At 54.7% G+C, this 70,540-nt stretch overlaps 1 long non-coding RNA gene across 2 annotated transcripts; it reads right to left on the bottom strand.

Annotated features, from left to right (window-relative positions):
• On the bottom strand, positions 30,036–34,991 carry LOC106508501. 2 transcript variants are annotated; one of them, XR_002337834.1, is made up of 4 exons: positions 34,792–34,991; positions 34,168–34,363; positions 31,876–32,127; positions 30,036–30,736 (listed from the first exon to the last, which is right to left on the bottom strand). It is a non-coding gene; the product is annotated as an uncharacterized LOC106508501 (long non-coding RNA). The 2 variants fall into 2 exon arrangements; XR_002337831.1 differs by having other exon boundaries at positions 34,168–34,991.

Here is a 70,540-nt window from a genome sequence, read left to right on the forward strand (position 1 = left end):
GTGTGTGTCTTGTGCTGTGTGCACCCGTGCATGTGTGTACTGTGCTGTGTGCACCCGTGCATGTGTGTCCTGTGCTGTGTGCACCCGTGCATGTGTGTCCTGTGCTGTATGCACCTGTGCATGTGTGTACTGTGATGTGTGCACCCGTGTATGTGTGTACTGTGATGTGTGCACCCGTGCATGTGTGTGTACTGTGTATGTGTGCACATATGCGTGTGTGTGCGTGTATGCGCGCGCGTGTGCCAGTGCCAGCGGCGTGCAGGCTTGAGGAGGGGGCCCGCCAGGCTCGGGAGGGGATTTAAAGCTGCTTTGGCGGCTGCCGGCGTGAGCGCTCCTGATAAACAGCCCGGAGCCGAAGCGCTGCCGGCGGCGGGAGGCTGCGTATCACAGCTCCTGGCAGGCTCGCAAAAAGCTGTCCTCGGCCCCGAGAGCCGCTCTATCAGCCCACGGAGGGAGGGCGGGGGAGGCGGGAGGGAAAAAGTATTTGCCTCAGCCCTTAATCATGGAATTTGAAATCCCAGCGAGTCGGTGCCATTTATTTTCAGAGGCTGTCAAGGCTGGTTTCAGCATTTAAAAGAAAGGAGGTTGAAAAACATTTGCATTTCGCTCCCTCTCTGCCTACCCGCTCGCTCGGTCGCTCCTCTCCCCCTCGCTCTCTGCTCACCTCGCTGCCGAGCTGGGGCTGTGTGTTGGGGAAAGGAGGCCAGAGAGAGATTTTTCAAGGCCCTTCGGGCACTGGCTGGGGTGGGGGGTGCCCCGGTCTAGGCAAGGGTGTCGGGGTGGTTGGGGGAGGAGGACAAAGTCTGGCAGGTGGGGCTCTGGAAGGCAAGGGTTGGAGGTGGGGAAGCAGGCTTAGCCAGAGCTGCTGATTTTGGGGGGGGGAGCACACAGGGCCGCCTGTGGGGCTCTCCTGGGTCCCTCCAGAAAAGAACCCTAGCCTGCAAATTCGCCGCAGCCTCCTTGGGGGACCCCAGCCGCTCTTCCTGGCTTGTGCAGTGGAAATCTAGAGACTTTGGGGGCTGCGAGGGGAGCTAGGACACGCCCAGGGCAACCCCCTGCCTGCACAGATAGGGAAACCAAGGCCTGGAAACCCAGAATGACATGGCCAAGGTCATACCCCGGCAGATCCAGGACGAGGAGGGAGGCTGACTGTGTCAAGTGTGTGCTGGATGCCAAGGGCTGTGCAGCCTCAAGGGAGTGCAGTCTCTGGACGGTGCTGGGCGGGGGGCTGCACGTCAGGTGCATGGGGGCTCAAACAGCAGCGCTGATGCTTTCCAGCACGGTGACCTTGACCACAGGCTTCTCTCTGACCTTCCGATGGAGCCTGTGGTACCTCCCAGGAGGACCACATCAACACCTGCCCTGCACTGCGGGGGCGGCTCTGTCTCCTGGGTCAGTCCTGCCTCCACTACACTCACTTTTCTTGCCTGGGGTCTCTGGGGAACCTCGGGGGTGACTTGGGGCTGGGCAATGCTGTCCTTGAAGAGGCTGGGACACAGACCTGTTCCCCAGGGCCTCTCTCAGTCTCAGTTGCCTCACTGGTAAAATGAGAAAACCCCCATTTGGGGGGTCGGAGCTCAAAGAGTTAATGCCTCCGAAGCCCTGGGCAGAGCTCCCAGCCCTTGGAGGTAACTAACCCTCCCAACTCCCACCATTGTGATGGCTACTTTTATCTTTATGAGTATGTGGTCACGTCCCACGCTGGAAGCGTCCAGACTTCCCTGGGCCAAGACCCAACCGTTTGTCCCAGGATGCCTCTTGATGCCAGCTCATGGGAGAGATGCTGAGAACCCACCCAGTCCTGCCCCCGCTGGGGCAGATGGAGAGAAAGACACCAGGAGAGGAGGAGACCAAGACCCCACTTGCCCCTGGAGTGAGGCTGGGAGGGACGTTCTTGCATCTTTCACCGACACCACCGTGGCCCGCCCCCACCCCAGCCCGTCCCATTTGCTAATTTTTTTGATTAGAAAAAGGAGGCAGCTTCATTGATACAGCACAGCAGGTATAAAGAAAATAGCAAAATTATCTTCCTCCCAACCCCTCACAATTCCTACTCGCCAGATAAACAGCATCGAGTGTTTAATACAGGAGTTCCCATTCGTGGTTCAGCAGTAAGTAACCTGATGGATATCCATGAGGACACGGGTTCGATCCCTGGCCTCACTCAGGGGGTTAAGGATCCCGTGGTGCTGTGGCTGTGGTGCTGTAGCTCTGATTCGACCCTTAGCCTGGTAACTTCCATATGCTGCGGGTGCTGCCTTAAAAAGAAAAAAACAAAAATTTAGTACAAAGTCTTTCTGGTTTTTCTATCAGTGGGAGCACACATAAGTACCTATTTTGATAAAAGTCAGGCAGGGCTATATACCCCGTTTGACAAGTTATTTCACTTTGCACATGCGGTCTCCTTTCCAGGTCTATATGAGTGGTCCCCTGGCTCTTTCTTGTGGCTTCAGGATGCTCGCTGTGTGCAGGGATCCAGTCTCCAGTGGGTGGGCATAGAGGTTGTGTCTGGTTGGTCTTGTCCTCTCAGAGCTGCAGAGAAGTCGCTTTCACCTCTCTGGGCCTCAGTTTCCCCATCCGGAAAGCAAGGGTAATAACAATAAAGTCCTGGAGTTCCCCGGTAACCTAGAAGGTTAAGGATCCAGTGTTGTCACTGAGGTGCTCGGGTCCCTGCTGTGGTGCAGGTTTGATCCCTGGCCCAGGAACTTCCACAGGCTGTGGGCACAGCCAAAAAGAAGAAGAAGACCCTAAGACTGGTTAAGCTACTGCTTTGCTCCCACCAAACAAACAAACAAACAAAGCAAACAGACCCAACAATGCTCAACCCCCCAGAGACACTTGGAACAGGAAGAGCTTCCCACCCTAGCAGGTGATCAGCACGGATTTACCAACACACGCCCCCACCCCAGGCTTCTAGGAAGGAGCAAGACTCTTCCCATCCCAGACCATCATGGCCCAGCGGAAATGAATCCAACTAGGAACCATGAGGTTGCGGGTTCAATCCCTGGCCTCGCTCAGTGCGTTAAGGATCTGGCGTTGCCATGAGCTGTGGTGTAGGTCACAGACGTAGCTTGGATCCTGCATTGCTGTGGCTGTGGCGAAGGCCGGCGGCTACAGCTCTGATTAGACCCCTAGCCTGGGAATCTGCATGTGCCACGGGTTTGGCCCTAAGAAGACAAAAAGACAGAAAAAAAAAAAAAAAAAACCCAACTCTCCCCTTTCCCCAAGAGCTGAAGAACTGTATTTATTTGCACAAGCCCCCTCCCTTCCCAGCCCTTCCTGGCTCTAGAAGGATCCACAGATTTGCAGGGCGGGGTGGGTCAGGAGCAGAGTTGAAAGGGGGGTGTGGCCTCCCCGAGGAGGCGGCTTTTCCAACCCCTGGCGGGGGAGGGGGCAGGCTCATCACTCTCAACAGGGAACTTTCTCGAAGGGACCACGCCTGGCCAGCCCCTCCTCACCAAGCATTTTCTGGCCCTGGCTGCCGAAGGGAGATGCAAGGGGAGAAAGACCTGGTGCCCTGGTGTGTAGATGCTCACGGGATTTTCAAGGCCTGTTCATAGTTCTTGTTTATCACACTAAACTGTGGATGTGTCTCTTCCCCTCTCAAGGCCTCAGTTTTCTTAGCTATAAAATGCGGCTGTGATGACGACTTAGGAGCTCAGGCTGTGAGGCGGCTGGCACAAAAGCCCACATCTGATGAATCTTTGCTGCCATTTTTCCCAGTGATCCTGGGCTCCAAGAAAGTCACACTTCCTGCCCTGGGGCCAGTGACTCCCAGAGCCTCCCTACAGGGAGAGCATAATTCCACACTCACTGACAGCAGGCTTGGCCATGTCATTGCTCTGATCAAGGAAATGTGAGCAGAAGTGACCACACGCCAAGGTCCAGCCGAAGCCTGAAAAGCTCTCCCGTGGTTACGCTAGCTCTCTGGCTTTTGTCTCTTGGGTGGACATGTTCTAGATCGGGACTGCTGCTTCAGCCGGGATCCCAAAATAAAGACGGCATGAGAAGCCGAGCGATGGGGCAGAGGGGCAGGCAAACTGTGGCCGACATTAAACCTGAGTGAAACTAAACCTTGGCCATGGTAATTAGGGGATATTTAGGGGATGTTCGTTACGCAGCATAACCTGACAAACCCTGACCAGTATAGAAACTGGCACCTAAAAATAGTGGCGACAACAGCAAATATGTCACACAGGCTCTGGGAGGAGGTAACAGGTGACAAGGAATCAGCTCTCAGAGGCAGGAAAGATGACGACCTGTGACCTACAGTGGGAAGCACTTGGGAAGATTCTTACCTACGATAATTCGAAAAGCTGACGCTAGAAGAGCTTGGAAAACAGAACTGTCTAGAATGTCTTCCTTGCTTTATTTATTTATTTTTTTTCCTTGGCTGGGGGAGCCGCACCTGTGGCACTCGGAGGTTTCCAGGCAAGGGGTCGAATCAGAGCTGCAGCTGCTGGTCTACACCACTGCCACAGCAACGTGGGATCCGAGCCATATCTGTGGCCTACACCACAGCTCACAGCAACACTAATTCCTTAACCCACTGAGAGAGGCCAGGGATCGAACCCGCATCCTCATGGATATTAGTCAGGTTCGTTACCACTGAGCCATGATGGGAACTCCCTCTTGCTTGCTTTTTGCTCCATGTCACGGGCTGAATCAAGTCCCCTCAGTTTCTATGTTAAAGCGCCAACTGGCAGCACTGCACAACCTGACTGTATTGGAGACGGGGTCCTTGAAGAGGTGCTTAAGATCCAAGGAGCTCATCAGAGTGGGCCCTATTACACTACGACTGGTGTCCTTCTAAGAAGAGGAAATTTGGAGCGCCCGGTATGGCTCAGTGGCTTAAGAACCTGACATTGTCTCTGTGAAAATGCGGGTTCGATCCCTGGCCTCACTCAGTGGGTGAAGGATTCAGCATTGCTGTGGCTGTGGTGTAGGCCGTTGGCTGCAGCTCCAACTCAGCCCCTCACCTGGGAACGTCCATATGCCGCAGGTGCGGCCCTGTAAAGAAAACAGAAGAGAAAAGATGAAATTTGCACCCAAGCGTGCCCAGAGGAAAGGCATGGTGAAGAGACAGTGCGGCCATGGGCAGGAGAGAGGCGGGAACACAGCCCTCCTTCCCCGCCGGCAGAAGGAACCAGCCCGCTGACACCTTGATGTCAGATGCCCAGCCTCCAGAACCTCGAGAAAAAAAAATTCAGTGGCACATGGTCACAGCAGCCATAGCAAACGCCTCTGCTGCATTTCCCAAGCACTGCAGAGAAGAGATGCTCTCTGAAAGAAATGAGGCTGCTTGCACGCAGGAAAGACAGAGAAGGGAAAAGGCAGAAAGTGTATGGGTTTGCAGGGTGGGTGATGAAAATGCAACAATGTCTCATCTCCATCCAGGAGAAAGGAAGTGAGAACTAGGCACCCAGAGCCTGCAGGCCCCCAGCCTACGGAAGGAGGCAGAGGGGCCCTCCGGAGAAGGGCCGCCAGGGGAAGCTGAGCTTGGGAACAAACGCCTCATCCCCAGGGGGGGATGGTGGCTTCCCCATCCCCACCCCAGCAGCTTGTCTTCCAGACCACCTAAGGGGAGAACCCAGGGCCGTTTCCAGAAAGGCCTGGCCTGGGCACAACAAACAGGCCAAACAGACCCCATTCCTGGCCCTCTGGCAGTTAGCGGATTCTGCCCATTTGAATTACAAAGGACATTTTAGTACAATTTCTAGCATATTGGTATTTGGAATACAAGGTATGATCTAGGAGCAGATAATGAGTTTTAAGTGTAACTGTCTGTATCCCCAGAAATGTATGGTTTGAGACGTTTAAATGCGAATTTTAATCTTTTTGTAGCGACTCTTCAGATAGGGTTATCCGCAGGGAGTTCCCTGGTGGCCTAGCAGTTAAGGATCCGGCATGGTCGCTGCTGCAGCTCAGGTCACAGCTGCAGTGAGAGTTTGATCCCTGGCCTCGGAACATGGGTGTGGCCAAAAAAAATAGGCCATCTACCAATAGTCAGTAAAGAATGTTTTAGGCTTACAAAAAATAATAAAACTAAGAAATGTCCTGAGTGATAGTCTCAGACTAAAGATTATCTGGGATGCGGCCACCCCGCCCTCTGTTAAAACCTCTGGCGAGCTCAGGGTACCTGTGACAAAGTCAAGAGAGGCAATTCGAGAAGAATTAGCTGTGTCTTTGGCATAAGAAGCCGAATGGCAACAAATGGGTCAAAAAGGTACCTAAGTCCTGAAGATGCTCTCAAAAGACCTGCCAGCCTAGACTAGAAGAGGCTGCGACCATTCATGCCCTAAGACCACATCTGGGAGTTCCTGTTGCGGCTCAGCGGTAAGGAACCTGACTAGGATCCATGAGGACACAGGTTTGATGCCTGGCCTCACTCAGTGGGTTAAGGATCCCGTGTGGCTGTGGCTGTGGCTGTGGCTGGCAGCTGCGGCTCCTATTGGACCCCTAGGCTGGGAACTTCTATAGGCCATGGGTTTGGTCCTAAAAAGACCTCCCCCCCCCCAAAAAAAAAAGAGAAAAAAAGAAAAGAAAAGGAAAGGAAAGAAAGGAAAAGAAAAATAAGTCCTCCCAGAGGGCAACCGAAGGGGGACTGGTAGCACAGACGAAAGAGTGTTTCCTTCGCCAGGGGAGGAGGGTGGTGACCCCCCCCACCGCCAGCGTCCCCCCAAGAAGGACTCAGAATGGCTGTTCCTGTTCTGCCGCCCATCAGTGGCTGATGTGTGAAGCAGGTTCCCAAGGCCGTGATAACAAAATACCAGACTGTGCAGCTCAAACAACAGATATTTACTCGCTCGCAGTTCTGGAGGCTGGAAATCCAAGATCACGGTATCAGCAGGGTTGGTTTCTTCTGAGACCCCGTCCTTGGCTCATAGACAGCCATCGTCTCACTGTGTCCTCACACGAGGCCTTCTCTTGGTGTGCACACACACACCCCGGTGTCTCGCGGGCTGTCCTTTTGCTTAGAAGGATGCTCGTCATACTGGGTTAGGGCCCATCTTCATGGCCTCATTTTAATGGAATTACCTCCTGTAAGACCTTATGTCTAAACACAGTCACAGTCTGAGATACTGATGGTTGGGACTTCAACGTACTAATTTTGGGGACACACCGTTCAGTCTATAACCTTGTGTGAGACCAGAAAACTTCACCCCATGTATGGAGCCCCGTATGGAGAGATGCAGGGGTGGGGAGCATTGACTCAGTTGCATTTAGCTGGCAACTGGGCTGGAAGGTCCAAGAAGGCCTCCTTCACGGGTCTGCTCCTCTGCCAGCCTCTCTCTTGCCCCTCGGGCTCTTGCTCTCACTTCCTCTCCCTCTCCTTTCCCGCTCTTGGGCTTCCTCACAGCATGGCGGGTTTTTACATGGCTGCTGGCTTCCAAGGGTGAGCACTTCTGGAAACGTGCATGCACAGGCTTCGAATCGCCAGAGTTACACAGCAAGCATCACCTCAGCTGCATGCTGCTTTTCACAGCCAGGCCTGGGGCCAGCCCAGATTCAAGGGATGGGGGAACCAGAACCACCACCTGGGGCTTGAAAGGAGGATGACAGAGTCTCCAGCCACCCTTAATCCCCCATCTGTGCGAGAGAGAGGAGTACATATTTGTGGTCAGGATGGTGGCATGGTCATTGTTCCCAAAGATTTGCCGTCTCCCTGAAGAAGGGATTATTCATGTGTGCCCCAGCGCCACCTGATGTGCAGACCTCGCGGCAGGGGTGGGGTGGGGTTGCACTTCCCCACCCACCCGTGTTGGGCTTGGCCGGGTGATTTGCTTTAGCCAGTGAATCAGAAGAAGTGATGCCAGGCTGTGAGAAGCTTTCAGAGCCCTCACATGGCTTAGCCGGGCTGCTCGGGCTTTGCCCTGTGCAAAGGGCAGAATGCTCTAGAAAGGGCCATTAGACAAGCTACAATCCAAGTCCAATTGGTGAGACTTGTACTCAACTTGAAACCTATATATTTTTACATCCCTCCATTCTCAGATGGTAAAGTCCTTAAATTCATCCATTTTTCTAGAAGCAAGGCCTGGCAAATCTGGTGCCTTAAAATACTATCTATTCTTCCTCGACTTCAAGAATTCTCTGAGGGTGGGAAGCCGGGAGGGGGCCCCCATCTTCACATTTGGGTGCAGATGCCGTGAGCAGCTGAGTAGCATGCTCTCCTTAGGTGTGGGAGCATCACCTGCCTGGGCTCCGTCCTGACCTCAGATGGGACCCCTCCCATGAGAATACTGTGGCTCGGAAAGGTTAAGTGACTTTCCCAACATTGCTCAGCTAGGAAGTAGTAGAAGAGCCAGGATTTGAACCCATGGCTGTCTCACGCCCGAGTTCTTAGCCTCTGGGCTCTCCTGCCTCTCACTCTGTAAGTGGCCTACAGATATTTAGTAAGTGGGTGGGCGAACTGCTACTTTGGGAATTTGGAAGGTTCTGGATGCCTCACAGGGGTCTCTCCATCTCAAGAGTTGACTCCAAGTCATAGAAATGGGGGTTAGGGTAGGATGCATTAACTGGAATCCACCTTCCTCCCCTGCCCTCAGAGAAGAATTGGGTGTTTTTAATGCAGAATATGGAGAATGTGCAAAAATAATAGTGACAGTGACATTTAATGAGAGACTGTGGTGCCTCGCCATTGTCCAGAGAGCCTTCCATAAATTGACTTCACTTACTCTTCCCAGGAACCAGATGAGGTTGGGTCATCATTATTCCCATTTTACTGATGAGGAAACTGAGGCCCAGAGTAGGTTAAATCTGCTTCTCAAACTATCAGAGGTGACGGAACAGTCACAACTGGATGTAGGCAGGGCCAAACGGCTATGAATGTCTCTAAATTGTTATCTGCTTCTATGCCTCTCTTATGTCATCAGACAAGGCATGGACCAGCATCAGCTTGCGGACCGCACTCTGGGTTGCCCGGGATGACGTGGCTTGCCAAAGGCCACAGTGGATAAGTGATGGAACCACCATCTGGACCTGCATCCGACCTCTCTCGCTCTGTCTGGAGGAAGGATGGAGAAGGGTTTGGCCGTTGAGTACAGATCATAAGCATCTGAGAAAAAAGAGAGAGAAGAGAGAGCGGCTGAAAAGTCCGTAGGTTGGTGTCAGAATGGTTCAGGGGTTTGCGCATGTGCAAACTTCCAGAGCTTCTGTTGCGAGAACTGGGGCAAGAACAAAAGAACTGCTGAGAACTCTTGCCGAGGGTAGTGAATCAGACCCCTTTGAAGTTCTTTGGGGAACCAGGGAACTCAGAAAACTCATTTTCAATGACTTTTTTTTTTTTTGTCTTTTTTCAGGGCCGCACCTTCAGCACATGGAAGTTCCCAGGCTAGGGGTCTAATCAGAGTTGTAGCCATCCGCCTACGCCAGAGCCACAGCAACGCAGGATCCGAGCTGCATCTGCGACCTACACCATAGCTCACAGCAATGCCAGATTCTTAACCCACTGAGCGAGGCCAGGGATCGAACCCACAACCTCATGGTTCCTAGTCGGATTCGTTAACCCCTGAGCCACGACAGGAACTCCCATTTTCAATGACTTTTGACTCCTGGACTATTGAGTCACTCAGCACTGAGACTCAGCTACATGGAACCTCAGTTTTTATTAGGGTTACACCAGCGTCAGCCTAGGTTTCTGTATATTTTTTCTACCCCCAAGGAATTGAAAACATCACCAAATCGTGACCTATTCTGGGTTCAATGAGCACTTTGGGTATTAATGAGTGATGAACAAACAGGTAAATGGTCAGACACAAACCACTGCTTACCTGTCCACTGTGTGCACGACTCCAAGAGAAAATGCTAGACGGGGAGCCAAGCCATCCACATGTCAGAAGTGGCCCTCATTGAGTGATAGGATTAAAGTGGCCTTACTCTCTTCATTGAGCTTGTCTGTATTGTCTACACTATAACAAGCAGGCCTTACTTTCGCAGTAAAAATGTGGGAGGAAATAAACGGTTCCAACTCTCACTCAGTGCACCTCCAATTCAATTGGAGAAAAGATGGTCAGCTCATTGAGGGTAAGGAGCCTGGCCAGTAGGAGGTGATCTTTCCACGTTTGGGTTCATTTCAGTCTTGCACTAAAAAGAAGATGAGCCTTTCTAAGAAAGGTGCTTTTTTGGGCCACTCCTGTGGCATACAGAAGTTCCCAGACGAGGGATGGAACCCACTCCACAGCTGTAACCAGAACCATGGCAGTGACAACACCAGATCCTTAATCCACTGAGCCACGAGGGAACTCCAGATGCCTTTGTTTCTTGTCCCTGGAGGTGCCACTCTCCTTAGTCTGTGGGCTCGCCGTGGACGAGGCCAGGCTGCCTAGACTGCTGCCTCCATCTAGCCCTGGGTCTGTAACAGCCACAGGTGGCCCCGGGGTGGATGGCGAAGTGGGTTCCTACCTGGGTGGTTCGCTCCTCCTTCCAGCTCTCTGAATATCTGCTCTGTTCAGTTTCCAAGGGGATCTGGGACAAGGACAGGCACAGAGTGCAGCTCGGGGACCTCGGAGGAGCTGGAGCAGAAGAGGCAGCCTGCTTCCTGTTCCTCAGGACCTCTGTGCCTGCCACCTGGCCCGCATCCTACCTCTCTTCTAATGTCCTGTCACCTGGCTGGTCCCTCAGGGCAGAGCACAGGGTCCTGGGGCCGCAGCTCCAGCTTTTCTCCTCCTTTCCGGCCCAGCTCCCAGTCTCAAGGTCAAGGAACAAACAGATAAACCCTTTCCCTGGAGCCGGCCACGGAGAGGACGCCTCCAGCTAGAATCCAGTTCTGAGTCAGAGCCAGGGCTTCCTCTTTCCTGTGGATGCGAAGACAGGAAGGAAATGTTGTGTCACCAGAAAAATCAGTAAAAAAATGATTTGTAGGCAGAGAAGAGGCCAAGCAGTTGGCTTTGGTTTACGGCACAAATCAAGGGAAATGGTCAGATTTGGGGAGAGAGGGTCTGGAGAGTAACCTTTCCTATTCTTGTGGCTCTTAGCAATATTTTCTTTTACCTGAGGGCTAACCAGGTGTTGGTCGGGGGATTGAGAACGTGGCCCAGCTCCCTGGCTCTTTGGGACAAAAACATAGGGTCTAAGTGGAGTCAAGTGCAAGGATGAGCAGGGGGGCGCTGAAGACCCAGGATGTTTCTAGGCTTCGGTCCGAGGCAAGTGACTGGAGCCAGGACCATGGTTTTGGAGACCCAGTGTGAATGGCAATGAACATGATGGATTTCATATCTTAGAGGGAGGAAGCTGGAGCCCAGAGAAGTTGGCCCCGCCGGCTTGGGAAGGGTCTTAGACGCAATGACAGCAATTTGGGACTTTATCCAGAGGACAAGGAGAAGGCATGGAAGGTTTAAGTGGGAGAACAGAGCGGTCAAGTTGCTGATTTAGAAAGAGCTCTCTCATTGCACCACCGTGCGTGTGGCCTGAAGGAGGGCAAGCCTGGGGCTCAGGGAGCAGCCAAGGGCTTGCTCCTCTAATCCAGGCTGATGGTTGAGCAGGTGGAAAGAAGATTCAAGGGACGGCAGTGGTGGAATGACAGGTCTGGCTGATGGATGCATGCAGCACTGGGGAGAGGGGAAGGGGATAAGGCTTTTGGCAGTGGATAATGAGGTGCATGGAAAAGTTTCCCAAGAGGAAGGGGACAGGATTCATCTCTTTTTCTCTCTTAGATATCTTTGGCGCTTTGGCCAGGTACCATGGGGCAGGCCACCAAGACCCAGAGAAGCTAGAATTCACACTTATCAAGAGAAAGCCTATGTGGGTGGAGCTGTGGGGCTCTAACTACGAGACCCTGGGACTTTTAGAGGATGGAGGGGTTGGGGAAGGGCTGCAGGAAGTGGGGGGGGGCTGTTTGGAGGGGTCAATGGTAAACAGCAGCAGACCACAACTGACCTTCCAGATCCTTCTCTTCCCTTCCCACGAATCTGTGCCTGGCTCAATGCCAGGCCAGGTGTCCCAGCCTCATGCCCTTCTCCTGCCACCCACCCCAGCTTCAGAGGTGGCCTCTGCCTGGCCCTCTGGAAAACCGCTCTCTCTTAAGCGCCAACTGATGCAGGAAAGATGTTCCTGGAATCTGGGTTTTTGTTTCTGGAGCCGAAGAATGAACTCTGAGAACACACAGGCAGCCAGCAAGCAAAGTCTTTAATATGAGGAAGCAAACCACTCCCAGGAGAGCTGGAAGAGGGAGAAGGGCCCCTGTTCTCTTTTTTTAATCCCTTAAAGATGGGGGGGTACCAACGTGAGATCCAGCAAGATGTGGGTTTTCTGCCATTGGCCTTGCCCAGTTACCTGCAACAGTCCTTGTCCAATAGGGGTCTTAGGGGTGGAAAAGTCCCGTAAGTCCCAAGGTGTCTTTGCCCTTCTCTTCCCGTAGCCTGTGTCACAGGGGCTTAGAGGCTAAGGTCCGTCTGGGCGTAGCTACACTCCCTGTAGGAAAAAGGCCTGTGGAGATGTTACTCCCTGGAGCCCTAAGCCGCAAATGTTAATCAATAGCCACATGGAAGCCTGCATCCAAGCCCAGGCTCCTGCCCTGAGGACCTGCGTGAGCATTCTGCCTCACAACCAGGACGCAGCGAGATGTTTCCTTGGCCTCTCGCCTCCCTTCTGGTTGGGAAAACGCTCTCTCTTCCATGTTTTACCTGGATGGCTTCTACCCAGTCTTTATGTCTCAGCTTGGATGGTTTTCCTCCTGGAAGCCTTTCCGGATCCCCTAAAACTGGGCTGGCTATGCCCCTCCTGTGCTGAAGAAATCTTCTTTGGGTGGATGTGCAAGAATGAATGGGCATTTGGATGAGCAGATAAATGAATGGATGAATAGATGGGGGAATGAATGAATGGAGATGGGTGAATGGAGGGAGATGGGTGGATGGATGGGGGATGCCTGGCTGAGTAGATGAATTGATGGATGGATGGATGGATGGAAGGGATGATTGGTGAATTAGGCAGACGGATGGATGGTTGGAGAGACGGGTGGGCAGGGGGTGAACTGGTCGGGTGGGAGGTAAGGTAAATGGAATAGATGAGCAGGTGGGTGGGGTAGGGGCGGAGGTGGGTGGGTAGAAAGGAGACTGGATATACGGGAAAGGAGGCAAGGTTGGCTCAGGCATGAGGAGGTTCGTGGAAGGCCAAGTGTGTCCTACGCCGAGGTGGAGTGGGAATTTTTCTCGCCTAACTCCTCCCTCTGAGCCCTGGGCTTCCTCAGAGCGCTCTGCTCCCTGCGCTGGAGGGACCCAGCTCTGGGCGCTGCAGTCAGAGATGGAATTGGCACCAGGATTTTACCTCTTCTATTTTACCTCGTTCCATAACTCTTCATCCTGTGGATTCCCCCCCCCCAACTGGCTTGATTATTGACAATGCCCTGGAGTTTGGGGGTGAGCCAAGACATTGAGGGCTCTCCATATCCATTCTCCCCACCGCCTCCTTTGCCTTCCGCATCCTCTTCCTCCGCTGCGTCTTCCAGCAGAGAGCCCAATGCCCACCCACGCTGGGCCGGTCTGAAAACACAGCCTTACCAGCAGTGGCTGCCCAGCCCTGTTGCCCTCGGCCCCAACCAGCCCCGGTCCCCGTTCCCTGGTGCCACCGCGCCCCCACCTCCTCCTGCCCCGGCAGCTCTGATTTTCAGCTCGGGTTTGATCGCCTGCCAGGATCTCCCAAATGTCAGCTGCAACGTTAGCATCTTTAAGAGAGCGCCCGGGGCGATCTTTAAGCAGGGAGGCTGGGGCCCCATGCTGATGAGAGGAGGCTGCTCCGAGCTGACAGCTCTGCCTGCTGCCTCTGCAGCCACGGCTCTGGGAGCCTGTGGCCCCCCACTCTGTGGGCCTGGTCAGCACCTGGGTTTATTTTTAAGTCTGGATGAAGCAGGGCTTTGCCAGGAGTGGAGATCAATTGCCATTGCCTCCCCCTCCAGGGAGTCCCAGGAGGGTAGAGAGGGGTCAGTGTTGTCATGGCTCTATCTCCAAGCTGACTCGGAGGAGGAGGGGATAAACGTTGGTTAACTGAATGCATTCGTGAGCATCCTAAGCTGCCCAAAGAGTGAATGCTGAGGAGTGCTTTTCTCCTTCACCCTCACCTTGGTGACATGCTCAAGGTGAGGCGAGATGACCAAAGGCTCCAGATCAACGGTCTGGGGCTAGTGTCCCGGAGCCAAAATGTAGGAGCTGTGTGACTTTGGGGAAGTTGCTAGTCCTCTCTGAGCCGCGGGTTTGCCATCAATGAAATGAGCAAGCCACACAGTGCTGTTGGGAGGATCCATGAGATAATGAGATGGGAACACCGGGTAAGGTGCCCGCATATAGTAGGGGCTCAAGGGAGTCGGTCCCCTTCCTCTCTTTCCCCTTTCTGCCCCACCCTCCAGGTGGGGCAGGTGCTATTCCTTCTGCCCCAAGGCCCTTCTCCAGTCGTCCTCCTTGTCCTTCCAGATCTGGAGTGCCCCTCTGCTCTGGGACCCCTCCTCACCCCACCTAGTACAGGCACAGCTGACTGTGATTCCTCCTCAGATGCTCCAGGACTGAGTTTGTGCCGGAACCAGTACCCATGCGATGTGACCGTGGCTTCTGTTCCAAGCCAAGAGTCGGAAAAATTTCTCAAGGGTAGAAAATATTTGCATTGATTTCTAGAGTCTTAAACAGGTCCTAGGACACAGCTGATGCAGAATCAATGAGTGAGTGAGGGAATGAATGAATGCCTAGCCAGCTCTTCCAAGCAGAATCAAGGACTCTTTCTCGAAGGTTGCAGTAATAAGCGAATGTCTTCCTCAACAGCTGGGCCCCACGAACCCCTTCTGAAACCTCCCCGTCGTGTTGGTGAAAGGCTGATGCTTCGTCTAGATCTTCCACGCTTCTCTCAGGGCAGCAGTGATTACTCTCCGCTCTTAGTTCCCACTGTCATACAGCAGGTTGGAGGCAGGTGAAGAAGTTGCCCGGTTCCCGGTCCAGACCACCCTTCTGGTCCTTGGCCCCTGGCCGGGTGGGTCTTGGACCATCCCATGGCCGCCACTCCGTGCTCAGGATCTGATCCCCAAATGCCTTGAGGATCAATGTCCTTTGTAGAGCGGTAATGCTATGGAAGTGCCCTCCATACTGGTGGCTTGGTCTTTTTCCACATTTTTGAGGCCTCTCACTTGAGACTGAAATGCCCAGATAGGGAGGTGACGTGACTCAGAAGAGAAAAGAATAGGAAGCCTCCAGAGGTCAGATTCCACCCAAGTGGAGGCAAACGGGGGAGGACGGCAGCCCGAACCTCTCACACTGGAGTTGCGGTCTTTTTTTTTTTTTTTGTCTTTTTGCTATTTATTGGGCCGCTCTCGCGGCATATGGAGGTTCCCAGGCTAGGGGCCCAATCGGAGCTGTAGCCACCCACCTACGCCAGAGGCACAGCAACGCGGGATCCGAGCCACGTCTGCAACCTACACCACAGCTCACGGCAACGCCGGATCCTTAACCCACTGAGCAAGGGCAGGGACTGAACCCGCAACCTCATGGTTCCTAGTTGGATTCGTTAACCACTGCGCCACGACGGGAACTCCTGGAGTTGCAGTCTTGATGGGGATCAGTGGGAACGGGTGTGCTGAACTGGGCTGGGGATGGGGAGGTGGTTTACTTCCACAGAGAGGACAGGATCAGCACCGAGCTCACACAAGTCTATGCTGAAAACTTAAAAGGTGAAGCAACCGGACCCAGGATGGTTACAGGATAAAAAATAAAATGAAGAGACGAATGGATGGTGGGTGAGTGGTAGGTGGACAGAAGGAGACATGGGTTGGTGGGTGGTGGTGGTTGGATGGGTAATGTCTAGATGCCTGGATGAGTTGATGGATGAATAGATGGGTAGATAAATGGATGGATGGATGGATGGATGGATGGATGGTGGATAGATGAGTGGGTGGGTGGACGGGTGAAACGATAGATGTGTACATGGCAAGATGGATGGGTCAGTGGGTTTATGAATGGATGAGTGTGGGAGTGGATAGGTGGATGGATGGAAGACGGGTGGATGAATGAGCAGATGGATGAGTGGGCGGAGGAGTGGATGGATGGGTGGTGGATGGATGGTTGGATGGATGGATGGTTGGATGGATAGATGGATGAATGGATGAGTGGGTAGGTGGGTGAGTGGATAGATGGGTAGACAGTGGCTGGGTGGGTGGATCAGAAGATGAGTACAGGGGTGGGAAGATGGATTTGGAGGAGGGTAGGTGGCTGGGTGAATGGGTAGACAGAGAGGGCACTGGCGAACAACAAAGAGCACACTGGTTGGGAGTTAGGGGGTCTTGCCTTTGCCCTGACTCTGGCCCTATGGGCTGTGTAGTAAGGCATCTGACCTTCCTGCACCTCAGCTTCCTCATCCGCCTAAAGGAGCAATGAGAAAAGATCCCTGGGCTGTGAGCACCCCCTTGCCCCATGGCCTCTCCAACCCTGCTGACTAATTGCTCCCTGCCACGTGCCCACCCTGTGACAAGCTACCTCTTTCCCATGCCTACAGGGTCCTCCAGGGCAGTTTCCATCTAATAGGGGTCAAGGGAATTCTGTTCATAGCCAAGTCCAGCCTGGGTAACACCTACGCCCCTGAACCTGGCCCACCTCTGAGATGGAGAAGTGGATTCTCATCCCAGCTCTGGCACTCGGTGCTGTGGGACCTGAGGCAGGTCACCACACCTCTCTGGGCTTCACTTTTCCCATCCGAAGACAGGGAGAGCAGCAGCTGCCCAGGGAGGGTGACTTGGAGGCCCCATGACAAAACGTATGTGGGTGCTCAGCACAGCGTGGGGCCCAGGGCTGGGCTCAGAGAACCGTGGCTGCCTTTGCTATGCTCTCCACTGGGACCAAGTGACAGCCTCAGGGCTTGTCACAGAAGGAAGGTCTGGGTGCGCGCAGGTTTCTGGATCTCGAAAGTTCCAGGAAGTCAAGAAGCCCCTGGTTCAGGCAGGCCTGCAGCCGCAACAGCCAGCTTGGGTGACAATGCTGTGTGGTCGCTCTGTGGCTTCACCTGTACCTCATTGTGGACAACTCAGGGCCCGGCACTTCCCACTGCCAGCTGCCAGCTAGGCAACCTTGGGCCGGCGACCTCACCTCTCTGAGTCTTGGCTTTCTCACCTTTAAAAGGTGACCCTTAGAGTGGGCTTTGCTCCTCCATTGAGGGCTGGTTTGCCTCCCAGCAAGGGGGGTGGGGCCAGCACCCTTTGAGCTGGAGATGCAAACGCTGGGGTCCAAAGAAATCTGCTTCAGGGTGGAGCTCGGATGAGACTGCAGACCCCTCCCGAGCTTTGTGCCCAACCTGCCGTAAATATTCCAGCTGAAGCCTGAGCTGAAGGTTGTGCTCTGGGCCAAGGTCCCTCCTCCAGCTACTCCAACCCCTGCCAACGCCTGGCCATTTCCTGGTCTGGTCGGCGGTGGAGTTCTTGCTGGGAGCTGAGGGCTCCGGGGACTCTCCTTGCCCTGGAACCTTCAGAGACCGCCCCCCCGGGGGGGGACCCCCATCACTTTGTAAACCAAGGGGGCACCCGCAGGGTCCATAGTAGGGTGGGCAACCTAAGTGACATGGCCGATGGGTCACTGCCCTCTCAAATGGGAACAAGAGGTGCGGCAGGAGGGGGATAGAGGAATGGGGACCCCCAGGGTGGCAGCTCCGCAAGGTCCCAGCCCCCACCAGCCCGAGGGTCCCTCCTCTCCTTCCCCAACTGCTGCAGACGCTGGTTAAAATGGCATTGCCACCATCTGTCGTCCCTCCCCCACTCCATGGGCCCGGCTGTGACTCTGACTCCCGGGGCTGGCTTGCCTGTAAACAGGAGGCAGGCGGGTCCCCAGGGCCAGGTGGGTGATGGGCCTGATGCTTGCCTGGGGCTGCTGAGCTGGGGCTGGGCGCGGAGGTGGGCAGGCAGGAAGCCGGGTACCAGGAGGCCTCCAAGTCCTCCCGAGGAGGCGCCCCCTACTCCCCCCGGGGTCCCCCGGAGGCCCTGAATCCCAACTGCACCCACCCCCTCCCCTGAGCATCTCCAGCTCCCAGATCTCTCACGTCCTCCTCGCGGGGCTTTTGCAGTGTTTCGTGAATTTCAAATCAATACCTGGGTCTGAGAGTCGATGGACCCTCCCAAACAAGGGCTGCCTCCCTGGGCAGCCCGCACCCCCGCCTCGGGCATCTCTGCTTTACGACCAGGAAAACACCGCGGCCAGAGAGCAGAGCACAGAAAGAGCAGGCGGGTGGACCCGGACTCACCCCCGACCTGACCCTGGCTTTGCCTGTAGCCTCCGGGTCGGAAGCGGCTGGGAGGAGGGAGGGAGGGGTGTCCCAGAGGTGAAAGGCCCGAGTTCTGAAACTGTAAACAAGCCTCCCGGCCTCACTTTTCCCATCTGGGGAATGGGGGAGTCAAGACAGCTCGGCAGGGGTATCCTTGGAGCCAGAGCGCACAGGAGGCCCGATCCTTCTCTCCTAATCCCCGGTGACTTGGGAGGGGTGGGGGGCGGGCGCAGGGGCTGTCTGGGCAGGAAGCCGTTCAGGTCAGCACCCCCTCCCTCCCCCACCGCGGTGCCGCCAGCTGTCCTCTCCCTTCTCCGCCTTCTGACTGCCAGCTCCTCCCCGCAAAGCCCCCAGACCCCAGCTGCAGTGTTTTTACAGCTTTGACCAGCCGCTCAGCCTCCCTCCTCCCCCTCCCCTGCCCCCTCCCCTTCTCCCTCCTCCCTCCTCCCTCCGCCTCCATCCCTCTCCCCCCCGCGCCGCTCCATCCTCTCCCCTCCTCCTCTTCATCTTTCTCCTCTGTTCTCCCCTCTCCATCCGCTCCCCCTCCTCCCCTCTGCCTCCCCCCCATCCTCTCTCCTCCCCCCTCTTCCTCCCTCCCGAGCTCTCCCTCCCTCCCTCTCTCCGGGGGAAGAAAGGTCACCGTGCAGCTGATTACTGTGAGCTCAGTTGCTGTAGCAACCGGCGGGGGAAGTGGGACAAGCTGGCTTTGAGGACGCGTGAGGTCGGCCGCGGGCGGCTGGAGCCGGCGCGGGCCTCTGTGCTCCTGCGAGCGGGAAGCTGCCGGCAGCCCGGCTCCTCGGCCGCCGCGGGCCCGGCTCCGGGGTTTCATTTTTAATGAAGAATCCCTGCTCCCCTCTCGCACCCCTCCCCGCCTCCACCCCACCTCCCTGGGGTCCGGAAGGGGAGGTTCGCCCCTCCTCGGTTTGGCTGCTTCTCTCTGGTCCTCGGGCTCTGTCTCTCCCCCTCTGCCAGGTTCTGATGGCTTCTTTCTTTCTTTCTGTCCCAGAGCTCAAAGGCACAAGCCCCTTCCCCGCACACGCGCGCGCATAGGCGCGGGAGCGCGCGAGCGTGCGCGCGCGCGCACGAACGCCCACTCACCTCTCACCAGCTCGGTAAGGAGCGCAATGAAACCCTCAGCACCCCTGTGTCCCCAGGAGCCTTTGTCACGGGCCTGGGGGGGCCCCAGGCGTCCTCAGCACAGCCAGAGACAGGAATCCCTGGGGGGTCCAGCCCGCTGCACCCTGGGCACATTGGCATCTGCCTGGCACCCACTGTATGCCCTGCCCTGCCCTCCAGGAGTACAGGGGCCCTGAGGAAGGCAGCACTTTGCCCAAAGAGGAAGCCAGAGGAGGGGGGAGTTACATCCCAGACCCCTGCTGTGGGTTGGTCCTTCTCCTGCCCCAAGCCCAGCGCTGCGCAGCCGCATGGCTGGCTGAGACAGAGGGTCCAGGAGGTCTGGGGCTTGGCATTGAAGGACACAGGCTTTCTAGTGGGCCGGGCCTGGGTTGCAGTCCCCACCCTCCTGTGGGACCCTCCTCCACTGCTAGTGGCAGTGTGAAGTGGGTCCACCACTCTGGGAAACATTTGGCGGCTTTTTCAAAAGTGAAGCACACCCCTCCCGTGAGGTCAGGCCATTCCCCTCCTAGGCATTTATCCCAGAGAAATGAAAACCTAGGTCCACGCGGACTTGGCCGTGAATGTTCATAGCAGCTGAGCTTGTAACAGGCACAACTGGAAGCAAATGCCCATCAGCAGGAGGCTGGCTCCACAGGTCCCCGTGCGTCCCTACGAGGAACAGGACTTGATAAGAGTAACCAGAAATGAACTGAGCCTGCAGCAACCAGGAGGAATCGCAAGGTCATGATGCTGCATCTGAGGAGCCAGAGACAAAGCGTGCATACTGTGTGATTCCATTTCTAGAACATTCTAGAAAGTGCCAACTAACCTAGAGTGACAGAGCAGCTCAGGGGTTGCCTGGAGACATTGAGTGCTGGGAACTAACTCCCCCAAGGGGGCACATGAAAAGTTTTAGAGGGCGGTGGGTGTATTCACTGAGAAAGGGAGCCCCTGTTTCACGCCCAGACTGGCCACTTTCGGGTAAACAAGTGAGAAACAAGCCCTAACAATATCCTCGTGGGTACCTAGTCTGGGGTAGTTACAACGGGAGGAAGAGAAGTCTAGACACGTGCAAAGGCCCTGTGGCTGGTTGGGAGCCCTGTACCTTCCAGAAGCCACAGGAGAGGTCATTGTGGCTGAAATGGAGGCAGCAAAAGAGGTCACAGACAGACCCCATCATGTGACCTGCAGGCTCCTGTGTGTGATCTGTAGGCGACTGTGGCATTGGCTCCACCTCCATGCCCATCTCAGCTCCCCGCTTGCTGCCACTTCTCTAAGCCTCGGCTTCCCCATCTGGCACACGGCGGGTGATGGTTCCTCATGGGACTTGGCCCAGTGCTCAGTGGTTGGGGGTCTGGGTTGTGCCAACTGTCTTTTCATGTTTGGCACACTGTGTTCCAACTGTCAGGCTCTTGGGACCTGCTTGGCTCGACTGTGGGCTTCTGGGAGCTGCTTCTGCAAGCTCCTCCCACTCTGAGTCAGTACCTGGCACCCAGTAAATACCTCAGGTGTGAATTGAGGCACCTGGGCAGGAAGGATAGAGGATCCACTCTCTGGTCCCTGTGGATGGACAGGTGTGACCCCTGCAAGTTCCCCAAAGGTATTAAGTTGAAACTCCCAGGAGTTCCCGCTGTGGCACAATGGGCTCAGTGGCATCTCTGCAGCGCCAGGACGCAGAGTCAATTGCAGGCCCGGCACAGTGGGTTAAAGGACCTGGTGTTGCTGCACCTGCCATGTTGGTCACAACTGCGGCTCAGATCTGATCCCTGGCTGGGGAACACTGCATGCTGAGGGGCAGTCAAAAATGAAAAAAAAAAAAAAAAAAAAAAAGTTGAAACCTCCTTACCCTCCACCCTCAGCCTGTCTGAAGATGTCTCTCAACTTTAGAGCAAGCACCAGACAATTTTCTTGGTGTTCCGAGCTGTGTTTGGTTCTGGCCCACTGGTTGCAAATGACTTTGACCTTTACGCACTTGTAGAAACCCTGGAGAGGGCACGATTCTGTACCTCCCTGCCCACCTTGGACCAGCGGCCCAGACCATCAAGCGGGAAGGGGTTGACATAAGAGATCCCCACCAGGAGTTCCTATTGTGGCTCAGCCGGTTAAGAACCCAACACAGCGTCCATAAGGATGTGGGTTTGATCCCAGGACTCACTTGGTGGGTTAAGGATCCGATGTCACTGAAAGCTGCAGTATAGGTCACAGATGCGGCTTGGATCTGGTGTTGCTGAGGCTGTGGTGTAGGCCAGCAGCCACAGGTGTGGCCGTAAAAAGAAAAAAAAAAAGATTCCCACCAGGGCCAGCCCCCACCTCATGCCCAGAGACGGGGCAGAACTGGGCCAGGCGCACAGGGAGGCGGTGCCGGAGCTTGCTTCGGACTTGCTGTCCAGTGTTCTTCCCGTGGGCCTGGGCTGGACAAGCTGCCTGATTCCTCCTCTGCCACCAGGGCTCACGCCAGAGGCTTCCAGGCTTGTGCCTGGGAAGGGGAGGTAAAGCATTTATGTTGAAACCCCGGGGGTTGGCTAGGAAGGCAGGCTCTTGCCTCTGAGCAGGGGCCTGAGTATGACCCATCCATCCTGCCACCCTGCCCTTAAACCTTCTCCCAGATACCTCCTGTGTGTGGGCACAGAGAGTCCCTGAAAAAGAGGGGTCCCATGTGGTCAGGGGTGTGAAGGTGGGGTGGGGTCTGGGGCAGCCTTATTAGGGGGAAAGGGCAGAAAAAGAGAGGAGGTCTAACCTGAAACCCAAAGCTTGAGTAGGAGTCGGCCAGGCTGAAGTCTGGGGATGCTTCTGCACAAGGATACTCAGCATGTGCAAAGGCCCAGGGGCCGAGACTAAAAGTGGGCTAATTCGAACAATTGAATTACCTTCCGTTTCAGAGGCAGAGAGCTGTGAAAAGTACCACTAAGGGATGGAGGAAGAGAGCTTAGCCGGGTCAGGCCTTTCTTGGGCTTGTGTTAGTTTCAGTGTTATACTGAGGGTAATGGGGAGCCATGGAAGGTTTTAGGCAGAGGAGTGACACATTGAAAAGCACCTTCTAGAAAGATTGCTCTGGCTGCCCCAAGCAGAAGGAATTGCAGCGACAAAGGGAGAAGCAGGAAGGCCACAGCCACAGTTTTCCGGGCGAGAAATAATGGGGGGGGGGAATGCTGGGAGATCCTGCTGTGGTGCAGTGGGGATTGGGGGGGTCTTGGGAGGGCTGCGACGCAGATTTGATCCCTGGCCCAGCACAGTGAGTTAAGGAGTCTGTGTTGCTGCAGCTGCAGCTTAGGTTGAGACTGCGGCTTGGATCTGATCCCTGGCCCCGGAGCTCCATTTGCTCCCCGTGCTCCCCAAATTAAATAATAATAATAAAATAATAACAGTAAAAATGGGGGGCTGGACTAAGGCAGCAGAGGAAGGGACAGAGCAGACTGATGGAAAGGACTTAAAGGATAGATTTGCTGGGCGAGGGGAGGAGGGAGGATGGGGGGGCTTCTCTGAGTCAGGCCAGGGGGGGAGAAGCCAGCAGCACAGTGTGTTCACGCCCCAGGTCCCACAGCTCGCTCATTGCCTCGTGGGACAGCCCTGAGCCTAAACCCGCCCTTGTGGGCCCCAAAGGGAGTTAATCAGGGGTCTTGGCAGGTCGAAGGCCCTGTGGGAGATCGGCCCGCGGTCATGGGGGACAAGTCCCAGGGTCCGGGGGGCACCGCCTGCAGCCAGCAGAGCATCCCAGGCTCAGGCTAGACGGGCGCCTCCCGGGATGCATCATTCCCAGCAAAGCAGAGCCAGGAGGGGCTGTGGCTCCTACCCTGAGACAGACAGATGCAGATGGACAGACTGGCCACCAGCCCGAGGGCCAGCTGAGCAGGCCCTGCACGGGGCCACCGCGGATCACGGAGAACAGGGACACGGGGCGGGGCTGTTGGTCCTGGGGGTCTGTAGTCCTAAGATTGACCCACTCACCGGGTCGGGGAGGGGTGGGGGGGTGGTTTCGGCCCAACCTCAAGGCCTCTTCTGTGCCGTGGCTCCGAAATGAAAAGAGAAGGCCCCCAAATTCAGGGTCCTCCATGTCCAGTCATAAGCAAATCCTGTTGGCTCTGCCACCAAATGTGTCCCCTGTCCCTACCCACAGCCACCTCCAGGTCCAACCTCTCCATCTCTCCCTGCACGCTAGCCTCCTCAGGGCCTCCCTGCCTCCACCTCCCCCTTCCCAGGGCCTCCCCCTCAGTGGGAGCATCTTTAAAGACACAGCATCTTCAAGGACATGACTGTGTTTGTGTCTGACCCCCGGTGGCATCACGCTGGAGTTAGATGGGCGGCAGACTCTGTGCCCACAGCACTAGCCCACCCAGGACTCTGCCACCCCGCCTCCGACTCCCACACAGGCTCCCCTGTCCCCTCCCACCAGGCCTTTTTCACACTTGCTATCTGGACACTTGGAGACCCTCTCTCCAGGCCTTCCGGGGCTCCTCTTTTTTTTTTTTTAATATTTATTTGTTTTTTCATCAATATGGTTGACTTACAATGTTGCGCTAATTTCTGCTGTACAGCAAAGTGACAAGCATACAAGCATATATACATTCCTTTTTTTTGTATTATCTTCCATCATGTTCTATCCCAAGAGACTGGATATAGTTCCTCACCCCATTGCCCATCCATTCTTTTTTTTTTTTTTAGGGCTGCACCCGAGGCATATGGAGGTTCCCAGGCTAGGGGTCAAATTGGAGCTGCAGCTGCCAGCCTACGCCACAGCCACAGCAACATGGCATCCGATCTATGTCTTCGACCTACACCACAGTTCACAGCAACACCAGATCCTTAACCCACTGAGTGAGCCCGGGGATCGAACCCGCAACCTCGTGGTTCCTAGTCGGATTTGTTTCCACTGTGCCACGTCGGGAACTCCTGCCCACCCGTTCTAAATGTCATAATTTGCATCTCCTAGTCCCAAACTTCCCATCCATCCCCCTTGGCAGCCACAAGCCTGTTCTCCAGGTCTGTGAATCTGTTTCTATTTTGGAGATAGGTTCATTTGTGCCATATGGTATTTGTCTTTCTTTTCTGACTTACTTCACGTAGTATGAGAATCTCTAGTTGCATCCATGTTGCTGCAGGTGGCATTATTTCATTATTTTTCGGGCTGAGTAGTATTCCATTGTGTGTATGTACAACACCTTCTCTATCTGTTCATCTCTCGATGGACATTTAGGTTGTTTCCACATCTTATCTATTGTGAATTGTGCTGCAGTGAACATAGGGTACATGTATCTTTTGTGGGGATTTTATTGTTTGCTTGTTTTTTCTTAATAGGGCTGCACCTGCAGCATATGGAAATTCCCAGGCTAGAGGCCAAGTCAGAGCTGTAGCTGCCAGCCTACGCCCCAGCCACAGCAAGGCCAGACCCAAGCCATATCTGTAATCTATGCCACAGCCTGTGGCAATGCCAGATCCTTAACCTGTTGAGCGAGGCCAGGGATCGAACCTGAATCCTCATGGCTGCCAGTCGGATTCTTCACCTGCTGAGCCCCAACAGGAATTCCGTGCATGTTTATCTTCTTGAGCGATAGTTTCATCTGGGTATATGCCCAGGAGTGGGCTTGCTGGATCAGGTGGTAGTTCTGTAGTTTTCTGAGGACTCTCCATACGGTTCTCCACGTGGTTGTAGGTGGTTGTACAATTTACATGCCAGGGGCTCCTCTTATGGGCCCCTTCCCACCTTAGCCCAGATGTTGCCGCCTCAGGGGAGCCCCCCCCCCCGCCCGGCCCAGCCACATCACTCCACTGCCTCCCTCCCCACCGGCACAGCCGTGGCTCATCAAGCTGAACGACCTCGCTCCTGTCCTCTCCGTGCATCGCTGGCTGCCCTGCAGGAAGCTCTCTGTGAACAGACACTGGGTTCCCTTGGGTATCTCGTACCCCACTCGGTACCTGAGTGAATGTGTGAATGAGAGAGCAAATGGATGAATGGGTGGATGGCTTGGCTGCCTCTGAGTTGGCAGGGGATGCGTGGGGGGAGAATGTCCGGGAGCGCCAGGAGGGGGCGGGCAGAAAGGGGTCCTCCCTCGTGTCCACACACCTGCCTCTGAAGGGCACCCCTGGAGGTGGCCTCCACCCACTCTCTCTCTCTCTCTCTCTCTTTTTTTTTTTTTTTTTTGCTTTTTAGGGCTGCACCTGCGCATATGGAGGTTCCCAAGCTAGAGGTGAAATTGGAGCTATGGCTGCCAGCCTACACCACAGCCACAGCAACACAGGATCCAAGCCACGTCTGCGACCTACACTACAGCTCACGGCAACGCTGGATCTTCAACCCACTGAATGAGGCCAGGGATCGAACCAGCGTCCTCATGTATGCTAGTCAGAGTCGTTAACCACTGAGCCACGATGGGACCTCCTCCACTCTCATTCTTGATTCTTTCCCTCCCTCCCACCCACCCAGCCACCCGCCCACCTGCTGGAACGATGGAGGCCAGAACACAGGAAGGGCAGGTCCCCGACCTTGTGCAGCAGAGGTGAGTCCAGGTTCTTAGGCCTGGAGCCCCCCCCCCATTCTTGTACCAAGAGACACAGTAGCTGAGCTCAGGCCAACATGGTTCAAAACCCAGCTCTGCCAGCCCCAAGCTGCAGGGTCCTGGGCAAACTTCTTCATCTCTCTGTGCTTCCTGTTCTGGTCTATAAAATGCGGAGAATAACGGTACCTCCCTCGCAGGGCCGGAGTGAGGCATCGGCAGATTCCCTCTGGGTGCAAACAGCTGAGCCGGCGTGCCCAGTGCATGGAACATGCTCAATCAATGGGAGCCCCTGAATAGCGTCGTCAGCCGAGCTCCTGCCCTGAGCTGGGCAAGGAGGCTCATGCCAGGTGAAGGGCAGAGGCCCATGTTTGGAGGCCTAGACCCTGCCCACCTTCTGACCAGCCACGCACATCCGTCTCCCTCAGGAGTCCCCTGGGTGTGGGATGGACGGTCATCCTTGGGGCTGGGAGCTCCAGGGGGACAGGGACCATGACTGCTTGTTCCTGTTGTGGGCCCTGCATAGACCTGGAGCCTGTAAATGTCTACTGAATGGTGCATGAGCGACCGAGTGAACACGTGGGGCCAGAATCCCTCTGCCTCCCAAGAGAAGCCGCATCCAAAGAGAAGCCCACATAGGCTGCAACCTCTATGGGGGTCGCTAGGCTGCATCCAGCCTAGCAGAGGAGGTTGCCAGGGTTGCCAAAGGTTTAGAGGCTCCTGAGAATCTCGTGACAAAGGGATCAGAGGAAGCAGATGACAGAAGGGCAGGAAGTGGCTGCTGGCGGGATGGGGGCACTGATCCCCCTGCCCAGATCAGGATGAAAGAGGCACAGGAAAAGGACACAGAGGGACCAGCCACGGGGTGGGGGGGATGGCCGGATGTGGACAGAGGGCCTCAGTCCCCTCCTTGGGCCGGGCACCCAGAGGGCACCCAGAAAATATTTGTTGAATCTCTGTGTGCATGAATGAATGAATATATGTCTGTATGAATGAATGAATGTATGAATGAATGTGTGAATTAATGAATGAATGTGTGAATTAATGAATGTATGTATGTATGAATGAAAGTTTTTATTAGCTATTCCTGACCTTTCCAGCAGTCAAGGAGGATGCTCCGTCCAGGGGATTTGACCTAAAAGTGCAGATCAAACCTCACTTCTTTCAAGAAATATATGAACAATGATTATGCCTAGCCAATATTTTATAATAATTACAAATGGCGTATAACCTTTAAAATTTGTGAGTCTCTACAAGGTACACCTGTAACCTGTGTACTCTTGGACTCCATGATATTTCAGTTACAAAACCCAGTAACTATGACTATTAGTACAGCCAGCGCTTACGGAGCAGTTACTATGGGCTTGGAGCTGGAGGTCTCTGCATTATTCCCAACCCTCTCATGCCATGCGTTATGAAGCATTGTTAGCTTCTAGAGGAGAAAACTGAAACTCAAGAAGAAGCAGGAAGGAAGTGGGCACGGAAAAAAAGTAGAAAAGGGTGTTTCTGCTGTGGTGCAACGGGATCGGAGCATCTCGGCAACACCAGGATGCACGCAGGTTCCATCCCTGGCCCAGCACAGTGGGTTAAAGGATCCGTGTGGCCACAGCTGTGGCGTAGGTTGAAACTGTGGCTCAGATCGGATCCCTGGCCGAGGAACTCCATATGCCATAGACTGCCCCCAAAAACCAAACAAAAAAGAAAAAAGAAGCAAGATCTTGTTTGAGTCCCCAGCAATTCAACGGCAGGGTTGAAACTCACATGAGTCTGGGTATATCAACTCTGCTCCTATATACACTGTCTCAGGCAGATAGCAAAACGCCCTCTTGGCTCATCCAGCCCTTCATTCATTTACTCCTTCATTCATTCAGCAAGGGTCTTCTAGACTCCTCCTCACGGAGGGAGCTGCCACGCCCTGTGCTGGGCACTCGGGCTGCGCCAGGGACTGCGACAAGCACAGTCCGTGCTGGCTCAGGACTCCTGTCTGGAGGGCAGCGCTCCACCCAGCAATGAATTCATCGTGATTTGGAAAGTGTTGGGAAGGAGAAAGCTGGCGTGCAAAGCTAGCAGATACAGTGGACTAGCCCAGACTGGGGGCTTCGGAAGAGGCTTAGCGTGCAGACTACAGGCTGGGAGGGCGTTGCCAGCAGAGCGGTGTGGACAGGTGGCAGGCAGGCAAAGACTGTGGAGCGGATGAAAGAAAATATTAGTCATAAGCCTGGTCTGAGCAGGCACCATTCATTGAGCCTTGCTCCCCACAAGCACCTAGCGTGGATTATTTTGCGAATCTTTACAATCTGATGAAAACAGAGATGCCCTTAGCGTCCCCACTGTGACTGGCGAGATGGGCTCCCGCAGCTGCTAAGAGGCAGAGCCAGGGCCTCTCTGATCTGTGGGAGTCTCAGCTTCTGGCCTGAACCTGGCCTTTGCAGAACAGAGCCTCCTGCTCCATGTCTGGGGGGCACCTGGACCCGTGGGGACACAGTGCCCACTGGAGGTGCCTCTCCCTCCTGTGTCAAACTCCCCAGCCCTCCTTGAGCTGAGAAGGGTTTTGTGTCCAGAGGGGACTATTTAGGGAGAGAATGTCCCTGAGCTTCAAGGAGCCAGTGATGCATTTGGAAGGAGTGGAACAAAGATGCCGGCCAGGCCTTCTGCCCAGCGTGGTGAACCCCAGCCTCGAGCACTAGCAGGGCAGAGGCTGCTACGTTCCACGGAGGCAGCCGTGCAGTGAACCTGCAAGGCCCCCCGATGCCACCCATCTCTCTATATCCCGCAGCCCTGAAGATGAGGCTGCTTTTCTGTTTTGTCTTTGAAGAGAGAGAGGAAGCCTGAGATTCTCCCAGCCTGGGCTGTGGACCCTGAGGGGTTGGGCGGAGGGGTGCTGTCTCTTAGTGCCACTCCCTAACACTAGAGATGCAGGGCATGGGATGGAGGTCCCCACGAAGCGGCCAGAGCAGTCTCAGGGTCCCTGTATCCCTCGGCAAAGTGCAAAGCACTCCTCTGTGACACCAGGGATAACATGACACATTTCCTGAGCACCAGCTGCGCATCGTGTACCTAGCCCCGTGCTGCGCGTTTCCCCAAAGTACCTGCCTGAATCCTACGTGGCAGAGGTGGCTGGCTGCTGCCCAGTATCCATTCTGCCACCTCCCCTTTAGTATAGAACACTCCCTCCTTGGGTTTAATGAGGCACAGGGCTGCCAAGCTAAATACTACATTTCCCAGTGTCCCTTGAAGCTAGGGGTGATCATGTGATCCGTTCTGGCCAATGGGACACAAGAGAGGTGCTCAATGCACCTTTCAGCTTGCCCTTAAACGGGAGAAACAGTCTCTACCTCCTGGGTCCCCCCAGTACACACAGGAAAGAATAAAGAGGGGAAGGTGGTGGCCATCTTCTGCCTTGTGGATGGAGGCGATCCCCCAGGGCATGAGAGAGACAGAAGGAACCCCAGGCCCTGGGCCAGCTCCCAGAGCAAAGCCCCCCTAGACTGACATGCGAAGGAAATTAGCTCTTCTCCCCATTAGCCACTGTTCCCTGGGTTCGGCTAGAACAGCTGGCTTCCTAACAGAGACACTGAGGGTCCAAGGCAGAGGTCCCCAGCCGCTGGGAAATGGTGAAGCTGAGATTTGAACTCAGGCCTGGGAGGGGTGGACCAGGAGCCTGCACTCAAGCTGCTGGGCTGGACATACTGCTGCACAGAGCAGGTGCTCAATACATGATTTTCAGGCAGATGGATGAATACATGAATGGGGTATTGGAGTTCTCTGGTGGCGCAGGGGGTTAAGGATCTGGCATTGTCACTGCTGTGTCGCAGTTCAATCCCTTGCCTGGGAACTTCCACGTGCGTCTGGTGCAGCCAAAAACAAAAGTAAAAGCAAACCAAAACAAAATAAGCTCTGTGTCAAAGCAGCCCCCTGCCAAAAAAATGAACGGGTTGCTTTCTAGGGAGGATCTACCCTAGAGGAACTGAATCCGGTCAGTTTCCCTGGTGGGAGCCGTAGCAGGCACTTCTAATGTCTATGCCCAACATTCAGCGATGGTCATGGCGGCAGTGCCCTTCAGTTTATAAAGAGCTGCTTCACATACCCTGTCACCTTTAACCATGACCTCCTCCCAGGAGGTCAACAGGGAGGCACCGTTGTTTTTCCCATCTTACGGCGAGGAGACAATTTTTGTGCATGTTACCTGCACACAGTAACCGCTTGACACGTGGCAGGTCTTCTCATTCCTTTAATGATCTTTTCTTAGTAAGATGCTACCACTAATAACTTTTAAATATCGTTTTTAAAGAGGAATGGGGTAGTTCCCCTTGAGGCTCGGCGGATTAAGAACCCGATCGGTATCCATGAGGATGGGGGTTCGATCCCTGGCTTCGCGTGGTGGATTAAAGATCCAGTGTTGCTGCCGGCTGCGCGGTGTAGGTAGCAGATGCAGCTCGGATCTGGCATTGCTGTGGCTGTGGCTGTGGCATAGGCTGGCAGCTGCAGCTAGGATTTGACCCCTAGCCTGGGAACTTCCATATGCCAAGGGTGTGGCCCTAAAAAGAGAAAATTACAAAAATAATAATAAAGAGGAGGGGGATGTGGTCGTGCAGTAGGAGGAGCCCATGGGCAGGACTCAGGAGACCAGCAGCCATTGGACTAGAGGACCTCGAAGCCTCTCTTCCTCTCTCTGATAGCCAGTCCCCTGGTGTGAAATAAGGGAGTTGGAGAGATGGTCCCCTGTCCCCATTCCCCTTCCACTGCTGCTGCTCTGTACCCCTGGGGCTGGGAGGGGCCAAGGTCCCCAGGCTTCGAGGGCAAAAGCAGCCCCACAGATGGAGAGCTGCGGGTTTCTTCTCAGCCCTCTGCCGGCATTTCCTGAGCCTGGCTCTGAGTCCCAGGTCCCATGGCAGCTCTCTGAGCCTCAGTGTCCTCGTCTGTAAGATGGGAACAATCATAAAAGTCAGGCTATTCCTCATCAGACTGTCCTGTCAATTACACAGGTCTATGCATATGAAGGGCTTCTAACAGAGCCTGTCTCACGACGTGGCTACTGATGGTCAATTATCACTAATATTATTATTAATTATTATTATTATTATTATTTTGGTCTTTCTGCCTTTTCTAGGGCCGCTCCCGTGGCATATGGAGGTTCCCAGCCTAGGGGTCTAGTCGGAGCTATAGCCACCAGCCTACACCACAGCCACAGCAACGCGGGATCCTTAACCCACGGAGCAAGGCCAGGGATCGAACCCACAACCTCATGGTTTCTAGTTGGATTTGTTAACCACTGCGCCGCGACGGGAACTCCACTATTAATCATTATAATGAAGGGCTAGTGAGCATTTACAGGTGACTGCAAGAGAAAGCGGCACGTCTAAATGTCAAGACATGACAGGTCTGTGGGAAGACGGAGCACTGGGGGCCTGGTTCGAAGCCCCTGGGTGCCTCCCCAGGGTCTGTGGGTTCCCAGCCTGGACACTTTGATCTGTCCACCTTCTGTCTCTGTTAACGTTTCCATCAGCCCCACTTGGGCAGGTCAGTTATGTTAAGAATGGAAATTCCCAAAGTCTCAATATCGAAACAGATCTCAAAGGTGCTCCAGCCAATCCTTTACCTGAGTCATGGCTCCATACACACAAACACACACACACTCTCTGTCCTTGAATACCTCCCCAGGTGGGTAACTCACTACCTCCAAGGCTGCCCAGACAATAGAACGGTTTATCGTGGGAAGTAAAACAGACCTCTCTGGGTGAACTCTGCGTTCTGCCTTCTGGGTCTTTCCAGAATAAGTCCACACCCTCGGCCCCAACTAACCCCTCAGGCACCCAAAACAGAGGCCACTAAATCAGTTCCTTCCCACCCTGAAACCTCCCCGTGCCTCCCAGCGCCAGCCTGCCCGCCCACCACCAGCCCTGGTTCTCTTCTCGCTGGTCTGCCCCCTTCCCTCTTGTACCAGGACCGCAGGCAGAGAAAAGGCAAAGATTTGCCTGAAGCAAATACATCAAATCCTTCGGCAAACACGCATTCCCCAGAACCCTGACTCCAAAGATACCAGGGAGAAGAGGCTTACTTGATTAGATTTCGTTGGGGTCTGTCACCTAATTTTGTTACACATCTTAGCCTCCGGCCCCTGTAGTGACTGCATCGTGTTTGATTTCTCCAAGCCTTTCACAGGCGGTGCATAAACTCTCATCTGGATTTTCTTTCCAGACCCTTGCAGGTTACTGAGGCCAGTGGTCCTGCCGACGGCTCGCCTCTTCCAGCCTCCTCATTCCTTCGCCCTCTGCCTCTGCGTCTGCCTCCTCTGCCTCCGTGTCTCCATCTGTAACAAAGGGACAATAAGTGTCCCTACGTCTTAGGGTTTTGTGCTCCAAGCTCATCAGCTCAACTATCTAAAGCCTCTGATCCAGTCTCAAGCACACAGTAGGTCTTTAGTAAAGGTTAAAAATGATTAGCTCTCCGCTGGAAGATGAGCTTGGAGCACAGGTAAAATTGGCCAGAACTTGGGGAGATGAATCCCCTTTGTGAGAGGGGTTTGGTGGAGACACAACATGCGGTGCTTTCTGGCCTCTGGGTCAGTGAGTCTTAAACTCTCCTGAGCCTGAAGAGGCCCCTCAGGGAGTTTTTGTTTTTTTGTTTTTTTTTTTATTTATTTACTTTTGCTGTTTCTTGGGCTGCTCCAGCGGCATATGGAGGTTCCCAGGCCAGGGGTCGAATCGGAGCTGCAGCCACTGGCCTATGCCAGAGCCATAGCAATGCAGGATCCGAACTGCATCTGCAACCTACACCACAGCTCACGGCAACACCGGATCTTCAACCCACGGAGTGAGGCCAGGGATAGAACCCGCAACCTCATGGTTCCCAGTCGGATTCGTTAACCACTGAGCCACGACGGGAACTCCATTTTTTTTGGGGGGGGGAGTTTTAAAATGCAGAGTCCCAGGCCGTATGCTCAGAGAGCCTGAATCCGTAGGTCTGCCGTGCCCCAGGAATCTGCAGTATAACCACTCTCGCTGTCCTCAGCGCCCCATCTCCATCCTGAGCTGGGAACTGACATGAGAGCAAAATGCACTCTGCCTGCCTGCCCTGCTCCTGGGCTGTGGCCGAGAGCTGCAAAGCCTTTGCCAAAAAGACAGAACTGGCCCCTTCCCCCTCGGGGAGCTCACCCCCTCGCAGGGAGTGTTCCCGTGGGGTCAGTTGAAGAGCCTGGGTTCTGGAACGAGAAGGTATGGCTGTGGGACTGACAAGTTCGGAGGAGACCTAGTTCCTGGTGCTGTGTGGCTGTTGTCACAAGACAGAAAGTCTCCTAGCCTGGAGCCCTGGGGCATGAAGGCCTTGGAAGGGAGGGCACGGGCTGGTCTGGAGGCAAAGGCCGCTCTCCCTGCCTTGGCTATGGCTGAACTCAGGTGGGGACAGGTGAGCTGTGGCACCAAGTACATGAGGCAGCAAGGTGGCATGTGCATGTGGCCGTTCAAGGTTAAGACCTGGGCTGGAATCCCAGCTGCATCCTTTGCGCTGTGTGACCTTCTCTCTCCTAAGCTTTGTTTCCACCTCTGCAAAGGATGGCAATTGTGTCCCCTTCCGACAGAGGCGATTTACCAGGAAGCTAATGAAGCCTCAGGTCCAGAGACTCTTGTAAAGGCCCCAGGATTAACTGTGTATTCATAACTTTGCATTCTTTTTCTTAAAGAGCATCCCAAGATTGCAAAAGCTTCAGGCCCCACCAAGCCTGGATGTGCCCAGGCCCACCTAATACAGCTGCTTTAAGATCGGGTGAGAGGACAGGGTACCCCTGGGTAAGCCTGAATCTGGAAAAGAAGCCTCCTGAGTTTCTGAGCCTTGGAAGGAGAACACACTAACCCCTGGAATAAGGGCAAAGTTTGTCCGGGAGAGCCAGCACCTTCTTGGGAGCTGAGTCCCACTCCTGTTCCGACAGTCTCCGGCCCCCATTAACTCAGGGCTCCAAACCTCTCTAGGCCGAAAGGAAGCAGGGAGGAGCAGGCTGATAGGAGAATGGAGGACGTGGCAGGAGGGAGGGTCCCGGGGATGGAGACTCTGTTGACGCTCCTGCAGCCCCTCTGGCTGCTTTATGCATGGGTCCTTGATGGGCCAGGCTGATAGGAAGCCTGCCAGCAAGGAGAGCAGAGGCCTTGGGATAGACTTGGCTTCAATCATGACCTTCAGACGTCTGAAACCAAGGGAAGGTTCGGGTTATCCAGGACTGGGTTATCCAGGGTGCACAGTTGGGGGCAGAATACTGGGGGCCTTGGCATGTTCCCCTCAATGTGAAGAGAGGACCCCTCTTCCCACTCCGTGCCACACCCTAGCCAAGTGCCCCGTTTTACTGAATCCTCACACTCACCTCCATCACGTCCTCATTCTGCTCTTTTCCATCCAGCAGATGAGGATGCCAAGGCTCAGAGAGGGCGAGCCCCTAGCCTAAGGCCACACAGCATGGGGCGAATTCAGTGCCAAAGAGGACCTGCACCCTGCTTGCACTCCAAATTCCTGCTCTGAACCCTCGGAGGTGGGCACAGTGGCACTGCAGTGGGCTCGCCCTAAAGATGGGAATGAACCAAGTAAGAAAGGAAAGACTTGCCAGGCCAGGCTTCTTCCCACGCCCCCTCCCGTCCAGCCAGCTCTTTCCAACCCCGGCCTCTGGCTCTTCATCCCCCGGCCCCAGTCTTAATTGGGCGGTTTCTCAGCCTCCTCTCTCGCTTCGGCGGATTCCCCCGCGCTCCTCCCGGAGCCCACCCCGAGGCAGCTTTCTCACAACAGGACCCCCGGCGTGGGGACGCCTCCCGACCCCCGAGGCCCAGCGGGAGAGCCGCGACCTCCAGCGGGGTGGTCTCCGCAGCCGCTCGCCCCCTCCTCGGCCCTCCCCTCCCCTCCCCTTCCCCGGGCAGCTGAATAATTGATTCGCCCATAAATAATTGATCAGTGTGGCGCGCGCGGCCTCTGGCCCCAGGGTGCCGGGGTTCCCCACCAGGGTTGGGGGAGCGGGGACGGGGGACGGGGACCGCGATGCTGCGCGGCTCCGGGGGCGCAGTTTCGCTCTGCGGCCCTTTCTCGCTCCCTCTCGCCGGCTTTTTCCCTTTTTCTTTTTCCTTTTTTTCTTTCCTGGAGCGGAGCCCGGCGCCAGGAGTCTGGAACCAGCTTGACAAGCTTTTGAGTTATGGAGGGGGGAGGGGAGGGAGCGGGCGGCGCGGGGAGGGGAGGGAGGGGAGGGGGCGCCGCAGCGGGCGGGGGCGGGGCGACGGGCCCGGGGCGCGGGGGTGGGGCGGGGGCGTGCGCACCCCCAGGGGGAGACCCTCCCCGACTTTGGGCGAACCTCATTAGAGGGGCTGATGCTGGCGGCCGGGAGGGGGGCGGGAGCGGGCGGCCGGGCGCAGGGGTGAGTCATGCCGCGGACCCGGCGAGCAGCCCGGCTTGGCGGAACGAGCCCGGCTTTAGAGCCGCAATAAATGAGGCCCGGGGAGGGCGGCGGGGTTTACACGGCCTCGGGGGCCGCGGCCTCCCCCGCCGAGCAAGACATTCCTTTCCGCTGAACTGGGCGCCTGGGCCCGCGCCGCCGCCGCGCCCTGCACGCATCGCCCTCGGGGAACGGCGCCCGGCCCGGGGTGGGGGGTGGCGGGACACGGGAGAGCGAGGAGCAAGGCCAGGGGTGGCCCCCTTTCCCCTCTGCGCTGCTCCCCAGGAGCTCCCGAATCCTCAGCGCCCGGGAGGGGAGGGATCGGTTTACCCGTTTAAGGGGCGGGGAACCTGAGCCCGGTGGGGGTCGTCACCGCCTAGCCGGTGTCTCTGGTCCCCACTCCCCATTCCTTTGCCCGAGGCCTGAGACTTTCCATTCCCCGCGGTTGTGACTTTGGGCCTGGTGGCAGCCCGGGGGGCTGAGGGCCGGGCACACAGTAGGGGCACTTTAGCCACCGGCTGAATTTGCCAGGGACACTTTTCCAGGAACCCGGGAGAGCCAGGAGCATGCCTGTGCATCTGATCTCACAGTGTCAGACGCCCCCAGCCCCAGGGCCAGGCGCACGGAGGGGGTGGGGGGGTTGTTGGGGGTATCTGGAATTGTTTACCCGAACTCCACAACTTAGTAGAAAGAAGTTTCCAGACCCCTTGAGGTCTCCAAGGGAGCTTGGTATGCCCCACGTGGACAGTCTTAGCTGCTAACAGACACTAGGTCCAAGCCTGCCTTCCCCTGGCCTGCAGTCTGGTTGACTTGTGTGTATCTCAGTTCCCTTTAGGGGCCCCCATGTTTCCCACCCCAGTTACCACTGGGGGCTTTCCAGCCCTGCCTGCTCCCAGCCAAGTCAGTGACCTGGATCTGCTGGGCTCCAGAGTGTCACAGGCCTGGCGTCGGCTTCTGGCTCTATAGGCTGCTGCCTTCACCACTCTCAGCCTCTCATGCTCCTCTGTGAGATGGGTTAGCAGCAGTGCCAGCCTTGCCTGGGGCTGGAAGGCTCTGTGAGGCCATCCATAGCAGTCTTGACTTCGTACAGGGACTGGTACACCGTAAGTGCTCAATACATGGCTGATGTTGTTGAAGCCGGTCGTTTGTTATTATCGTTATTTCTAGGGACCTCACTGAGGCCTGGCGAAGCCCCCCTCCCTGTCCCCCTAAGCAGAGCCGTGAGAATGCAGAGCCCGAGGAGCAGCCCGGCCCCTCCTCCCCGCCTCCCGCTGAGCTGAGTGTCGAAATCACCCCCGGGAAAATGCTGGACAGAAATTTCCAGTCTCCCTGGCAAAGCCGGGAAGAGTTTGGGTGCGGCTCAGAAGCGCCGTTGGGCAGGCTCTGTGGGGCCAGGGGAAGGGCTGGGGAAGGGCCCCCTGATGTTCTTGGAGACCTGGGAGGCGCCTCCAATCCTGGGCAGTGCCTGGCCTCCAGCTCCAGCCCCAGGGCTGCTAGGGCACTGGCAGCAGGCCGTTGTACCCCCCCCCCCCGCCCCTGCCGCCCCGTGGTGGTCAGCGGAGGGCTGGGGCAGGACGAATGCTGGAAGGTGGGATAACAAGGCCACTGGGAGCGCTTAGCACAGCTCCTAGGATCCCCTAAATGGGGGCTCTGTGCTTTAGTGATTGTCCCAATTGGGGGGGCCACTGGGCCTCTGAGAGGCCCACCTTAGGGATTCTTTGACCACTAGGAGAACCAGAGGCCCCAATCAGCATGACGAATCTCACTGGGGCTGTGATCCAGGGGCCCAGAGAACCCACCAGGGACCTGGCCGACAGACTGACGCTTGCTTTGCTCACAGGGCTGTGTGACCTAGAGACGTAACGCAGCCTCTCTGGGCCCTGTTCTCCCTCTCTGCAAAACAGGGACCTGTGAGCCTCACTCCTCCGAGGGCAGGTAGGCACCCTAGATGAGCGTCGAGTCCCAGCCCTGCCCCCCAACTGGACAGGTGACCTTGAGCAAGTCTGAATAAGACGGAATAACACGAATGAGTAGAACCCATCAGCACCTCTCTGCTTCGGGCTGATGCTGGGTGCTGTACACACACTGTCATTCACTCTGGCACTTGCAGGGAGGTTTTCCTCTAGACTTTTTTTTCCAGATAAAGTAGCTGAGACTCTGAGAAGTCGATTCCCTTTCTCAAGGACACCCAGCTCGGGAATGAGAAAGTCAGGATTCAAGCCCTAGATCTGCTGGCTTAAAGCCCAAATCCCTAAAGAAAATGCCAGTTTGTTGCAAAAACAAAACATTGTAAGCACCTACTTCGTGTAAGACCTCGTGGTAGGTGACATCAAAAAGAAGGACGCCTGGTGGAGCCATCGGGAAACTCATAGTTAAGTGAGGATACAGGACTGCAATGACACCCCTTGAAAGTCAGATGCAAAAAGCACCACCGTAAGTCAAAGGGCCACCAGGGCTTGGGGCACCAGCAGAGAGGTGGGGGCGGGGGCGGCAGGGAGGGTGGGAGCGGGGGAGGAGGCACAGAGGCCGAGCCACAGGGAAAGCAGGTCTGGAGCAATGAAAAGGGGTTTTAGGGGAGGCGCTGGAGGCTGGCACAGCAAAAGCAAAGGCATGGCAACAAGAGAGGCAGGAACACACACTGGGTAGTATGGCTAAAAGCCTCAGAAAGCCGCCTTTGCTGATAAAAATGGGGAGCCGTCGAAGGTCTTTGAGCAGAGGTGGCTCGCATCCTGCGAGAGTTGTAGAAAGACAGATCTATTAGGCAGAGAAAGATCCTGGACACATACAACCCCCCAAACTAGAAGATGGGTCATGGTGCACTGAATGAAATTTTACAGTGCTTCCTTCATTTTTTATTTTTATTTTTATTTTTTCCACACTCATGGCCTATGGAGGTTCCCAGGCTAGGGTCGAATTGGAGCTACAGCTGCCAGCCTACACCACAGCCACAGCAACATGGGATCCGAGCCGCGTCTGCAACCTACACTGCAGCTTACAGCAACACCAGATCCTTAACCCACTGAGCGAGGCCAGGAATCGAACCTGCAACCTCATGGTTCCTGGTCGGATTTGTTTCTGCTGCGCCACGATGGAAACGCCTACAGTGCTTCCTTTAAAAAATTTTTTTTTTCACAGATACTCGCTGTAGTATATGGAATGATTGGCCAATGGGGACCTGCTGTAAAGCACAGGGAACTCTACCCAATATTCTGTGATAATTTATATGGGAAAAGAATCTGAAAAAGGATGGATGTGTGTGTGTGTGTATATATATAACTGAATCACTTTGTTGTACAGCAGAAATTCTCACAGTATTGTAAATCAACTATACTCCAGTAAAACTTGAAAAAAAATTTTTTTGACCTTATACAGGTATAACTATTCCAAAAAAAAAAAGAGGAAATTTTCAAAGGAGAGAGGGGAGCCGCGGGGAGGCAGACACGTGGACGGCTGCAGCAGGACAGCCAGGGCTGGGGGCCCGGGCAGCCTCGCAGACTGCTGGCTCTCTGGGGAATTGAGTGATGGGTGAACTGGCTGCACCTGCTCAGAGGTCTACAGGTGAGGCCAGGGGCTGAGGGGCTTTGAGACCCTCCTCTTACCTAGAGCCCGAGCCTCGCCGACTGATGGCTTCAGGCCTGTCCCTACTCACCCCAGAAGTTCTGTGCTCACCAAATACCTCCCCAGCGGTGAGGCCATGGGCCATGGGCTGATCCTTAAATCCCATTCTGGGTGAAATGGGGACAGCTACCCTCTCTCTGTCCTTGGGGATAGAAGGGCCCAGGTGGGAGCACCAGGCGCTGTGCTAGGTGCTTTACAGGCAGTGTCTCTTAATCTGAATATCATCCAGAAAAAAAGTGTTGCTCTTTTCCCATCTGACAGATGGGGAGACGGGGCTCAGTGTCTTGTCAAACCTCACAGTGGCGGGGGAGGGGGTTCCCACCCAGCATCGGCTCACGCGAGAGAGTCCCTGCCACTAAGCTGTACTGCTTCGGACTCAGCAAGACCAAATCCATCCTTCGGTTTCCCCAGACCTCGTGCCTTTGGTTGGCCTGCTCTGGTTCCAGAATAGGGGCTGCAGTCACCCCTCTGGGCTGTGCCCTCCGCCCTCCCTCCTCCCACCGTTCACAGGTCGGGCTCCTATCTGACCTCTGCAGCCCCGTGAACCGTTACCTCCTTTCCAGAGGGCCCCGGACCGCAGCTCCTGTCCCCTTCTCTGCGTTCCCATAGAGCTCCCCAGGAGGGAGGGAAAAAGCTCCGGGGACATAGCAGGGACATGAGTTCCAGCCCAGCCCTGCGTGGGTGGAGAGGGGAGAACAGTCAGCTCGTTTGGGTGCTCGGAGGGGCAGGGTGGACGTGAGAGGGAGGGTGGCCTTGGCTCCCCCAGGGAAAGACACATCAGCCGGATTATTTGGTTTAGAGGCCTGGAGAAAGGCACATTCCAGAAGGAGAGAGAAGCATAGATCGAGGCTGCCTCGTGTCGTCTGGCTGGCTCTCCACTAGCCCAAGGATGACCAGGGCCGGGCCCTTCCCACCGTATGTGCACCTGGACCTCTGCGGCCAGACTGGGGGTCGGAAGCTGTCTTCCACCCTAGACCTGCACCCCTAGGGAGCATGCGCACAGAGAGACAGACACCCCCGTAGAGGCCTGAGCACCCCCTCCAGGGTGGAGATGACCCAAAGGGAACAGAATGGTGTGGGTTTCTCCTAAACGCAGAGAACCCCTGCTGCCAGAAACAGGAGGCACTTAAGCACTGGCTGGATGAACAAATGAATGAATGAATGAGTGAGTGATGGCGGCCCCCAGGCCCAAGGAGGAGGGCCAGGAGACTTGCAGACCGTCTGCCTGCTCCCTTGTGAAGCAAGACATCCTGTGTCCTGGGGAGCCCTTGGTGTGCAGTGGTGTGGGAGCCGGCTTCAAGAGGGGGAGACAATGGGGCACTGGGAGCCTGATGGGAGGGAAACAGGCCATGAGCTGTGTTTCTAGGGAAACACTCTAATACCTGGGCATGGGCAGCACTGGGGTGCCAGAGGGACTTTCAGGTACCCCCAGATTACCCCAGCTGGGACGCGAACACACGGTTCCACGGGGGCAGCACAGTGTGGTCGGTAAAGCTGGAGGCTCTGGACATTTCTGGGCTCCAGCTTCACCCCCACTGGCTACACCAGTGCCTCTGTGTCCTGGTCTGGGAGAGGGCCTGAGAGAGCCCCCTACAGCACAGGTTTGCAGGGAAGCTCTTGGGAGAGGTGCCAGCTCAGCACCTTCTGTCTGCCATTGTTATAAAACAGCAGCACAGGAGAGCAGGAAGCAGAGGGCACCCAGCAGCCAGGCCCTGGGCTCTGGTCCTTCCGCGCAACCCAGGGTCTTCCCAGGCCTCAGTTTCCTCATTTGTATGCTCAGATCCCGCAACCCTTCTCCCAGACCCTAGGTCAGACTGCAGGCACAGCTGCCTCCCCCAGACCTGCCCACTCATACACACACACACACTCATACACGTTCCGCTCAGACCCGGAAAGCACATCCCATCCTCACGCTCAGCCCCTCGCCCGGGGCATCCAGGTCCTTGCCACTCGGCCCTCACCCTTGCCCAGGGCACCCACACCCGCTCACACTCCTGCTCACACTCCCACACAACCCAGGTCGGCTGTGCACCAACTATTGTCGCGGGCGGGGCTGGGAGCGGGAGGGAAAAAAACCCACGACTCAGCCGGAGAAGAGGGGTGCGGGGGTGCGCGGGCGAGGGAAATGACAGCCCGCGGTCCCCCTCGAGTCCCGGCTCATGAATATTAATGCCGTGGTAATTAAAATGCAGGGACGCAGCAGGATGGATGCGGCTGCCTCCGGAGCGCTGGGGAGCGCGGCGTCCTCGGCGAGGCGTCTTCGCAGGCGTGTGGAACCCGCTCCTCGCCGGCGAGCGCGGGATCGGGCTCCGGGGCTCGGATCCGGGGCCGCGGGCAGGGGACGGCGGGGGCGGGGGGGGGGGGTCGGTGCTTTTCGGCGCGGCCGAGCGTGGCTGCCCGGCGTTCCCGCCCGTGCCCCTCCGCGCCCTGCCCCGGCCCGGGCTGCCCGCCAGGCCGCCGGTTCCCGGAGCCGGCCCCCTCCCGCCCTCGCGGCCCGGTGACGTCATCTGCACAAAACTTTCCGCTTCCCGGCCGTCTCGGGGCCCTGAGTCATCGCCGCCCCCGGCCCGGCCCTCGCCGTCTGTTTGTGCAGAGCTAGGCCCCGCTGGCCCCGGCCTGACGTCAGGCTGACAGGGCCTGGAACTGCGTGGGGCCCCTGAGGGCCGGGGACAGCCTCCGGGGTGGGGGCTGTGGAGCAGACCCCGGGGAAAAGCAACACACCGGGGGTCCAGGTTCAAATCCGGAGTCATCTTATGCAGATTGCCTGATCTCGGGCCAGTCCTCTGGGCTCTCTGAAAGTCCGGTTTCCTCCTTTGTCCCTTAGCAAATCTTCCCAGACTCCGTAAGTGGATTGTACAGCTGGGTGAACCCAGGCCCAGAGACGGGAAGGGACTGGCTCAAAGTCACACAGCGCTGGGGCAGCAGCCCAAGTTCTTGCCACCTTGCCACGTGCTCTTAGCCATGGGTGAGGACCCTTTGGGGCAGATGCTGAGAAAACCAGCTGCAGACATACAAGGTGGGGCTGGGGGCGGGGGCGGGGCACATTCCGGAGCACCACCGCCTGGGCATGAGTCCTGGCGAGTTTTCTCAGCGCTAAGAGCAGGACTCCTAATCTAGAATAATAGCCATGTGGAATCTACCAGGATACAGGATCAAATGAGAAAGGATCATCCCATGGGAAGGCTGGGGAGCAGCTGTCGGCACATGAGTAAGCTGCTGATCCCCGTTGCAGTCAGGTGACGGGGCCATTTTGGAGTCAGATCACCCGGGTTCAAATCCTGGCTCTCGTTGTCCCTCCTCCAGTCCCTTCTTTGTCCCCTCAGGCCAGTTACTAACTGCTGTGCCCTGTGCCAGGGCTGCCGTTTTCAGCATCTCCGGCCTCCTGGGTTGCTGGGAGAGCCTGTGAGCAAATGCCCACTCCATCCTTCACCAGAGGCACACACAGAGCATGCGGAAAGCATGGGCAGTTCTTAGGCTCTTCCTTGGGTCTTCGGCATATCATCTTGGGACCCAGTTTATAGATGAGAAACTAAGACCCTTTTGGCTCCTGCTGTCAGGGGCGGAGCAGGAATTATTAGGCTCAGATCTGGGATCCCAGACCGTACAGCTTCCCAGATGCATGGCCAGGGCTCTGGTTGTTCTCCAAACTCACTCCCACCTCCATCCAGCATCTGCCTCTGGTCCAGGCCTGCCCCTCCCGCCCGGTCAGTGTGGATTGACCCCTCGGCGCACCCCCCACTCCTGCCCACGCACACCCTTAAGCTATCAGAGAAAGACCCGCCCTGTACCCCCACATCCTTGCTTCTCCCTTCCTGCCCCCCCTCACCCCCCAGCCTCACTGGAGACATTATCAAGTACTCCAGTGCTTGGGGTGGCCTCTTCTTGCCTAGAGGCTTTTGCAGGGCTGTTCCCTCCCTCCCTCTGCCTGGAACACCCCCTCTGCTCCCCCGTTTTCCCCCTCAGCTCTTCCCCTGGGGAGTGTCCCAGGTACCACCACCCCACAACACACACACCCACAGCACACACTCCCCCACATCACACAGACCATACCACACAGGCAGAGACACACCCCATTACACAGATCACAGACGCACACACACACACTCCATATGCCATAGACGGCAGACACATACCCCGCACGCATCACACAGACCCTTCCACATGCACACCTGGCATACCCTGACCACACAACAGACACACACACAGACCGACTGGAGGAGACACAGCAAGGCTGCATCTGTGCCCCTCCTCTGGGCTCCTGCAGCCTCTAATTGTGCCCCCCCCCCATGGTATTAACCCTCCCACCAGCGAGGGTGGGGACCCAGCCCCTTCTCCCCTTCCCGCACAGGGTCTTGCACAGCTAGTGCCTGGCCCCCGACCCCCTCCCATGGCCAGCACTGTGCCAGTCCCACCTCCATCAAGGCCCATTTCTGCCAAGAGCTGTCCCCACTCCCGCTAAGCTCCAGGCTCAGCCCTCTCCCCCGAAGATCACACTTCCCTGGGCTTTGGTCAGCCCCATCCCACCCAGACCACAGCTACTGGAGACAAAGGACTGTGTCCCCACCCCCCTCCCACCCCCATCAACCCCTTCCAGGTCTCAGGAATATCTGGTGACTTGAACTGCGCCACCGGAGCCTTAAGGTCACGTCTCTCTGGGGTCTCCACTTTCTCATCTGCAAAATGGGGTAACATTGAAAATGCCTTGCAGAAGCTCAGACGTGTCACAGTGGGTGTCATTTCAGGGCTGCTGGGTTCCTGTGGGACTGAGTTGTGAGTCCACTGAGCTTTGGTGGAGGTAACCAGCCCCTAGGGAGCCCCTTACCCAAGTGAGTGTCCTGGTGGTGCCCTTCCTGCAAATTGGGTCCCTGGAGCACTTTGTACCCAGCCCTGGAGGTGGGAGTTTGGCTGGGGTTCCTGACAAGTAGCAGGGCATCATCTGTCCCAGGGGCTGCCTTTCAAGAAGGATACTTAGCCTCCACAGGGGCCTAGGCTGGAGCCTCAGCTCCCCTCCTGCTGTCCAGCAGCGCATCGCCCAGGCTGCCTGGCCCTGCTGGGGGAACCCTGGAGAGAAGGAGCTTCCCCTGATCTCAGACTCAGGTGGCACACACCACCCCACAGGCAGAGCCAGAGAAACAAGGGCCAGAATGGGGAGGGGCCAGGCTGCACCAGAGGGAGGGGTGGAGCAGCCATTCGTGGTGCTGGGGGGTAGGGGATGGGGGCGTGTTTCCCTTTACCAGGTCTCCTGGCACCCTCTGTGGGCCCATCATGGAATTCTGTGCTGGGCATGTGGTGAGGAGCGAATCAGCTACCGCCCCGGTAGAACTTAGAGTCTAAGGAGTGAAAAAAAAGGAGCCCAAGAAAAGTAGGAAAGGAGAGATGCTGGGCTGGTGAAGAAGGGGCCCACAGGCTCATTCATAAACCCTTCCCCACGTGGACCTACGTGTTTGTGTGTGTGTGTGTGTGTGTGTGTGTGTGTGTGTTCCAGAATTTCTTCCAGCCCGCCCCCGCCTTTTCTTCGGGCCACACCCGAGGCACATGGAAGTTCCCAGGCTAGGGGTCAAATCAGAGCTGCAGCTGCCGGCCTACACCACAGCCACAGCACACCAGATCCGAGCTGAGTCTGTCACCTACATCATATCTCACGGTAACACCAGATCCTTAACCCACTGAGCGGGGCCAGGGATCGAACCACGTCCGCGTGAATGCTATTCCAGTTCATTACTGCTGAGCCACAGCAGGAACTGCCCAGGACTTTCCTTATCACTTCCCTCACCCTATGAATGTGTTTTGAACACCTCTGCCTGCGGCAGGAAGCGAGTGATTAAGAGCAAAGTCCAGACTTCTCCTCCCAGCTATGTGACTCTGGGCAAGTCACTGTCCCTCTCGGAGCCTTCAGGTGGTGTCCCCTGGAAAATGCATCCACATCCCACAGGGCTGTTGCAGTGAGTTCCTGAGAGGTTGTGAAGAGTCCCCTCTGGTATGGGGACCCAAGGTTGACCTTACTCCAAGTACCTCTTGGGCGTGGCTGCCATGCTCGGGTCCCCCGGACCACTAGCCACCATGCTCTGCCTCAACCCCAGGACATGATGGCAAGACAGTTTGGTTACCCGGCTGAGTACTCTCTGGCTCCTGTCTCTCTGAATGGAATGTTGCCAATGGATTTGTGTTCTAGAACCAATGGGGTCAGTTTGCTTGGGGAGCCATGGGCCCTGCCTCCTGCCCGCTGGAACCCACGGATGCCTAGCGGTGAGGTTGTTACTACCAGGGCTCTGGTCACTGCTATGGCACAGGTTCGATCCCTGGCCCAGGAACTTCTGAGTGCCTCAGGCACAGCAAAAAAAAAAAAAAAAAAAAAAAAAAGGGAAAATTGACCATAGCTTCTAAGTACGGACCACCCCCACTTGACATGAACCAGGAACTGTGGGATATTCCAACAGCAAGGATCTTATCACTGGAATGAGACACAACAGATGAGCAAACCCAGGCTGGGAGGGGAACTGCTGTGCCCCAGGCCACGAGGCGGCTCCCTGGAGAAAGCTAGAATGTGCACTTTTCCGAGCCCAAAGCCTGACCTTTTACCCATCAGGCCACCATCCTGGCTTTGCTGTGTCAGCAGAGAAACAGGGAGGTCCAGGTCCCCCCTTGTGTAACTCACACCCACCTGTTCTCCATCCACTCAGCTCCTGGGCCTCACCCACAGACCTCCACGGAGAGCCTTGACCTGATGCCTGGGGAGGGGGATGGGGAGCAGGTGCTCCCCGAAGGGCGGATCATCAGGGGAACTTGGCAGGAAGGGTCAAAGAACCCCAGGATGTCAAATGGGAAGAGACCTCAGGGATCACCCCCCCGGCAACCCTATATTGCACACACAGAAGAGCTTTAGCTCAGAGAGGTAGACACACTGGCCCAGGCACCCACAGCACAGCACTAGCCCAGCTGGGACTAGATGGGAGGAGCTTTGGAACTCCACTGCCTGAGTTCAAATCTGGGTCTGCTGCCTGCCAGCTGGGAGCCTAAGTTTCTGAAGCCCCTGTGCCTCAGTGTCCTCATTCTGTAGAATGGGAAGAATAATAGTACCTATTTCAAAAATGGTGGTGGGAAATAAGCATATACTATGCAAGAAAACAAGGCCTGGGGAGTTCCCGTTGTGGCCCAGCAGGTTAAGGACCCAAGATTGTCTCTGCGAGGATGTGGGTTTGATTCCCAGTCTTGCTCAGTGGGTTAAAGAGCCAGCGTTGCCACAAGCTACAGCTCCAATTGGACCCCTGGCCCGGGAACTTATATAAGCTGCAGGTGTGTCATTAAAAAACAAACAAACACAAACAAGGCCTGGTATCAAGTAAGCATGCCATGTGTTCTGTCATTCTCAGCCTCCTGATTTCTAGGCCAGTTCAGACCCATCTGCCCAATGAACTTTCAGTGCCACCTGCTCTAGACCGGGCACCCTGCCAACACTGAAGATGGCAGTGAACCACACAGACCAAGCCTGCCCTCCTGGCGCTGACAGTCCAGAGGGGAAACACACCTGTAACAGGTAACTCCAGAAAGAATCAGCTCATTATGGTGTCAGGGTCGTTTCTCCTGGCCCAGGGATTCAGGGAGGGTCCCCTGGGCAGGGGACACTTAAGCTGAGATGGCAAGATGAAGAGCAGAAAGCATAGTTCTATCCAGAGGGAGAAACATACCTGAGGACCCCCGGGGAGTGAAGACATAAAGCTGTCCAGATTGGAGAGAAGGTTCCAATGGCTCAACTCGGAACCCAAGGTTAAGGGAGGGGCTGCAGGGAGCCAGACCTTCGAACGCTACATGGAGAGCCCGGAGAGCACGGATGGGTAGAGACGGAAGTCTTACATTTTAGAAAGGTCTGTCTGTGAGTTCCCATTGTGGTGCAATGGGATCTGTGGCTTCTCTGGATCCCAGGTTGAATCCCCGGACTGGCACAATGGGTTAAGGATTCAGCGTTACTACAGCTGTGGCATAGGTCAACTGCAGCTCCGCTCTGACCCCTGGCCTGAAAACCCCATATGCCACGGGGTGGCCAAAACATACAAACAAACAAAGATCTGTCTGGTGGACGTGGAGGGCAGATTGGACAAGGAGGTGGGCAGAGAGTGGGAGCTGGGGGCCTGGCCTGCATCGGAGGAGGGGCAGCGGGCACAGGGTGAAAGAAGCTGACTTCTTTTTTTTTTGGCTGTGCCCATGGCATGCGGAAGCTCCAGGACCTGTGCCACAGCAGTGACCCAGGCCACAGCAGTGACAAGGCTGGATCCTTAACCCACCGAGCCACCAGGGAACTCTGGGCTAACTGCTTGAAGGGAGAAGCTCCTTAGGTCTTGGTAGTATTGGGGTGGGGGTTGGGGGAGGAGTCGGGGATGGCACCTGGGCTCTGAGGAGCGTCTGGGTGCATGGCTGGAAGTGTTGGTCAAGAACAAGTTCAAAAAGAGGGGAGGCAAGGCAGAAACGAATCTGACTAGGAACCATGAGGTTGCGGGTTTGATCCCAGCCTCGCTCAGTGGGTTAAGGATCCAGCATTGCCGTGAGCTGCAGTGTAGGTCGCAGAGGAGGTTTGGATCCCAAGTTGCTGTGGCTGTGGTGTAGGCTGGCAGCTATAGCTCCAGTTAGACCCTAGCCTGGGAATCAGCAGCCCCCCCCAGGGTCCATAGCAGTGCCCTCAGACCTGAGTCCCAGTCTAGAGGGTGGCACTCTGGCTCTTTTCTGACTGTGCCTTTCCTCATGGGATGAGAAATCCTCGAGACCGAGGCCACACTCCCAGCTCGATCTCTGATCTGGGACCATGGACTTCCCTGCTCAGTGGCCCCCAGCCCACTTCCTGGGTCCTTCCTCCTGGGGGCGGCCCAGAGGTGGCTGTGGGCAGGGGGTGTGGGCAGAGTTTACCCATGCAGGCTGGAGTGTCCACACCCAGCACGCAAAACCCTTCACAGAAAAGAATGAAGCCAGGGACAAGAAGAAAAGAGGGGCTGAGTAGGAACCAGCAGCCAAGGCTGCCTCTCCCCATGCTGCCACTTCCAGCGTGGACCCCAGGATTCTGAGACTCCTCAATACAAACCCAGCCTTCCAGGTGTGTTCGTCCTTAGGAAGGTGTATTTGCCAAGGAAGGAGGACAGAGCATGTTTTATTCAGCACTTCGTTAGCTTGATTTATAACTTGTAAATACTTAGATGCGAGGTAGGTGGGCTCTGCTTATATTCCTGCTCCCCCACCTGCCACCCCAGGGCTGCCTAGACAGAAGCAGCCTTCCTGGGCTCCACATCAGCATCCAGTGGCTGACCCTGGACCAGGCTTCTTTGGAGCTTCCTGACTCCACTTCGTGCACCCCCATTGCACCCCATGAATTGCCTCTGCCTTTATCTGAGGGTCCTCCTGCCTCCTCTTTTGAATGTTCACCTCCAGCCCCTTCTGCTCCAGGAAGCCTCCAGCTTGTCACTGGTATTATTTGGTCACAGCGGCTCCAGTGGGCTGACTGGCCGGGGATGTGACTGCCTGTCCCTCCTAAGGGACAAGAAGCTTCTAGAAGCAGCATCTCCTAGCAGACGCAGTAGCCTGCGCAGAGTACAAGTCTAGGCTCAGAGCGCCGCACACAAGCTTGGGGTCAAATCCCAGCTCTGTGACTTTCTTGCTGTGTGACCTTAGGAGGTGCTTGGCTGCTCTGAGCCGGTTTCCTCTTCTGAAAACCCATAATCAGAACCGTAGCTCTCGCAGCGAAGAGGCAGTGCGGAACGCGGAGCCCACGTGTGCCGGGCACTTGGCAAGCACCCGGGAAGGAATTAGGAAGGGCAGGAGTTACATCATTCACTTCTTTTTACAGCTGAGAAAACAAGCGGAGGAGGCTCAGGGAGGTGAGGCCGGTTGCCCAAGGTCACACAGCTTGTGGGAGAATGGGGCCCAAGCCAGGGTGGCCGACTTGTGCTCTCATCACTGAACTCTTCGGCCGCAGGCCTGCCCACCCAAGTACCCTTCCCGGTGTCCGCGGCCCTTGGCCGCCCGAAGGCCACGTGGGGTCTCGGGGACAAGAGGCTCGGCCAGGGCCGAGCAAGGGTTAACGGGCTCCGCCGCATTGGGCCGGCCTCCGGGGTAACCAGCCAATGGGCGTACGCCGCGATGAGGTAATGCCGGGACCGCGCGGAGTGGGCGGAGCCAGCAGGGACTCGCGGGTCTGGAGTTCTGGCTCTCCCACTACCCCTCACCTTTGACCTTCATCCCCCCCACCTGTCCTCCTCCTGCAGCCCGACACTGGCAAGAAAGCCCTGTGCTGGAGCTGAGGGTCTGGGGCGGCTCTGCGTCCCTTAAGGTCTTGCGGCACGAACCCGGACTCCTCCTCCGGGACTCAGTTTACTCTTTAGCCAGAAGATCGCTAAAGACGGACCGGCGGTGACGTTCTTGGATCCCGGGACAGTTTTCAGCCCTCCCTGCCCTTGGCCCACCCTGTGGCGGGCATGGCCCTGGCCCTCTTCAGGTGGTGCCCAGCGCCAGGGGGCAAGGAATCCTCCCGGCCAAGCTGAGGGAGTCTCACCGGCCCATTCACACCCTCCACGTGGCTCCAAAGCATCAGCCCCTCTCTATCCCTGGGGTATCCGACATGCCCCCGATGCCAGAGCGCTGCCACAAAGCCCCAAGCGAGCTGTAAAAATAGCCCGACCAGCCGGTTTGGTGGTCACAGGTCAAAGTTCACCCAGCACCAAAATTAATTGAGCGTCTACTACGTGCAGCTCAGAGCTTCGGGGTTGGCTGTGGCCAAGCCGTCTTCGGAGCTGCGAGCGACCCGGGGGCGCCCCCACTCCAGGCCGGACTGCAGGGGGCGGCGCGCCCCCACGGTCTGGGTCTGGGCACGAAGCGGTTAATGCCTTTCTAGCCGAGCTGGCACTGCTGCCGAGGCCCAGGCTTATTAGTCAGCTCGCGGGGAGGGGGCGGTGGGGGAGAGGAGGGGCTGGAGTTGAGAACCGCAGAAAGCTATTCTCAGGGGCTCCCAAGTGTGGGGAGGGCGGCTCAGCAGGAGCTGCTGCTTCCCAGAAAGTTGATTATTTTTAACCCAGGAAGAAGAAAGGAAGGAGGCGAGGGAGAAGGACTCAGAGAAAAGAGGAGAGGATTGCAGAGGAGAGAAGAGGATGGGGAAGGGGAACGGGGAGGGGGAGCAAGAGAGAGGGGAGAGGGGGTGGCGGGAGGAAGGGAGGAGGGGGCAGGCAGCGGGGGTCAGGGAGGGGGTTCAAGGCCAGTTGGAATGTGGGAAGCCAGCTTGGGGGGGTGCTCTGGGAGGGAAATGGATGTGAAGGGGGCCCCTCCCTGCACCCCTCTGGCTCCTCTCCCAGGCCAGGCTCCCAGGGGCTGTCCATCCAGCACCGCCCCCCAAGCCTGAGCTGAGAGCAGTGCCCTGTTGGGCACTGCCAACCCAGGGCTGTGCAAGGCACTGGGGCTTGGGGAGTGGGGGGGCACAAGGCCGCCACAGCCCTGCCCTAGGTTGATCTCCAGCCCACAGCAGAGCCCACAGCAGCACCTTGACTTGACCTTGACCGGGTAGTGGTCACTGGTCCAGGGAGGGCTGCCCTGGAAACCCATGGTTTCTGCAGAGAGGGGTTCCTGGAGGGAAGGGCGGACCTCAGGCTCCCCTTCCCCTGCCCTGGGGTGGAGCCGAGCTGAAAACCAAACCCGGATGGTGACGGGGCCTATGGGGAGGGTGCTGGGAGCACAGTGACAAACATGACAGACGTAGCCAGGCCCACAAGGGGCTCACAGTCCTGCAGGGAAGGCAGAGGCTGCACACACCATTATGAATAATGCATCAAATGACAACAAGAGGGTAGCGGGCTGGGAGGGGACTGTGCGGGTGGGGCTAGAAGGGCTGGTCGCAGGGGCCTGATCTCTGGAGGGCATAGGAGGGCTCCCCAAGGAGGTGCCTGAGGGCCAGAAGGGATCAGGCAGGGGAATAGTGACTGGTGGAGGGAGCAGGAACCACGTGGATGAGGGTCCCAAGGGCACAGACCTAAGGACCCAAGAGAGGATCGGTGTGGCCCAACCACAGCCCTTGTCCTAGAGGCGGCTGGAAACCTTGGAAGTTTTACAGAGAAGAGCAAGGAGACCAGAACCGTAAAGTTCACTTGAGTCATAGGGACAAGAGTGGATATGGAGGGAGTTCCCTGGCGGTTCAGTGGGTTAAGGATCTGGCATTGTCACTCCTGTGGCTTGGCTTGCTGCTGTGGTGTGGGTTCAATCCTGGCCCTGGAACTTTCCCATGGTGTGCGCAGGGCCAAAAAAAATAGATTGTGGCTATGGGAGTGGCACCAAGGTCCCGGGAGAGTGATGGCAGCCTGGTGTGAGAAAGAGGGGAGGACACGACTCGGGAGGTCCAGAGGGCAGGCGCTGGTGTGTCACTGCGTGGGAGTGCAGGTGGCCAAGGAGGTGTTAGGGAAGTGCCAGGCTCTGGCTTGTGCCACAAGGGAGGCTGGTGCTGTCCCCAAAGACAGGGGCAGCCAAGGGAGCAGGTGCAGGGGAGGGCAGGCGGTTGTGTCGGGACAGGTGGGACAGGCTGCAGGAAGAGCTTGGGCACAGGCATAGAGAGAAGGGCAAAGGGGACCACATGTGGTACCGTGGGCTGTGCCAGCATCTTCCAGAAAGAGGGGTGGAATCTGGTCACTGTGGCCTTGACCGCAGGCAAAGGGCTCTGAGCTCAACCTAGAGTCAATGTTGAGCCTTAGACGTGCAGGAAGAAGAGGGAACATTCCAGTGCTGGACACAGGGAGGGCACCCAGCGAACAGTGACCAGGGCCAGCTGGGGCTGAGTCTCTGGCAGTGGGTGCCTGCACCCCAAGGCCAGAGTGGGGGATGCGTGTGACTGGGACGTGTCATGGGGTGGGGGAGTGCCAGTGTGTGTGTGTCCCTTGCACTGAGTGTCCTTGCCCTTCACTTGAGGCAGGAGCCAGGGGACACATCCAAACCCTCCAGGACCAGAGAGTCGTCTGACCAGGCCAGACCAGACCAGGGGGATGATGGGTGGAGGGGGACCTCGGCCCCTGGCCACAGCTCTGGAAACCCCTGGACAAACACACATGCGCACGCACAACCCCCCCCCCCCACAGACCTCTCTGGAATCTGGAACCAGCATCTGACCTCCTCGCCAAAGGAGCTGGGGGGGGGGGTGGCGCTAGGCTGTTGGCTGGAGGGCAGTGTCTGTGTGCTTTTAACTACTGCAAGGTGCCAAGGAGGCCTTGTCGAAGTACCCCAAGGCCACCCATGCCCACTTCCCACTTGAGGCCCAGGTTGGTCCTCCTGGAATGGGAGTGCAGGTCTGCTCAGCCTGATGCTGCCCTTAATACCAGAGCCCCGTGGCCCCTCTGAGGCCTGAGGCCAGACAGCAACTGGGGGCTGTAGCCTGGCCACCTGCAGCTCTGAGCCCGCCTTCAGACCCGTGGGACCACAGGGGCCGGTGGCCTTCCCCTCCGTCTAACCCACTGTTAGCATCCAATCCCAAGGATGGCTGAAATCATAAGTCATGGTGACGACTAAGGCACAGAGCTGAATCCAGACCCGTTGCTGCCTGGCTAGCTGTGAGCTCCAGCAAGCAGTTCTGGCCTCTGTGCCTCAGTTTCTTCATCTGGAAAATGGGGATAATGATGGCAGCGGCAGAACATCTACGGAGGAAAGACACTGAGCAAGGAAAGGGGCCTGTCCCAGCTCACCTGGGGCCCGGAGGCCTTCAAGGTGGAGGCGCAGTGGACTTACCCCTCTTGCCAGGGCACAGGCGGTGGTATTGTTCCTATTTTGCAGATGAGAAAAGAGAGGCTGGCCCAGTGTTACGCAACAGGCAGGATTCAAATTCTCAGGCCAGCTCTCTCCTGGGGACTTGGATTCAGTGCCAACCGCCAAAACCTTCCAGAGAAAGTCAAGGGCAAAAATGACCTTCCCCTCCAGGACACCCTCCTCTACCTCCCCCAAAGCTGCACAGTGACCCTGGCCTGGCCCTCTGAGCCCAGGAGGAGCCTGGTCCCCATCGAGCATCCCCGAGCTGGCTTTCTCAGCGATGCAGCACAAAGGGGGGTGGCCGGGCAGAGAAAGAGCCCAACAGGCGAGGAGCCGGCTCCGCAGGCGCTTTTCTAGCTGCTAGCTTTCTTCCTCTCTCGGCTCTTTGTTAAGCTCCCTTTCAGCTGAGCCGGCAGAGCCTGGGTGTTCCAAGCTGACAATAATTGCTGCGTCTAGACACTGTCTGGTATGAGGCCTCCCTCTCCCGTGCCTCGCCGGCCTCCCCGAGGCCCCCTTTCCCAGCGCTGCGAGGGCCCTGCCCCACACCCCGCATCTCCCAACCCCTTCCCCTCACTGCCTGCCTGGGGTCCCCTTTCTGCCTCCCTCTGGCTCAGCCCCTGCATCTCTCTCTCTCCCTCCCACCCTCAGACTCACACTCGCCCCATTCCATCCCCAGGCCCCAAATCCTGGGAACAAAAGTGGTTTTGCACGTGGCTCCAGCTGGGAAGCCTTGGAGGAGACTGAGCCCAGCAAACCCGCTGCCTTGCTGGATTCTGGGAGGATCCGTCACAGGCTTCCTTCCTTGAGTTTTCCAGCCGGGGCTGGAGGGGGACCCAGAGGAATCTGCAGAGGCCCAAGAAAGAGCTTCCTGGTGACGCTGGCCAGCAGACCCGAGAGAAAGGTTTCAGCAGATGCAGGGGTGGGAAGTGAATTTTCACAAGTTCTGAGATCTGTTCCTGGCCCACCTCGGATTGGTAATTTTGGAAGATTTTCCAGAATCTGGAGTCTCCTCGCTGTGGTCAGAATCGAGACCCTGGAGGTGATTCTGAGACAGAAATAATAACAGCCAGCTGTTACTCAGCCCTGTGCCTGAGCATCAAGCAGAGTCGGCAGGATATTCATTCATTTAATCCTCCCAACAGGCCCATGAGAGAGAGCGAGGAAAGAACAAGCCTATGAGTTGCCCATTTTACAGATGAGGTAACTGAGGCCCAGAGAGGTTAAGTAACTTGCCCAAAGCCACACAGCCAAGCAAATGGAGGAGCTTAGATTTGAACCATAGCAGCTGGCTCCAGACCTGCAGTATAATTAATCGCAATAGGAGCATTAACTTCTTACTGAAAAGCTGGGGCTGAGATTTGCACTTTGCATATACTCTTTCCTTTATCCTCTCAAAGCAGTTACATAGAATCTGGGGTTCTGTCCATTAAACACAGAAAAAGACTCGCCCAGGGCTGCTGGGTGTGGCCAGATGGTGACATAGCTCCCGGTCAGAAAGGCCTGGCCTCCTGTCGGGCTCTCTTCGGGCTCTTGCGCGGCATGTAGAAGGCTTGCCCTGGTGTAGAAGCTCAGGGAATTGCTGTTCCATGTCCCATTTCTTCCCTCTGGGCTGTCTTTTTTTTGTTTTTTTGTCTTTTTAGGGCCGCACCCATGGCTTACGGAGGTTTCCAGGCTCAGGGTGGAATCAGAGCTGCAGCCGCTGGCCTACGCCATAGCCACAGCAACGTGGGATCCCAGCCACGTCTGTGACCTACACCACAGCCCATGGCAACACCAGATCCTTAACCCACTGAGAGAGGCCAGGGATCGAACCTGCAACCTCATGGTTCCTAGTCGGATTCATTTCTGCTGCACACAACGGAACTCCTGCAGAGTCATTTTGATTCTGCAGGGACTTCCTTCCCCCTGCGGGCTCCTCTTACCCTCTGCCCCCAGCTGCAGATGGAAGGACTCTGACCACTCGTTCCTCACCCAGGCCCTTGGCAAAAATGTCCACACCTCTCGTGGCAGCTACCAGGAGCCACCTCTGGCCGATCCATTCATGAGCTCACGCCTACCACCTCTGGGCCAGCCTTGGAGCCTTGCAGCCCCAGGCTGGGTGGTGGCTTCTCTAGACTCATGCGACTTGGAATATGCAGCCTGGGCCTGGAGCAGGTGGAGACAGCACCTCCCATCTCTGGGCTGCAACCCTGAACTGTGAGTCTGATGCTGAGGGTTTGCAGGCTGGTAAAGGAAGAGCAGGAGCAGGCACGTGAGCATGAATGGTCAAGGTCTCCCAAGAGGCCTCCCGTCCATGACCCCACACCCAGGGCAGGTAGATCCAGAACTCAGAATTTTTCCAGCTGTGGAAGGACAGCGTGACACAGAGACCACGTATTTCCTAATTCCCCCAGCGAAGCCTGGGGTATCCCCTATGATCCATCAACAGGTCTGCGGCAAAGCGTGTGAACAGATACGAGTCTCCGGATCTCAGTTTTCTCATCTCTGAAATGGGCCGGTGGTGGTGCTCGGCTCACAGGGTTGTCCTGGGAATGTGATGCTTCCTGCGAGACCCGTGGGCCTTGCGATGCCTCAGACATGGGTTCTTGGCGCCCCCCTGCCCCCCAGCCCTTTGCACGTGCTGCTCCTTTCTGGAACATTCCTCTCACTTCCTTTGGGGCTCTCCTCAGCAAGGCTTGCCCTGGCCGGCCCCATCTCCCCCCAGTCCCCACTTCCCCACCTCTTCCCCTTTCTCTTCCTTCCCAGCCCCATCACCTCACGTACCCTTTCACCAATGACTCCTTTATTAATTTCCTGCTGTCCCACAGTAGAGTCGGAGCTCCACGAGGGCAAGACTATGTGGGGTCGCCCGCTCTGCCCCAGCACCAGGACAGAACCTTCGCAGGTGGGCACTTTGATTTTTGTTGAACGAATGATGCCTGTCAAGGGTGCCCTTCATATCAAAAAGGCTCAATATAAAGCCCAGCAGGTACCATCACCATTCTTGTTGCTAATGCTGCTATTGTTATCATCATTACTCTGTTCCTGAGCTGATCCCAGACCTTGGTCTTCCAGCCTGGGAAATGGGCATCTAGGGGGCTGAAGCATCGGCCCCCAGAAGCTGACCAGGTTCTTGCAGGAGAGACAAAGAACGCTACCCCACCCCCTGGAAGCCTGCACCCCTCATTGGAGAGAGAGCCCCGGAGAAGCGTGGAGGAGGCACATGGCCCCAGTGAGCAGGGCTGCCAGAAGGCCATACATAATTCATTGCCAAATGGGGCGGCGGGCGGCTGTGCACGGGGGGCTCACTCCGCGCCTGGCACTTTGCTGACTCTTCCTCACATGTTGCCTCGTTGCATCTTCACGGATTGGCAGGGTGCGATCCTTCCCCGTTTTCCCCCGGGGGGGAACCTACAGTTCAAAGAATGGGGCCCCTGTAGAAGCCACGCTGCTTCTTAGTGGACAAGCGCAGGGGCCCCCAGTCACTGCCTCTCTGTAGAGGAAAGAGACAGCCCTGGGGACAGGATGGGGACAGACAGGACAGGCCGAGGACAGGCTGGGTCACAGCAGGGCTGAGGAAGGGGCAAGGGGGCACTGCCAGTCCCCAGCTCACTTCACACTCCTCGCCTTGAGGATGTGCTCCTTGCTGTGGCCACCAAGAGTGCTGGCTCCGGGATTTCAAGGGCTCAGTTTGCTCAGCTGGAAAGTGGGAATAACAGAAGCCCCCTCCCCCCACCCCAGGTTCTGAGACCCTTCGATGCGGTGCTGGCTCAGAAAGTGCATCTGACCGGGGAAAGCCAATCCCAAAAGATACATGCTCTATGATCCCCCCCCCCTTTTAATATTTGCTTTTTAGGGCAGCACTGACAGCATGGAAGTTCCCAGGCTAGGGGTTGAATCAGAGCTACAGCAGCCAGCAACAGCCACAGCCACAGCAACAGAGGATCTGCGCCTACATCACAGCTCACAGCAACACCGGATCCTTAACCCACAAGCAAGGCCAGGGATCGAACACACATCCTCATGGATACCAGTTGGATTCGTTTCTGCTGTGCCACCACAGGAACTCTATGATTCCCTTTAGATAACTTTTTTTTGGGGGGGGGTCTTTTTTTGTCCTTTTAGGGCTGCACCCATGACATATGGAGGTTCCTAGGCTAGGGATCAAATCAGAGCTGCAGCTGCCAGCCTATGCCGCAGCCACAGCAATGCCAGATCCAAACCGCGTCTGCGACCTACACCACAGCTCACCGCAATGCCGGATCCTTAATCCACTGAGCGAGGCCAGGGATCGAACCTGCATCCTCAAGGATCCTAGTCAGGTCTGTTAACCGCTGCACCACGCCAGGAACTCCCCTAGATAATAGTTTTGAAAGCACAAAATTTAGCAATGAAGGACAGATTAGGGACCGGCTGGGTGGGGGCGGAGTGGGGGTGTGGTTATAAAAGAGCCTCAGGGATCCATGAAACTGGTGGAAACATTCTGTATCCCGACTGTGATGCAGGATCTGCAAACCTGTGATGAAATTGTATGGAACTAAATACACCCACGAGGAGTTCCCGTCGTAGCGCAGTGGTTAACGAATCCGACTAGGAACCATGAGGTTGCGGGTTCGGTCCCTGCCCTTGCTCAGTGGGTTAAAGATCCGGCGTTGCCGTGAGCTGTGGTGTAGGTCGCAGACGTGGCTCGGATCCCGCGTTGCTGGACTCTGGCGTAGGCTGGCATCTACAGCTCCGATTCGATCCCTAACCTGGGAACCTCCATATGCCGCGGGAGCGGCCCAAGAAATAGCAAAAAGACAAAAAAATAAATTAAAAAAAATAATAATAAATAAATAAATGCACGCACGAAAGAGCATCAGTAAACCTGGGACTGTGGAGTAAGACTGCTGGGCTGCGTCAACGCCTGTAAATATCTGAGCCGTGATATTGTCCTGTAGTTCGAGTCCACGTTTCCACCGGGGGAGATGGGGGGAATGAGGGGTCCAGGGCATCTCTGTATTATTTCTTCCAACCACATGACCAGCTACAATGATCTCAATGGAAATTTCTGTTTTTTTAAAAAAAATGTCATCTGCCTCTGCCCAGAAAGGGCTACGTGAACCATTGCAATTCGTTCTGCCTCCTCCCCACAACCACCCAGACCAGGACAGGGACAAGTGGGCGTTTGCCAGGCAGTCGAGTTTTCCTTGGCTGTAAATTGTCTTTCCTGCCTCACTCTGAAGGTCCCTAGTCTTTTATTCTAGAATATTCTAGGAATTCCTGTCATGGCACGGTGGAAACGAATCCAGCTAGGAACCATGAGGTTGGGGGTTTGATCCGTGGCCTCGCTCAGCGGGTTAAGGAAGCCACGTTGTCATGAGCTGTGGTGTAGGTTGCAGAGGCGGCTCAGATCCTGCGTTGCTGTGGCTCTGGTGTAGGCCGGCAGCTACAGCTCTGATTAGACCCCCTAGCCTGGGAACCTCCACATGCCACAGGTGTGGCCCTAAAAAGACAAAAAGAAAAGAAAAAGGAAAAAAGAACATTCTAGAATATTCTAGAATTCTGTCCTCTCCCACTTCCACATAGACAGAAATCCAATGCCACTCCACAGGACTCTTGATAAACTCTGGAGGAGGACAAGGAAGGCCTCTCTCATCAGTCTCCTGTCTGCATCGGACTGGGAATCCCAACCCCACTCAGAGACTCCCAGTCAGGACTGTGAAAACTTTGACCCCCACCTGCCTCAGTCTCCGGCTCCAAGAGAGTGTGGGGCAGTGGCAAGACTGCTGAGCGTCAGGCCCCAAAGGCCCCAGACCCAGACTAGCTTCTGCCCCACCATGCGACTCTCTACAGTCCTGTTCTCTTTTTGGTTCTTCCTCATTCCAAGCGCAAAAGGATTGAACTTGGAGTTCCTGTGTGGCTCAGCAGGCTAGGTATCCAGCATTGTCACTGCCATGGCTCTGGTCACTGCTATGGCGCAGGTTCGATCCCTGGCCTGGGAACTTCCTCATGCCTCAGGTGCAGCTAATAGAATAAAGTGTTAAAAATAAAAAAGAATTAAAATAATTGGGCTTGATTATCCTTAAGGGTTTTCCATACCCATGAAGAGGTGAGCCTGGCCCCTGTGCTACTGACAGAGGACTCTCCTTCATGTTTGTGTGGTTACACAAGAAGATCTGGGCACAGGCCTGCCCCTGGCCCTTCCTTGTGTGTAATTTGGGGCTCTCCTTGCCTTCAGCATCATTACAGTGAAAGGGTTACAGAAGCTCAGGTCATTAAATCACTCATAAATGCGTATTTCATTCTCATCAAGTGCCAAGCACTGGCGAAAAGAAGGTGGTGGTGGGAAATGCTGACCTTGACCTCATGGAACCTGCAGTCTAGGAGGGAAGAATGCCACACAAAAAAATCCAATAGTGCAGCTGAGATAACGTAAAGAAGGAAAGCATGAGCTGGGATGGTGTGTTTCAGGACCACGATGAGAGCTTCCCTGGGAAGTGACACTTGAACGAGACCTGAGCAAGGAATAAAACTCTAAGCAAAGGAGGGAAATGATGGCCAAGGGCAGAGGCTGCTCCAGAATAGCAGACCGTGAGAGCTGGGGGCCTGAGCAGAGCAAAGGCCGGTGTGAGAGGTCATGATCCAGAAAGGGGCAACAGCTTCCGTGGACGACACAGGGGAGCAGGTGCAACGTGAGCCAGGGAGGCCAGAGCCAGGCTGAAGGAGCCTCGTCTCCATCCCAGATAGAAGGAATCCTTTGAGTTGCATTAAGCAGGGGAGTGACCAGATTGGCTCTGTGTTTTGAAAATCTCCTCCTGGTGGCCAAGGGGAGAGGGGATCTCCTGGGCCCTCCTTGTCGCCTTAAGTGGTTTTGACTGCGGTGTTACTCAGACATGTACGAACATTAAATGAAGCATAAACTCCTCATAGCTCTTACACAACCATAAAACCAAGACAAATTGGTCAATCAAATACAAAATCAATTCAAATCAGATTAATTTCATATGACATATTATGTCTTTTGTTTGAAACCCTGTCACCACCTACCATGCAGATAGAGCCCAAGGACAGTGGCTTTGAGTTTGTGGGGTGGAGCAGTTTGACCTTATAACCCAAGAGGAAAGAGGCTGCCAGCGCAGTAAAAAAATGGAGGAAATGAATGAAAGAACTTCACAAAGGAATAGCCAAATAACTGGCAAATGCACGATAAAGTGCTCAGCTTTGTTAACTCATCAGGGGAAAGGAAAACGAAGCCCACAGTGAACTTCCACGTGAGATAATCGAAAAGCAAAAGTGAAGAAGACTGACAATAGCAAGTGTTGATGAGTCCCTGGAGCAACTGGAACTAACACACACCCAGTGGGCGGGAATGCGAACTGGTACAACCCCTCTGGGAAGCATGTGTCAGGTCTGCTAAATTAAGTACGCGCCCTACCCTCTGACCCATTCTTCCGCTCTGACCATGTGCCCAACAGAAGTGCATCTGTGTGTTTTCCAAAAGATGTGACCTGGAATAGTCACAGCAGCACCATTCCCATAATAGCGCTGCATGGAACAAACCCAAATGTCCTGCACCTGCAGAACAGACAAACGATTTATAGACTATTCCTGCCACAGATGTTTGGTCAGCTTTAAGGATGGACGAGCTACAACTAGCTACAATGGGAGAGATGAATCTCACAAACATTTTGTGCAAAAGATGTTGTTTACATAAAGGACAAAAACAAGCAACATTAGGCTACGATGTTGGAGATCAAGGTAGCGTTGCCCACAGGTTGGGAGGAGGGTTAGTGACTGGGGATTTGGAGAAATGTGAAACCAGTGGACTAGACAGTAGGGAGGTTTCTAGAAATGACACCATAGTCATCAAGGCTCTGGACTCAACTGAGAAGCCAGATATGGGGCGAGGGGAAGGACCCACAGAAGTGCAGCTCAGGGTCCCCTGGCCCTCTTTCCTTGCCCACAGACCAACTTATGAGGGATAACCTGGAGCTTATGGAGCCAAATGCACCTTCTCCTGCTCTAGCCCCACTATCTGCCTTTTGTCCCAAACTCACAACCTGCTGAGCAAAAGCCAGGTGCCCCAGCTTGACTGGAGGGAACTAGGATAAGAAAGGGGCTGACCTGCCAAGCCAGAGAATGAGGGCTCCACTGGGGGAAGAGGTCTCGACTGCAGCGCTGGGGCACTGGACATTGGAGAAGAACTTGGCACCAACTTCTGGGGAAGGAAAGGGTGCTGGGCAGCATGAGGCAGCCACATTGGCCATGGGCCACCGACCCCAGGCAGGCTCAGGAGGGCTTACCCATTTGTTTGTGCCTTAACCCTTCCTCCCCCTACTGTGGAACAGGCAAGGGAGGAGGGTTGTTCTCTGCTCCTGAAAAGCAGACAAATAACCACATGCCAGTGAGAAGGATCTGGCATGAAAGTGTGGCTCCAAAAGGCTGCTTTAATGCATACTCGGCTGGGCAAGATGCTCTGTGGATGGCTGCCTGGGGCCAGTGGCCCATGGGAAGTTCACTGACAGGCTTCCAGGAAAGGGGTTGAAAAATAAATTCAGAGTTTTCACTTCAGAAGCACCCACCATGGCCAGGCCCTCTGCTCAGAACTTTGGTGCACAACCTCATTTGATTTTCTTACTTAACATCAATTGTTCAGACACGACTACTTTTAAAATCAAGTGTGGGAGTTCCCATTTTGGCTGAGCAGGTTAAGAACTCAACAGTGCCTGTGAGGATATGGGTTCAATTCCTGGCCTGTCACTCAGTGGGTTAAGGATCTGGTGTTGCCACAAGCTGCAGTGTAGCTGCGGCTATGGTGTAGGCCTGAAGATGCGGCTCAGATCCAGTGTAGCTGCAGCTGTGGTGCAGCCCTGCGGCTGCAGCTCCAGTTTGACCCCTAGCCTGGGAATGTCCATTTGCTGCAGGTGCAGCCATTAAAAAAAAAAAAAATCAAGTCTGACAATACCTGCCTTTCAGTTGGAAAATCTAGTCCTTTTACATTTAATGTACTTATTATTGTGGGTGGGCTTGTGTCTGTCACCTTGCTATAGGTCCCCTCTTTTCTTTGTTCCTTTTTTTCTTGACTGCCTTTTGCTGGGTTAACCAAGTATTTATAAACATTCCATCCTGTCTTCCCTGTGCACTTTTTAGCTCTATTTATATTTTGTGTTGCTCTCATGGGATTACAATGTATGTTCTTAAGTTATCAAGTCTACCTTTCAATACTAATGCAACACTTTATGTATTCTGTAAGAACTCGACAAAAATAGAATTCCATTTCATCCTCTCCTGTCCTTTGTGTTATTGTGGTCATATATTTTACTTTTATATGTGATATAAATCCCAGACACACTGTTTATTTTTGCTTTAAGTAGTCAATTTTTAAAGAAGAAAGAGAAAATGCTCTTTTGTATCTATTCACAGACACCATTCTCAGTGCTATTTTTTTCCCTTGTAAATCCTTGTAAACTGCAGTTGTATCTGGTAGCATTTTCCTTAAACCTAAAGACCTATCTTTAGCATTTCTTTTTTTTTTTTTCTTTTTGTCCTTTTAGGGCTGCACTCAAGGCATATGGAGGTTCCCAGGCTAGGGGTGTAATTAGAGCTGTAGCTGCTGGCGTATGCCACAGCCATAGCAACATGGGATCCAAGCTGCATCTGTGACCTATACCACAGCTCACAGCAATGCCGGATCCTCAACCCACTGAGCAAGGCCAGGGATCAAACCCACAACCTCATGGTTCCTAGTCAGATTCGTTAACCACTGAGCCACGACAGGAACTCCAGCATTTCTTATAATGCAGGCCTACTGGAAAAAATTCTGTTTTTATCTATTCAAAAATGTTTTATTTTTCCATTTTGAGATATATTTTCACTGACAGCATTCTAAGTTGACAGATTTTTCCTTTGTCACTTTTTTTTTTTTTTTTTTTTTTTTTTGCTTTTTAGAGCCATACCTGAGACATGTGGAGATTCCCAGGCTAGGGGTCAAATCAGAGCTGTGGCTGCCAGCCTACACCACAGCCACAGCAACACAGGATCTGAGCCATGTCTTTGATCTACACCACAGCTCGCAGCAACACCAAATCCTTAACCCACTGAGTGAGGCCAGGGATTGAACCCGCAACCTCATGGTTCCTAGTCAGATGTGTTTCCAGTGCACCATGATGGGAACTTCTCACTTTTAAGGTGGTGTTCCATTGTCTCCTGACTTGCATTATTTTTATGAGAAGTCCGTTGTCTTTTGCCTCATTGTTTTCCTATCCATAATTATTATACATTTTTTTCTAGCTGTTTTCCAGATTCTCTCCTGATCTTTGGTTTTTCAGAAGTTTGACCATGATGTGCCCAAGTATGATTTTCCTTGTATTTACCCTGGTAAGGGTTCATTGAGCTTCCTGGATCTGCAGGTTGATTGCTTTTCAAACTGGGAACATCCTCAGCCAATATTTTATCAAAAATTTTTTTCTCCATTATCTCTCTTTCCACTTCTGGGACTCCAATTACATGTATGTTAAGATTGTTTGGGAGTTCCTATTGTGGCTCAGTGGTAACAAAACCAACTAGAATCTATTAGGATGCGGATCCACCCCCTGGCCTTGCTCAGTGGATTAAGGATCTGCCATTACTGTGAGCTGTGGTGTAGGTCACAGATATGGCTCAGATCCTGCATTGCTGTGGCTGTGGTGTAGTCCCACAGCTGTAGTTCTGATTCGACCCTTAGCCTGGGAACTTCCATATACCACACCTGTGGTCCTAAAAAAAAAAAAGAAAGAAAGAAAGAAAGAAAAAGACAAGACTGCTTGATGCTTTCCCATAGGTTACTGAGGCTCTGTTCATTTTTTCAACCATTTTTCTCTTTGTGCTTCAGTATGGGGAATTTCTATTGATCTGTTTTTAATCTCACTGGTCCTTTTTTAATTGGATCTAATCCCATCCAATGAATGTTTGATTTCAGACATTATATTTAAAGTTAAAAAAAATAAAGTTTAGAATTTGATCTGATTCCTTTTTTTTTTCTTTCCTTATCCTCTTGCCACAAACTGAATTGTCTCTCCCTTAAAAAGATCTGTTGAAGTCCTAGCCCCCAGCATTTCAAAATAGGACCTTATTTAGAAACTGTGTCATTGCAGATGTAATCAGGTAAGTGAAGATGGGGTCATGCAGGAATAAAGTGGGCCTATAATCCAATATCACTGGTGTTTTTATAAGGTGAGAAGAGAAACTCAAGGCAAACAGTGGGTACAGTCAGAGACTGGAGAGATGCGTCTGTAAGCCAAGGAGTGCTAGGCTGGCTGGCTGTCACCTGAAGCTGGGAAGCAGGCATGGAACAGATACTCTCTCAGCGCCCTCAGAGGAAATGAACCCTGCTAACAGCTGGACTTCGGACTTCTAGACTCCAGAACTGCGAAAGAATAAATTTCCCTTGTAAGCCACCCTGTTTGTGGTCGTTTGTTCTGGAAGCCCTAGGAAGCTACTGCACTTCTGAAATTTCCCACATCTTTATCCATTGTAGTTGCCTTTTCCTGTAAATTCTTTAAGAAATATATTGTAATGATTTTAAAATCTGCCTCTTAATTTCAACATCTAGATTGTCTCTGGATCTGTTCACTGACTTAAAAAAAAAAAAAAAAAAAACACTTTATCTGGGAGTTCCCTGATGGCCCAGAGGGTTAAGGATCCAACATTGTTACTGCTATGGCTTGGGTCACAGTTGTGGCGCAGGTTTGATTCCTGGCCTGGAACTTCCCCATGCTGCAGGTGTGGCCAAAAAAAAAAAAAAAAAAAAAAAAATCTTATCTATGTGTCTAGTTTCTTTCTAGCATCTGGGTTTTATTTGTTTGTGTTATCTTTTTAGAGCCACGCCCATGGCATATGGAGGTTCCCAGGCTAGGGGTCAAATTGGAGCTGTAGCCACTGGCCTACACTATAGCCACAGCCACGCAGGATCCGAACCTCACCTGCAACCTACACCACGGCTCACAGAAATACCGGATCCTTAACCCACTGAGTGAGGCCAGGGATTACACCTGGTCCTCGTGGATGCTAGTCAGATTCGTTTCCACTGAGCCACGATGGGACCTCCCATATCTGGTATTTTTTTTATCTTGATCTGGATACTGTGATGGTATAATGTAGAGCTTCTGGGTCATGTTATCTTCCTCTGAAGAGTTCTGTATATCATTTCTGTCTCATTGTCAGCCATTCACCTTGATCCTTTGAAGCCCCGGTTTTAGACTTGGTTAGGGCAGGTTTATTTTGGTACTTCTTCTTAAGCAATGGTCTCCCAGGATCTCAGTGTTTATCAAGCCACCCTAACTTGGTGTGATCTGAACTGGAAAATCTGCATCCCTAACACCAAACAGCTGCAGAAACCTCTGCCCAGCTCTTCCAGCCTCTTCCAGCTATGTTTTCCCTGGGCTGCTTGGAGTCATGTCCCAGGCCAGAGCCAGCCAGGAATCTGAGAGGAGTTTTCTCCCTCTGCAACTCTGTTTCCTGGGATTTTTTTTTTTTTTCCCCTCTCTAGTTTCTGCTCTGGAGGCCCTGGACTCCAACTTCTATTCCACAGTCAACAGGCTTCTGCTTTCTGCTTGAGTCCTATGCCCCATACACTGCATCAACTAGGAAATGCCCTGGAGGAAAAAGCCAGATAAATTGTCTCTCACCAGTCAAATTTCTTTGTTTCAACGGTCAACTCCCCTCTAGTTTCTGTCTGCTTTTGGGCACTCGCCAGTAGTTCCAAACAAATCTGTTTTGTATATTTTTGTCCAGATTTCATAATTGTTATCACCAGAAAGTTAATTTGATATTAACTATTCCTCCTATAAAGTCTAGGCTTTATAAACCACTACATCATGTGGCCTAAGCCTTCTAATTTAGTGCTCATGTTAGGTCTAGTTAGACTTGAGTTTGGAAGCAATATGGGTTAGTGGGAAACGCAGGCCTTCTTGTTGGAGTCTGCTGCCAGCCATCCCTTGACCCTGATTCTTTGCTGTGTGATCTTGAACAAACTTCAGCCTCTCACTGAGCCTGAGTGGCCTCACTTGCGTAACAGAAACAACAGTCCCTGGCTTCAGGAGGAGGAATGGAAATAAGCCAAGCAAAAGCCCAGCCCCATGTCTGTACACTGTAAAGTGCTCGATACACGGGAACAGTTATTAGCAGTGAATTACACGCTTCCATTCGTAGAAGTCAAGATCCTGACGACATGGTGGGCAGCCAGACCCAGTGTGGACCTAGAGGAAGTCTTTACTCTGTTGACACATGTTGAGACCTAAGCTGACATCTTCAAGTTTGGTTTTCACGGTCACGTCAGGATGCCTGTTCTGAGTGCAGGGAAGGATCTGCCTTCTCTGAGATGGTCTGTGCCTTCTTGGCAGCAGAAAGTCCCCAGTTAGAGGACCAACAAGGACTCCTGGCGGCTGACGCCTGGGCTAAGTCAAGTCCTGATCCAATGGGATGGGCTGGGTTGGGTGACACACACTCACGGGGCTTAAACGACAATCCAATCAGGAAGACACTGGGTATTTAGGGGAGGGTCCCTCTGAAGGGGCAAAGGCCACCAACACAGCAGCCAAAACCAGCACCTTGACAGAAGGGCTCGTTGTCTTCAGGCAGAGCTCTGGACCAACCGTGTGGCTGTGGGCAAGTCCCTGTCCTTCTCTGGAGCTTCTGCCACCATCTGTGCAAAGAGGTGACCTCTAAAGGCTCTCTCAACGTCGAAGCCCTGACTCCTGGTCATGGTTCTGCCTCCAACATGGGAAGTGAGGTTGGGCACAAACTTTAATCACTCTCTGCCTCAGTTTCCCCATCTGTAAACAGGATACACATGCCCCATACTCCCACTTGCACCTGGCTGCTATGGATCCCTTTAAAAGAACAAAGTACTCTGAAAGCCAGAAAAATAAACATATACTGCGCCTCAATATCTACAGCCTTGTACCATGCTTGGCAAACTCCACAGAGCCTTGCATTTATAAGAGCAAGGAGGGGAGATGGAGCCAGCCCCACCTTGGGGAAAAAAATGAGAGTTTTCAAAGGGAGACAAATAACTTGCAATTTAAATGCATAAGAGACCAGGCTGTGCCACCACATATGCAGATAGATGCAAATGATATGCAAATGGCCCAGAGTAAGCCTGGGCTTGCCAATGTCCTCTGCCAAGCAGCCAGTTAGGGGGTTCAGCCAGGTCTGGTCTGTGCCAGCAGCTCACATCTGGGGCCCAGAGGCCTTGGGGGTGAATATCCGATTGCACGTCCTCCAGAAAGCTTTCCAAGACCCAGCAGGTCGCAGCCCCCTCCTCCGCTCCCCAGGGCTTGGAGCCTGCCTCTGCAGAGTGCTGCCGTCTCTCCCTCCAGACAGCCAGCTCCTAAGTGCAGGGCTCTGTCTCGCTCACCGATGCACTCCTGGAACCTGCACAGAGCTTGGCACCAAGTAGGGGCTCGGGGGCTGCAGGCTGAGTGATGGCAGGAAGGCAGGGTGGGTGGGTGAATTCATTTCTAAGTTCCTCCTTGACCCAGGGAAGAAGCCAAATCCTCTCCGGGCTTTAACCAGTGAAGATGAAAGAGCTGGAGTTTCGAAGTAACAATTTATGAATTAGGAAAGATTCCCCTTTGTAGATATAATGACATCCTTACCCTTCTCTTTCATTCCCTGGGAGACAGCTCTGACCCAGAAGAAATGTACAATAAATATTGGTTGATGAATGAATGCATGCATGCATGCACAAAAGAATAAGGTTTCGGCTAACTTTCCAAAAGTTGCCCATAAGCTATAGCCCATGCATCAATGTATAGACCTTATGTTGAGCCAGTGAATTTGTCTATTTGTTGTAGCAAGCATGAGTTCTTTATTTTTCTTTTCAGGGCCACACCTGCAGCAGATGGAAGTTCCCAGGCTAGGGGTCTGATAAAAGCTGCAGCTGCCTGCCTACACCACAGCCACAGCAATGGGGGATCTGTGGCAGCTTGCGGCAACACCAGATCCTTAACCACTGAGTGTGGCCAGGGATCGGACCCGCATCCTCATGGATACTAGTCGGGTTCGTTACCACGGAGCGACAACAGGAACTCCATGAGTTTTCTGTGGTGTCTAGAAGTTTTAGGGTCTGTAGCAGACACTTCCTTTGTCCTACCTCTAATTTCAGCTGCAATGAGGGGGCAGTCCTGACTCCCTCTCACTTGAGCCACCTCAAGCAGGAGCATTTCTGCCTGGGGGCTTCTCCCAGGGCCTCCTGAAGCCACAGACAGCACAGGGATGGGGAATAAAGACCCCCGAGCCACCTTCTGCAATGAAGGACTGGAGCCAGCAGATGGATGTCCCCTCTGGACAATTCTGGAAGGCGTTCTGTGTGCTCCTAAGAGTTCCTGGTGGAAACCAGCCTTCTGTCATCCACAGCAGGGAAGGACACCCCACTGTTCCTCCTCCTCCTCTGCCTCGCTCTCCTGCCTCCTGGGGTCACCCCTAAGGCCTTAACTCAGGCTCTGATTTCTTTTTTAAACTTTTCTTTATTTTTTACATTTATTTTTAAACAATTTTTATCATAGTGGATTTCCAATGTTCTGTCCATTTCTGCTGTACAGCAAAGCGACCCAGTCATGCATTTATTACATTCTTTTTCTTACAGTATCCTCCATCACGCTCCATCACAAGTGCCTAGATATAGTTCCCTGTGCTGGACCTCATTGTTTATCCACTCCAAGTGCAACGGTTTGCATCTACTCGCCCCAAACTCCCAATCCATCCCAGGCTCTGCTTTCCAAGAATCCCCCAAGTAGGACAGAGGCAGGTCTCAAAATCCGTCTGGCCCTTGGCTATGCATCTCACGCTAAGATATGCACGTGAAGAAGGAACGCAGAATGAGAATGGTTTTACAGCCAAAGAGAACTATTTCCCTGCTAAGCCCACCGTAAGCGAGGCTGAACAAGCACGCATTCATTCATTCAGCTCGGAATCCCCGGCCTCCTGTCTGTGCAGGATACAGCAGACAAGACCCCATCGCCACACTGCTACAGCCTAGTGGCCGACGTAACCAGGATATGAATGGGCCACAGAGAAGAGCTTTGTTGGAATCCTGAATCCTTAGAACCATCTCATACCCCTGTAGGCAAAACTGCGTCATTTCCAGAGGAGGAAACCGGAAGTTGTCTCTGGGCAGGTCAGACATAGATGATGCAAGACCCCTGCCCGTCCTGGAGCCCACGTGGTGGTGTCCAGGCCTGTTCAAGAATCACGTGGTCCACGCTCTAGACCAGCACGGACCCACAGAAATAAGACTGAGCTGCACACACAACCCACACAGGTAATTTTAACTTTTCTGGCAGCTTCATTAAAACCAAAGTAAGGGAATTCTTATTGTGGGTCAGTGGAAACGAATCAGACGAGTATCCGTGAGACCAGGGCTTGACTCCTGGCCTCGCTCAGTGGGTTAAGGATCGGGCGTTGTGGTGAACTATGGTTTAGGTCGCAGGTGTGGCTTGGATCCTGTTGCTGTGGCTGTGGCGTAGGCCGGCAGCGGCAGCTCCGATTGGACCCCTATTGGACTTCCATATGCCATGTGTGTGGCCCTAAAAAAAAAAGGAAAAAAAGAAAAAAAGGAAAAAGGAACTGGTGGAACTCATTCCAATAATAGCTGTATTTTACCTAATACATCCTAAATATTATTCTTTTGACATTTGATAAATATTTACAATTATGAATGAGCTATTTACCCTTCTGTTTTTCACAGTAAGTCTTGGAACGCTGGTGTGTAAGTTTACCCTTAAGGCACAGCTCGGTGGAGAATCGCCACATTTCGAGTGCTCCGTGGTGACATGCAGCTAGGGGCTGTGGGATTGAATCATGCAGCTCTGCTGCCACCACCACGCCCCAGCCTCTACTCCTCCCTGCTCGCCTTGAGTGACCTTGGCCGAGTCCCTCCCCCTGGTTCATCAGAGGGAAAGTGCTTAATAAACACACTGTAAGCGGGTCACTGCAACCTTCCTCCCATCCATGTCCCTTGGCAGCGAAGGCACCCACAGCAACAAAGCTGCCAGGGGCCACAGCTCTAGGGAGACAGGCACCCAGCTCTCTTGGCAGGGGAGCGCTGCCCACCTGCCAGAGGGGGAAGGGAGGGGGGGAATCTTCTCTCCCTCTTCACCCCTCCCTGAGGAAGTTACAGCGACCAGGCTGTGGCAGCTGTTTTAATTTTGTAAAACCCAAACCCAGCCTTTGGAGCCGGGTCTGTGGGAATGCCAGCTCTCTCATTCACGCTTTAGACACATTTGTTGAGTGCCTGGGCTGTTGATGCTGCTGTTACCTTGAGGATGCAGAAGATACAGAGAGAAAGGCAGCTGGGCCCCTCCCAGGGAGTACAAGTCTGGTGGAGGAGGCTGGCCAGCAGGCAAACCCAGCCCAGTGAAGCGAAGCTCATGATGGGCGGGGGACGGGACAGCGCTGCAGGGGCTCTAAGTGGGCCCCCTGCCTGGGTGAGGGGGCTCGGAATAGCAAGTTCAAAGAGGATTGCAACTGAGCTGGTGATCAGGTGTGTGGCTGAACGGCAGGATGCCTAGGTGGGCTGGTTGGACATCAGGCAGTGCCCACCAGTTGGTTGGGTCCAGGCCAGGATGGGTCTTGAATGTTCTCCCGGACTCCTACTCCTAAACAGAAAAGCCCTGCCTCGGCTTTTCTGTGCCACTGGCAAAATCGCCAATGAGGTGACAAGGCACCAGTCACGGCAATTCAATTTCATGTATTCGCTAGTCACGGGGGCCTCGACCAATGCTCTGCAGTGGGGATGCCGAGACGCAAGGAACAGTAGAAACCAGCAAGGAACACAGGACTTTTATTTCCAGCAGAAAACCCTCCTGCTACAACATGGTACTTGGAAATGGTGGCTACAATATAACAAACATCCTTTTAAATGCATGGCTGAGCTTGCAAGAAAGGAAGGGAACTCCCCAGAGATGAAAACAAAGAAGGAGCCGAAAACCAGAGCGGGAATCCGAAGGGCTAGGGT

The sequence above is a fragment of the Sus scrofa genome, chromosome 1 (assembly GCF_000003025.6).
Source record: "Sus scrofa isolate TJ Tabasco breed Duroc chromosome 1, Sscrofa11.1, whole genome shotgun sequence".
Lineage (NCBI taxonomy): Eukaryota > Metazoa > Chordata > Mammalia > Artiodactyla > Suidae > Sus > Sus scrofa.